Here is a 72,089-nt window from a genome sequence, read left to right as displayed (position 1 = left end):
TTTATGGCTTAATAATATTCCATTGTATATATATATACCACATCTTCTTTATCCCATTCATCTAGCGATGGATACTTGGGCTGCATCCATAATTTGGCTATTGTAAATAATGCTGCAATAAATAAGGAGTGCATGTACCCTTTCAAATTAGTGTTTTTGTATTTGGGGGGTAAATCACACCCAGCAGTGCGATTATTAGATCATAGGGTTCTATTTTTAATTTTTTGAGAAACCTCCATGCTTTTTTCCACAGTGGCTGCACCAGTTTGCATTCCCACCCACAGTGCATGAGGCTTCTCTCTTCCCCGCATCCTTGCCAACACCTGTTGTTCCACTACACAACCATTAGAATGGCTCCGTTTCACGACTGACCATACCACGTGTTGGAGGTACAGGTCATACAGTGGTTGTACAGCCACTTTGGAAGACAGTTTTATCATTTCTTAGAAAGTTAAACTTCTGCTGACCACATTCTTACGTACTTTCCCAAGAGAAATGAAAGTACATGTCCATACAAAGACTTCTACCCAAATGTTCATGGCAACTTTACTTAGACTAGCCCAAAACTAGAAACAACACAAATATCCATCAATAAGTGAATGGATAAACAAATTGGGCTATGACCACACAATGGAATACTGCTCAGCAAAAAAACGGAATGAACTATGGGTATAACCACAACAGGGGTGAACCCCAAATCATTATGCTGAGCAAAAGAAACCAAAGAGAATACACATTGTATACAAACCAATCTATTGCAACAGAAAGCAGATCAGTGGTTGGCTGGGGGTGGGGTGAAGCAGTGGGAGGGGCATTGGGGACACTTTAGCAGGGGATGGATATTTTCATTATCTTGATTGTGGTGATGTTTTTTACTGGCATACACATTTGTCAAAAATTACCAAATTATACACTTTATATATGTGTCTTTTATTATATTTCAATTACATCTCAGTAAAGCTAATAAAAATTAAAAATGGAAACATGAAGACAATATAACCACAAATCCTGGCAAGATTAAAAGATGTATGATATCTCCAAGGGCAACAGGACAGAAAAAGCAAATTTAAAAAGCTGGAAGAGGGGCACCTGGGTGGCTCAGTCGGTTGAGCGTTCGACTTAGGCTCAGGTCATGATCTCACAGTTTGTGAGTTTGAGCCCCACGTCGGGCTCTGTGCTGACAGCTCAGAACCTGGAGCCTGCTTGGGATTCTGTGTCTCCCTCTCTCTCTGCCCCTCCCCCACTCAGCCTCTGTGTCTCTCTCTCTCTCTCAAAAAATAAACATTTTTTTTAAAAAGGAAAAAAGAAAACAAAATAAAAACCTGGAAGAATGCATTCTTCCCTAACAAATTCTAAGTTACCAAAATGAACCTAAGAAGTGATGGAAACTTTGCATAAACCAATTATCATTAAAGAGACTGGAAAAGGTATTAAGCAACTGCCACTAAAATAAAACCAGAATCAGATTAACAGCTGAGATTTGTCACCTATACAGAATAGATCATTCCAATAGTATTTGAATGTTTCCTTGCCATAAAAAAAGTGGAAACTCCCCCAATTATTTTTCTTTTTTTTTTAATTTTTTTTAACGTTTATTTATTTTTGAGACAGAGAGAGACAGAGCATGAACAGGGGAGGGTCAGAGAGAGAGGGAGACACAGAATCTGAAACAGGCTCCAGGCTCAAAGCACAGAGCCCGACGCGGGGCTCCAACCCACAGACCGCGAGATCATGACCTGAGCCGAAGTCGGATGCTTAACCGACTGAGCCACCCAGGCGCGCCCCCCAATTCTTTTTCTAAAGTTTACGTACCTTTAATGGTAAAAATGATCAGTGATTCCAAATACAATATTAGTGAATCGAATCCAGCAGTGCAGTTAAGTGCACAATACAGCATGACCAAGTCGTATAGTCCAAGGGTGCAAGGACAATTCAGGGTCAGGAAGCTAAGCAACAAAGTTCATTTCAAATGCATCAGTAAGTTAAAAGAGAAACATTAAATAATCATATAATTTAATCCTTAAAAGGTACTTGATAAAATTTGGTAGCTCTTCCTTTGATAACATAGGCATAGTTACGAAAACATCAATAGCAAATGATATCTTTAAGCGACAAAACACTGAAGCGACATCAGTGAAAATCAAGAACATGACCAAACATTTGTGGAACAAAGGTACTCCAAGTCCCCTTCCATGGTACCCCTTCTTGAATGTACGCGTCATGTGTCCAGGGATTTTGCTTTATCCCCCCAGGTATCCTCAGCCCCTAGGGCACTGCTTGACTCTCAGCAAACATTCAACGAACATTGGTCAAATGATCAAAACCATTAGGAACAAGGCAGGACAACCTGCTACTATAACAGTCCACGTCGTCTTGGAAGTTATAACAGGAACACTAGGACCAAGAAATAAGGTACTGGCATAACACTGGAAAAGGAAAGATAAAAACCATCTATTTGTTGCTGGTATTATTTTATAACCAGGAAGGCCAAGAGATTCTCATGAGAAGAATGCATTAGAATCAATAAAATTCCTTGGGGCGCCTGGGTGGCTCAGTCGGTTAAGCATCCCAACTTCAGCTCAGGTCATGATCTTGCAGCTCACGAGTTCGAGACCCACATCAGGCTCTGTGCTGACCGCTCGGAGCCTGGAGCCTACTTTGGATTCTGTGTTTCCCTCTCTCTTCCCCTCCCCCACTCGTGCTCTGTCTCTCTCTCTCTCTCTCTCTGATAAATAAATAAACATTAACAAAATTTATAAAAAATCAATAAAATTCATGAAGTTCATAAAGTGGCTTATAAGTTAAATGCACAAAATAACCATTCTCTATTTTAATTTCCTAGAAAAATGGGGTATTTTTCCCATTCATAATAGCAACAAAATCTATTAAGTACTTGGAAGTAATGTAACAAGATTAGAACCTATATGAAGAACACTATAAAAATCTTTTTGAAAGCCATAAAATAAGATTTGAGCAAAAGGAAAGACACATCATGTTCTTTTTTTTTTTTTAATTTTTTTAATGTTTATTTTTGAGACAGAGAGAGACAGAGCATGAATGGGGGAGGGTCAGAGAGAGAGGGAGACACAGAATCGAAGCAGGCTCCAGGTTCTGAGTTGTCAGCACAGAGCCTGACGCGGGGCTCGAACCCACAGACCGCGAGATCATGACCTGAGCTGAAGTCGGACGCTTAACCGACTGAGCCACCCAGGTGCCCCAAGACACATCATGTTCTTGGCTGGGAAAAAATACAAAAATGTCAATCCTTTAACCCGTCATTAGAATAGATAAATAGATCAGTAAAATGTATTGTCCCCTAATATAAATATAGTAGTATTCATATTGACAAAGGTATTATTTCAAATATGTGGAAAATAGCGGATTTTTTAATTAAATGGTGCTGGCACAACGGGCTAGTCACCTGGATGAAAATACAGTTGAAGGCCTATCTTAGCACCATATATAAAAGTAAATTCTAGAGGCACCTGACTGGCTGAGTCAGTTAATCGTCCGACTCTTGATCCCGGAACAGGTCATAATCCACAGTTCATGAGACTGAGCCCTGCATCAGGCTCTGCACTGACAACACAGAACCTGCTTGAGATTCTCTCTCCATCTCTCTCTCTCTCTCTCTCTCTCTGCCCCTCTCCCGCTCATGCACTCTCTCTCAAAATAAATAAATAAACTTAAAAAAATAAATTCTATATGGATTGAAGCATAAACATCTTTCAAAAAAATATAAAATATCACATGTATAATCTAGGACAGGGAAGACTGTGGACAAAACTGGAAATCCAAGAGCTATAAAGGAAAGGTGAGCATTTGGACTACATAGAAATTAAAATCACGTTTCAGAAAAAATACTATAATCGAAGTCTGTATATTATGACAACTTTAGAATCATCAGGGAAACACAGATCAAAACTCCAATCAGCTACCACCTCACACCTGTCAGAATGGCTAAAAGCAACAATACAAAAAACAACAGGTGTTGGCAAGGATGTGGAGAAAGGGGACCCTCTTGCCCTGCTGGTGGGAATGGAAGCTGGTGCAGCCACTCTGGAAAACAGTGTGGAAGCTCCTCATAAAAGCTAAAAATAGAACTACTCTACGATCCAGCAATTGCACTACTAGATACGTATCCAAAGAAGACAAAATACTAATTCGAAGGGACACACGCACCTCAATGTTTATAGCAGCATTATCTTCAAAGCCAAATGACGAAAACGTCCCAAGTGTCCATCAACTGATGAGTGGATAAAGAAGTGGCATATATATACGAATGTGCATGCCAAAACCTTGCCATTCATTCTTTGGATGGAGCTAGAAAATATAATGCTAAGTGAAACAAGTTAGAAAGACACATACCATATGATTTCACTCCTATGTGGAATTTAAGAAACAAAACAAGCAAAGGGGGAAAAAGAGAGAGAGAGAGGCAAACCAACAAATAGACTCTTAGCCATAGAGAACAAACTGATGGTTACCAGAGGGGAGGTGGGTGGGAGGATGTGTGAAATAGGGATGGGGAGTAAGGAGGGCACTTGTGATGAGCACCAGGTGTCGTAGGGAAGTATTGAATCACTATTCGTACACCTGAAACTAATATTACACTGTACGTTCACTAACTGGAATTTACATAAAAACTTTTAAAAAATAACGAACTTAGAAGATATTTTAAAAACAGAGAACAAATTATTTATGATCCCTAAATATAGAAAGAGCTCTTACATTTCAGCAAAAAAATGGATTAGGTAGCCCAATGAAAAAGTAGATTGTTCACAGACAGGCAAATCCGAAAGACAACAAACACGAAAAACTGCTCAAATTTGATGATACTCAGGGAAATTCAAGTTAAGATAACAATGAAATGATCCTTTTACTAGTGGCCTGGTAGCATCTATTCCTTATAGGGATATCAGAATATTCTCAGATATTGCTGGTAGAAATGTTAGCATCAGACTTTCTGGAAAATAATCTGACAGTAGCCACCAGTCCCTTTCCTGGGGACCTAGCCCATAGAAATAAGAGAGTATATATATTCTATGAACTTTATTGTAGCATTGTTTATACTAGCAAAAATAAAACAAGTACAAAGTGAATGTTTACCAATAGAAAATAGATACATGCCCCAAACCATGGAGTATTATACAGCCTTTATAAAGACTGAATTAGGGATATACTGGGTGACTTGGACGAACTTACATGAGATATAAAAAGCAAGACGGAGATAAGGGTGTTTAATTCTACTTTTATAAGACAATATATGTTTGTGGATATATGTTTATTTTGTATGTGATTAAACATGAGGAAAAGACAGGATGATATCAATTAAGTCATTCACATAAATTCCCCTGGTGCATGGTATGAAAGTAGGGAAGGATGTAAAGGAGAAGAAGGAGAATGAGAAGGGAAACAACCAAAAAGCTAAAGAAAAAACACTGCATCAAAAAAAAAAAGTTTATATGTATTTTTGTAAAATTATAAGTGGGTGTTTTTGCAATTTTACGTATGGTTGATTCTTCTTTCTTGCAGATTCTATATTTTCCAGTTTGCCTATTTACTAAAATTTATTTGTAACTCCAAATCGATCAACAGAAACACACATTAAAACAAGGTTATGGTCAGTTGACAAAAATGTGGTGACCAGAGGCTCACAGGAACCTAAGCCTATGTTTCATTAGAAGCGATGATGCACTATTCACTAATTCAGGGTTTGCAGTGACCTTGGAGAATGTAACTACCACATATAATGAGAACTGACTGTGTTTAGTACCCATTTTTTAAAAGATGAGGTAAGGGAGAAATTATCTTATATTTTCCATGCTAAAATACTTGAGTGTTCTTAACAACTGTATTTATCTTATTCACATTAAATCTTACTAAATCTGATTAGTTCTGGGAGTTTGCTGATTTCTTTGCTAATTTCTGAGTTCCTTGATTTCATACAATGATGTCACATTTTAGTCTCATCATTTCCAACAAGTACTTCTTGTACTTTTTAATGTCTTTATATATTGTCAGTGCCTTTTAAACAACAGAAAAAAAGGGTGAAAAATGAGGTTCCTTGTAATATCGCTGAGTTAAAAAAGAATAACTTTGGAGCGCAGGTCACAAACTCAGTATCTGTGGGGCCAGGCATGTCATTTTGCACAATCAGGTGTCCCAGAAGCACCCCCTTGTGGAAGCTTCATTACAAACATTGCAATTTTCAGTGTTTGCAACTAATTCAGAATTTTTTAATACATGTGTGAGCCAGATACAGTCGAAAGTCTGCCAGTTTATGGCATGTTGCCACATGTTGACTTTTAAAAAAAGGTTTTTTTTTTAAAATATTTTTTTAACGTTTTTTTAAATTTATTTTTGAGACAGAGAGAGACAGAGCATGAACAGGGGAGGGTCAGAGAGAGAGGGAGACACAGAATCTGAAACAGGCTCCAGGCTCTGAGCTGTCAGCACAGAGCCCGATGCGGGGCTCGAACTCAAGGACCGCAAGATCATGACCTGAGCCGAAGTCGGCCGCTTAACCGACTGAGCCACCCAGGCGCCCCTAAAAAAAGTTTTTAAATGTTTTTGAATGTTAATAACTCTGTTCCACAGCAGCTGCTGGTATATTGTATTTACCATTTATTCAAGTGTTAGTGGGAAATCTAAATGTGCTTAAAATAAAAATGACAAATTATACGGATGATACTGATAAGCTACACAGTAGAAATAATAGCTTCTAGTAAGCTCCACCATTAGAAGCATGTCTGCTTGATTCACAACCCAATATTGAAAAGAAAAAATTAATCACTTTAGAAAGAAAAAAATGGCTTTGGTAAAGATCTTAGATTACTTTGATTAAATAATCTAAGTTCTAATCTAATGTTCTTAGCAAAAGAAAAACACATTAGATAGATAAATGAATTAAGGAATTTCAAAAGGGATATAAAACAACACCACCTAGAGGAATTTTCATCCTTTTTAATTAAGTCTGCTGAATTTCTGGAACTTCTTTTTCTTGGGAACAAATGTTTTTAAACTGCTCTACTGACTCATCTGCATATGGTTACCTATTGTAGCTACAAGGCACTTACTGATTCTTCTAATAGTCAGAAACTTAAGGGCTTACAGGGGCCAGGCACGGATAAAAAAGCAGGACAAGTGAGCACTGACAGGTGTGTATGCTCTCTCTAGACGTAGTTTCTACTCTGTGTCACCTATCCGTTGTTGTCCCATGGTAATGTGAGCAGTGTGGCCAGATTTCCCAATCCCTGAAGAGAAGTCAGAAGTCCAGATTTTTTATGTAAAATTTCCCAATTTTTAAACTATGCAGGCAAGTGTCATAGGTCAGCGAACTGGATCTAACCCTTAGATTAGTAGTTTGCAACCCCTGGTTAAAGGATCAAAAGGTTAAGCAGGCAGAAATCAGAAACATGTTGATTATTAGAATTTTAACTGACACTGGTGGCCCCGTAGGGCATTGGACCATAATCTCTGTTCTTTATCTCCTTCTCCTCCCTTTAGAAATGTAAAGATATTTTGAATTTCAAATGTCTTCTGAAAACGCAGCTCTTTGCCAAGCATTCTCACGTATAGTTTATCAAAAGAGCCAACACGCTCTTGATGTTTGTTCTATTATTTAATGTTTTAAAACTGAAGAAGTCAATTCCATTAGGAAATATCAAAAAGCTGACTCCCAAATTCAAAAAGATCATGTTGAACTTCTGGGTCAAAAGAGTTGGTGGAGGGTATAAAGGGATGACCACACTAATAAGAAACATCTCCACCTTCCGGCTCCTAGACGAAATGCAACAGAAAATAGTATTGGGAGCCAGTTAGTGCCTAACTGGTTACAAGAAAAGTTCTGAGTCGGGCCGCCTGGGTGGCTCAGTCAGTTGGGCCTCTGACTTCGACTCAGGTCACGAACTGGTGATGTGCGGGTTTGAGCCCCGTGTCGGCTCTGTGCTGACAGCTCAGAGCCTACAGCCTGCTTTGGATTCTGTGTCTCCCTCTCTCTGCCCCTCCCCTGCTCATGCTCCGTCTCTCTCTGTCTCTCAAAAATAAATAAGCATGAAAAAAAAAAAAAGTTCTGAGGACAGCCACAAACATTTGAGTTGCTCTGGCAACCTATTATACAGGAGGCTTGTCAGTGTATCCTGAATGGGATCCAGTTCTGGAGTGATCATTGCTAGAGTTTCAGAGATAACATGCCCGGTTTCCGTGCAACTTTATTTATTTCTGTACAGAAAACATAGTGTACATGTAATGACTCTCTAGACGTAGTTTTTGGTAACTGGATATGATAGGACGATATATCAGTCAGGGTTTAAGAAGACACTTAGGGAAGGTGGAAGGATGAGGAAAGTATAAAGAATAACTAAGTCACTTTACAATTTTTTTTAATGTTTATTTATCTTTGAGAGAGAGAGAGGGAGAGAGAGAATCCCAAGCAGGCTCTGCACTGTCAGTGCAGAGCCCAATGTGGGGCTCGAACTCACAATTGGTGAGATCATGTCCTGAGCCGAAATCAAGAGTCGGGTGCTTAACCGACTGAGCCACCCAGGCACCCCAAGACACTTTACAATTTGACCAGAGCAGCCCTGATCATGTCATGCAAATTATCTTGTAAATCTTTTAAGCATGTCTTTCATTAGTTCCCAACTCTGTTAAAAAGACAGAAGATAAAGGATAAAGGATACCCAAGTACTATTGCATGCTTGTAATCCTAAAATTTTTTTCAGTGTAACCTGCATTCTTCAGGACAATTTGAGACGTTTTGGTTTGAAAATTATCTAGTTCAGGCCAGCTGGGTGGCTCTGACTTCGGCTCCGGTCATGATGTGGCAGTTTGTTGGGCTCTGTGCTGACAGCTTAGGGCCTGGAGCCTCCCTCTCTCTGCCCCTCCCCCACTCACGCTCTGTCTCTGTCTCTCTCTGAAAAATAAACATTAAAATAAAATAAAATAATCTAGTTCAAGTAGAATCCCAATAGTGAATACCTGGTAGGTAATGACACTGTCTTACTGGGTCCATATTCTGTTTAAAAAGTAAATCTGTTGCTAAACCATATGGGAGGGTGATACAAACTTTTTTTTTTAACCTTTATAATAAAGACTTGACATTCCCTCTATACATCATATTAACAAGCAATTTTAAACCATGGTTTTTAAAAAAATAACAGGGAATGGGGCCTCTGGGTGGCTCAGTCAGCTAAGCATCTGACTTCGGCTCAGGTCATGATCTCGCCACTCGTGAGTTCGAGCCCTGTGTCGGGCTCTCTGCTGTCAGCACGGAGCCTGCTTCGTTCCTTTTCCCCTCTCTCTCTGCTCCTCCCCAGTTCATGCTTTCAGCCTCAAAAATAAATAGAAACATGAAAAAAATTTTTAAAAAAACAGGATATACTTAACACTCCTCGATATATTATCATATGCTCTTAATAAAAGGGACTCTTTAGAAGTATTGTATCCATTATTTGAAGAGGAAAAATGATACATCTTTTTGATGAATAGATTCCTGTGGTAGAAAGAACATTGAATTCAGGGTCCAGAGCCCCACCTTCAAGCTTTAAGCTTCAAACGCCATCTTCTCTCTTGCCAGCTATGAGAAGCTTGGGTGAGCCCTAATTCTCTCAACCTCATTTTTCTCCTCACTAAAATGAGAGGCTTGGATTTCATGATTTCTGGAGTTCAATCCCACTGCAACCACCTTTAATCGCATTTATTTTTATTCTGAAGAGTGCTTCCTAGATATTGTTTGGCTAATTGATGAAAACTGTAAAATAAGAAAATACCAATCATTTTTTAGCAGAAGACACATAGGATATGAAATTGTGAAAACCCCTTTAAATACAGAATTATCCTATGAACCATCATATCCCCAGAAAAGTTAAAGTACGATAGTCTTAGGAGGAATCCCGTGCTTTACATACAATTTAAATTCCTCTTCAGAAGCCACAAAATATTCAAAACTTTTTTTTTTAAGGTTTATTTCATTTTGGGAGGGGGGTGGGGGGCAGAGAGAGGGAGAGAGAGAATCCCAAACAGGCTCCGTCCGAGCTATCAGCCAGGAGTCTAAGACAGGGCTCAAACTCACCCACTGTGAGATCATGACCTACCTGAGCCAAAAACAAGAGTTGGCCTCTTAACTGACTAAGCCACCCAGACACTCCAGAAATTACAATATTTTCAGATAATCTTTCCAGATGCAAAATTTAAAATTAAATATGGGAAATACAGGCTTCCAGTTATAGAACAGTAAGTCAGGGGAATAAAAGGCACGGGTTGGGAATACAGTCAATGATCCTGTAATAGTGCTGTATGGTGGCAGAGGGTAGCCACACTTGTGAGCAGAGCAGAACATACGGACTGAATCACTATGTTGGACACCTGCAGCTAATAGAACGTTTTGTGTCGACTACAATTTATTTTGCTCAGGCAAGGGTTTTTTTTTTAATATGAGATCTTACAAAATACGCCAACCAAGAAGCAAGAACATGCAAAATAAGACCAGGATTAGGTACAGCTGTGAGTAACAGCAACTTCAAGTAACCATGATTTAAACAACAGGGAAATTTGTCTTTCACATAAAAGCCTGTAATTAGCAGTCTAGGGCCAGTAGGGTGGCTTGACTCTCTGATGTTCTTAGAGATCCAGGCTTTCCGTAATTCTTTTTCTCCCTAGCTTTAACGAGGTATACTTGACAAATAAAATTTTCTATATTCAAAGTACACAACTCAATGACTGATACATTGTGAAATGACAACCACGATCAAGTTAATTAATGCATCCATCATCTTATAGTTACTTTTTTTTGGGGGGGGGGATATTAAGAACACTTAATATCTACTTTCTTAGTGAATTTCAAGTATATAATACATTATTATTAACTATACTTACTTTGTTGTGCATTAGATCCTCAGAACTTACTCATTTTATAAGTGTAAGTTTGTACCTTTGGACCAATATCTCTCCATTTTCCCCACCTCCCAGCCCCTGGTAATCACCATTCTATTCTCTTCTATGAGTTTGACTTAAAAAAAAAAAGTGGAATATACTATATTTGTCTTTGTCTGGCTTTGTTTGGTTGTTTGGTTTTGTATTTATTTGTTTATTTTTCCAAATTTTTATTTAAATTCTAGTTTAACATACAGTGCAATATTGGTTTCAGGAGTAGAATTTAGTGATTTAGCACTTACATATAACACCCAGTGCTCAACACAAGTGTTCTGTTTAATACCTGTCACCCATTTAGCCCATCCCCCCCCACCTCCCCTCCAGCAACCCTCAGCTTGTTCTCTGTAGGTAAGAGTCTTCTATGGTTTACTTCCCTTTATCCTCCTTCCCCTATGTTCATCTGTTTTGTTTCCAAAATTCCACATATAAGTGAAATCATATGGTATCTGTCTTTCTCTGACTGACTTCTTCTGCTTAGCATTTTACCCTTGTTCCATCTACGTCCTTGCAAATAGCAAGATTTCATTATTTTTGAAGACTGAGTAATATTCCCTCATATATATACTACATAACTATATTTCAATTTTTTGAAGAATTCAACTTAAAATTTATTTAAAAAATTTTTAAGTTAAACTAAATATGAAAATGTTCAAATATGCAAACAGTTGCTGAATGTAAATTCCTATCATTCATAGGCTACTGAAAGGATGACAACTTCTGAACACATTTGTTCTCTCTATACATGTTAGGTTTCTCATTTAGGTTGGTCAGTGAGTTGGTGTTTGCATAGTGTGGCTGTAGAATTTAAATTGCCAAATGACATGTTGATATTTTCACAAATTGTACTTATAAAATGGGGTTTATAGAGACAGCAGTTAATGTTAGCATTCAAATTCCAGTTAATCAGTATTTTGTTTGATCTTAACAGTCTGCTCATGTCTAGCACGTAACATCCTTTTTCCTAAAAAAAGAGAATGACTTCATCTTTTTCATTAGAAATAGTTCAAAAGATAGCCTTACAGTAAAAATCTTTTATATTGAACTGTCTGCTCTTTAGTTGGCATTAAATGTAGTGTATTGTGACTTTTTCCCAGGGTTCAACATCAGGTGATGGTATCACCTGCATGCTTTGTACCAACAGTTGTCTGAAACTTGAAAGGATCTTTAGTTACACTAAAACTTTGTATTTCATTTTCAGGTATTCTCTTCCTTTAAATGATTGGGATAGTGGAGCACACCAAGACTCTAATGGTTTCAACATAACAACCACACTGCTGATAAGAATTTAAGTAAATTAGAGTCAAGTAAACAATGTGTATTAGTGATGTAAATACCAGGCCATTTTAATCTAGTTCCTTTCTTTTGAGATGCTTAAAATGCTTTATGACTATTTTCTGTATTATATATTACATGTATATTATTATATATTATATATGTTAATGTACTATTATTAGAGAGACTACGTGTTTATATTTATATTATATTTATATTATATTTATTTATATCTATCTATATCTATATCTATATCTATCTATATCTATATCTATATCTATATCTATCTATATTTATAGACAGAGGGAAAGAGAGAGACTTTGTAAGACGTTCAATTTAGCCAGGTAGAAATAATGATAAAACAGGGGCGCCCAGGTGGCTCAGTCGGTTAAGCATCTGACTTCGGCCCAGGTCATGATCTCGTGGTCTGTGAGTTTGAGCCCCACATTGGTCTCTGTGCTGACAGCTCAGAGCCTGGAGCCTGCTTTGGATTCTGTGTCTCCCCCTCTCTCTGCCCCTCCCATGCTCATGCTCTGTCTCTCTCTGTCTCTCAATAATAAATAAATGTTTAAAAAAAAAATGATAAAACAATATTCAAATGAACTTTCTAATGACTATTATACATTTTAACAAGATGTTACCACCCAAATAGCTATACCTAATTTTATTTCCCATCATATCACCTGTAATGGGTTCAATGGTGGTCCTTAAAAAGATATATCCATGTCCTAATCCCTGGAACCTGCGAATGTTCCTTTACTTGGAAAAGAAGCCCACAGATGTAGTTCAGTTAAGGGTTCTGAGATGGGAAGATTATCCCAGGTTATCTGAATGAGACTTAAATGCCATCACAAGTGTCTTTGTAAGAAGAAGCAGAGGGAGATCTGATGCATACAGAAGAGGAGGAAGCAATGTGACCATGGCGGCAGAGGTTGGAGTAATGTGGCCACGAGCCAAGGAACACCTGCAGCCACCAGAAGCTAGAAAAGGCAAACAACAGATTCTCTCCCCTGGTGCCTCTGGAAGGGAGCACCACTCTGCTGGCACCGTGATTCTGGACTTCTCGCCTCCAGAACTGTAAGAGACGGATTTCTGTTTTAAGCCCGTTTGTAGTGATCTGTTATGGCAGTTCCAAGAAACTAATACCTTACATTAGTTACACTACTTTCAGCTGTGTTTCTAGGATGTCAACTGCTTTTCAATTTTCTAATCTTCCATAGTTGCTTATGTCTATATGTTTTAATGATAGAAATTTAAAAGAACATTGAAGAAAGGACTATTATATTCTGGGTTCAATGATTATTTGATCTGCGACAACAAATTGTAATATTTCAGATCTTATCAAATGAGGTTTCAAGTACGCATTGTTCCTTCAGATCCCTTTATTTAACTATGTAGAATGTGGTAGCTATTGAGAATTTTGTATCTACTAAGAAAAAAAAAGATACCATATGTCATCCTATCATGGAAAGCTGATTTATTTGGTGAAAATAACTAAAATTGGTGAGTAAACATCTGTAAATATCTTAACGCAACCTGTGATAATACAGTCAGAAATTATAAGGCCAAAAGTGAAGAGAACCCAATTCCCCAGGAGAGAAGGACGGAATCAAAGTCCAGGACATTAGGAGGAAGCCTTATTGGAGAAGACAGACCAGAAGTAGAACACCCCTCACAGAACTATAGCCAGTTTTCAAGTCACCTGGTTTGGCAAAGGTATTTTTAGCCTTAAACTTGCTTTAACATGATTCTTAATTGGTAGTGACCCAGGGACCTGGCAAAGGCAAATGAAACTCTTCTTTGAAGTAAAGTACCTCCATTCTTGGCCTCGAGTTATATCTACAAATAATTTTCTTTTCTTTTTCTTTTCTTTCTTTCTTTCTTTCTTTTTTTTTTTTTGGAGAATTTATTTATTTATTTATTTATTTATTTATTTATTTATTTTATATGAAATTTATTGTCAAGTTGGTTTCCATACAACACCCAGTGCTCATCCCAACAGGTGCCCTCCTCAATGCCCATCACCCACGTTCCCCTCCCTCCCACCCCCCATCAACACTCAGTTTATTCTCACTTTTTAAGAGTCTCTTATGGTTTGGCTCCCTCCCTCTCTAACTTTTTTTCTTCCCTTCCCCTCCCCCATGGTCTTCTGTTAAGTTGCTCAGGATCCACATAAGAGTGAAAATATATGGTATCTGTGTTTCTCTGTATGACTTATTTCACTTAGCATAACACTCTCCAGTTCCATCCACATTGCTACAAAAGGGCATATTTCATTCTTTCTCGTTGCCAAGTAGTATTCCATTGTGTATATAAACCACAATTTCTTTATCCATTCATCAGTTGATGGCCATTTAGGCTCTTTCCATAATTTGGCTATTGTTGAAAGTGCTGCTATAAACATTGGGGTACAAGTGCCCCTATGCATCATCACTCCTGTATCCCTTGGGTAAATTCCTAGCAGTGCTATTGCTGGATCATAGGGTAGATCTATTTTAAATTTTTTGATGAACCTCCACACTGTTTTCCAGTGTGGCTGCAGCCACTCTGGAATACAAATAATTTTCAAATACAATGCCCAAACGGTAGCCCAAGAATATCAGGAACCCCCAGAAATCAGACTCTGAGCAAGAGAAGGCAGAAACAGACCTGCAAACCCTTCAGGCTTTGAAGTCATCAGGCACAGGCTATGAGACAGCTGTGCAAGCTAAGTTTACATAAATAAGAACCAAGGTTGGAAATATTTCTAGGGAAAGAGAGGGTTAGTTAACTGGATCACAGGTTGTTATAACAAAACAATCCAGATAAAAAGTAAAGGATGTCAGGGCACCTGGTTGGCTCAGTCGGTTAAGCGTCTGACTCATTAAATGAGCTCATAAAATGATCATGACCTGAGCCTGGTTTCGGCTCAGGTCATGATCTCACAGTTCGTGAGTTCGAGCCCTGTGTTGGGCTCTACACTGACAGCTCAGAGCCCGCTTGGGATTCTCTCTCTCCTTTTCTCTCTCTTCCCCTCCCACCACTCACCATGTCTCTCTCTCAAAATAAATAAATAAACTTAGGAAAAATAACAAAGGATGTCAGACTAGATTCGAGAGAAAAATTGTGGAAAATACAAAAGATAGGGTAGATTTAGAAGAGACAGTAAGAGACCGTCAGATGGAGTCCCCCAAAGGGAGGATAGGAGGGCATGGGTGACTCTTAATTTTGGCTCAGGTCGTGATCCCAGGGTCGTGGGATGGAGTCTTGCATTGGGCTCTGTGCTAAGTATGGAGCCTGCTTGAGATTCTCTCTCCCTCACTCTCCCTATCTCTCTCTCCCTTTCTTCTTCTGCCCCTCTCCAGCTCGTGCTCTCTCTCACTCTAAAATTTAAAAAAAAGAGGGTAGAAGGCAATACTTGAAGAATGATGGTTGAGAATGTCATACAGGTGATGAAAAACAGCGCGTTAGCCAACTGTATATAGTGGTTACACTGGTTGTTTGCTTCATACTAATAGTTTTATTTATTAAAATGTTTGAGATAATTAGAGCTTCACATGCAGTTGTAAGAAATAATACAGAGGAATCCAGCATAACTTTGAACCCACTTTCCTCCAAGGAGATAACTTGCAAACTATATATGGTACAATATTACAGTCAGGATACTAGCATGGATACAGTCAAGATACACAAAGACAATGTTTCCATCACCACAAGGATACCTGCTGTTGCTATTTTATAGCCACACCCACCTCCTTAAGCCCTGGCAACGACTAATCTATTCTCCATTTCAATCACTTTATCATTTCAACAATGGTCCATAAATGAGATCCTAGAGTATGCAACCTTTTGGGATCGCCTTTTTTCACCCAGCATAGTTCTCTGGCTATTCATCCAGGTTGTTGCATTGCTTTTTATTGATGAATGCCATTCCATGGTGTGGATGTCCGGTATCTTGTTTTACCATTCACCCATAAAAGAACATCAGGGTTGTTTCTAGTTTAGGGCTATTACAAAGAAATTGCTATAAATATTTGTGTACAGGTTTTTATGTGAATGTAAGTCTTCAGTCTCTACAATAGATGTCCAGGAGTGCAATTGCTGGGGCTCATAATTCGTTTTCCTTTAAGAAAATAACAAACTGTTCTCCACTGGTATTATGAGTGGTCCAATTTCTCTGCATCCTTACCAGCATTTGGTGTTGTCACTACTGTTTCATTTTAGCTATTAGTGTATAGAGACATCTGATTGTAGATTTAATGTGCATTTCCCTAATGGCTAATGATGGTGACCATCTCGTGTGTATTTCCCATCTGTACATCCTCTTTGGTAAAATGTCTGCTCATATCTTTGGTCATTTTCTAATTGGATTGTGTGTGGGTTTTTTGTTATTGTTGTTTTGTTTTGTTGTTTTGAATGTTCTTTTTATGAAAAAATATTTTGTCTGACATTATGATTTGCAAGTAAATTCTCCCAGTCTCTATCTTTTCATCTAGAATCTATCATCAAGGAAGTTTCTATTTTTGATGAAGTCCTTTTTATCAACTTTTTTGATAAAATTGGAGTCCAAGAATTTTTTCCTTCTTTTAGTTCCCAAGGAATTTCTCTCTCTCTCTCTCTCTCTCTCTCTCTCTCTTTTTGGTAAATGGGTTATAGTTTTACATTTTACATTTAAAAGCAAGGTCCAGGGGCGCCTGGGTGGCTCAGTCGGTTAAGCGTCCGACTTCGGCTCGGGTCATGATCTCGCAGTCCGTGAGTTCGACCCGCGTCGGGCTCTGTGCTGACAGCTCAGAGCCTGGAGCCTGCTTCAGATTCTGTGTCTCCCTCTCTCTCTGACCCTCCCCTGTTCGTGGTCTGTCTCTCTCTGTCTCAAAAGTAAATAAAAACATTAAAAATTTTTTTAAATAAAAAATAAAAATAAAGGCAAGGTCCATTTTTAGTTAATGTTGTATAAGGTGTAAAAATTAGATCAAGTTTCTTTTGTGTATGTGTGTGTCTATGGATGTCCTAATGCTCCAGCATCATTTGTTGCAAAGGTTCTTTTGCCTCCATCAAATTATTTTTTGCACTTTTGTAAAAAAAAAAAAAAAAATTCAGTTGGACATGTTTACATAGGTCTATTTTCTGCGTTTATATTCTGATTAATCTCTATGTGTATCCCTTTACCAATACCAATCTTGATTACTGTGGTGAATGTAGTAGGCTGAATGGTGGCTCCCAAAAAGATATGACCACATCCTAACCCCCAGAACCCATGAATATCCCCTTATACAGCAAAAGGGTAATATTACATTATATGACAAAAGAAGTCATTAAGTTAAGGATCTTGACAAGAAGTTTCCAGTGAAACATCTGGGCCTGAAGATTTCTTTCGGGGGAGATTTTTAATTACAAATGCATAGGGTTAACAATGCTAGGGCTATTCAAATGATCTATTTTATATTAGGTAAGTTGTGGTAGTTTGTGTTTTTCAAGGAATTGGTCTATTTCATCTCAGCTGTCAGATTTATGTGTATAGAGCAGTTGATAGTATTCCCTTCTTACCATTTTGATGCCTGCAGGGTCTGTAATGATATCCCATTTCATTCCTCACGTGGACCATTTGTCTTTTTTCTCCTTTGTCAGTCTTTGTAGAGGTTTGTCAATTTTATTGATCTTTTCAAAGAATCATCTCTTTTTTTAATTGACTTCCTCTGTTATTTTTGCTTCCAATTTCATTGATTTCTGCTCTAACCTCTATTCCTTCCTCTTTCCTGTATGCTGTGGATCTATTTTGCTCTTCTTTTCCTAGGTCTTGAGGTGAAAGGTTAGGTGATTATCTGAGAATTTTCCTCTTTTCTAACCAATGCATAACTATAAATTTTCCCTCCACTCTGCCTTAGCTGTGTCCTACAAATTGTAACGTGCTATTAAAATTTGTATTTTAGTTTTCATTCAGCTCATTTTTATTGTTGTTAAAATAATGTATTTTTATTGTTCTTCAGTTAATTTTTTTTTAATTTCCCTTGAGACTTCCTCTTTAGTACATGGGCTATATATACATATGTTGTCTAGTCTCAATTTGCTAGAGACATACCTGTTCTCTTTTTGCTACAGATTTCTAGTTTGAGTCTATTGTGATTGCAGAACACACTGTATGATTTCTATTCTTTTCTTTTTTAAAAATGTTTGTTTACTTTTTTATAATTTTGTTTTTATTATTACGTTTGTTTATTTTTGAGAGGCAGAGAGAGACAGAGCATGAGTGGGGGAGGGGAAGAGAGAGAGGGAGACACAGAATCGGAAGCAGGCTCCAGGCTCTGAGCCATCAGCCCAGAGCCCGATGCGGGGCTCAAACCCACGAACTGTGAGATCATGACCTGAGCCGAAGTTGGATCCTTAACCACCTCAGCCACCCAGGCACCCTGATTTCTATTCTTTTAAATTTACTGAGGTTTGTTTTAGGGCCCAGGATATGATCTACCTTGGTATATTTAGTGGGCACTTGAAAAGAAAGTTTATTGTGCTTTGTTGGGTGGAATTCTATAAATGTTGATTGGATCCTCTGGTTGATGCTGTTGTTGAAGTTCCTCGACAACGTTGCTGATGTTCTGTCCAGTTGCTCTATCAGTTTTGAGAGGGTGTTGAAGTTTCCAGCTATAGTTGTGGAACTGTTTATTTTTCCTTTCAGTTCTATCCACACATTCTGAAGCTCTGTTGTTTGGATCATATACATTTAGGATTACTATGTCTTCTTGATGGATTGACCCTTTTATTATAAATCAAGTCCTTCTCTGTGTCTGGAAATTTTCTTTGTTCTGAGTCTTCTTTTTCTGATCTGTAGCTCTGCAGCTTTCTTGTGGTTGTCTGCATGATACTTTTTTTTTTCCTATCCTTTTACTCTGTCTACATTTAAAAAAAAATTTTTTTAATGTTTATTTATTTTTTAGAGAGAGACAGAGTGTGAGTGGGGAAGGAGCAGAGAGAGAAGGAGATACAGATTCTGAAGCAGGCTCCAGGCTCTGAGCTGTCAGCACAGAGCCTGCTGCAGGGCTCGAACTCATGAACCATGAGATCATGACCTGAGCTGAAGTTGGACGCTTACCGACTGAGCCACCCAGGCACCCAACATTGTTATATTTAAAGGGAGTTTCTTGTAAATGACATATGCTTGGGCTGTTTTTAACCCACTCTGCCAATCCGTGTCTTTTAATTGGTGTATTTAGACCATTTATATTTTATAATTATTGGTATGTTGGGGCTTAAGTCTGCTATTTCATTTTTGGTGCTTAGCTGTTTTCTTTTTCCCACTATTCTATGGGGTTACTTGAGTAGTTTTTAGAATTCCATTTTGATTTATCTGTAGTGTTTTTTTGTTTTTTGTTGTTTTTTTTTTTAATTTTTTTTTTTCAACGTTTTTTATTTATTTTTGGGACAGAGAGAGACAGAGCATGAACGGGGGAGGGGCAGAGAGAGAGGGAGACACAGAATCGGAATCAGGCTCCAGGCTCTGAGCCATCAGCCCAGAGCCTGATGCGGGGCTCGAACTCACGGACCGCGAGATCGTGACCTGGCTGAAGTTGGACGCTTAACCGACTGCGCCACCCAGGCGCCCCTTATCTGTAGTGTTTTAAGTGTGTTTCCTTGTATGGCTTTTTAGTGTCTGCTCTGTGTGTGTTTGTGTGTGTGTACATGTATATACATACACAAGAATGTGTGTGCATATATATGTACATATGCAAGTATGTATATACATAAATATAAATAAATTATATATATATATATATATATATATATATATATATATATATATATATATATATGTAGTCTTATCATAGTTGACCAATGTCATCATTTTACCAGTTCAAGAAAAGTGTGGAAAGTTTGCCTACATCCCTTTACCCTGTTGCATATATTTATGTTAGGTATTTCTTCCTTATACATTAAGATACACATCAGACAGTGTTATAATCTTTTTTTCAACAACCAAATGTACTTTAGAAAACTCAGTATGAGAAGGGAAGCCAGTTGTATTTATCCATATTTTTGCTTACCACGTTCTTTTTTTCTGATGTTCCAAGATTTATTTTATTGTTTCCTTTTTCCTTGGAGAATTTCATTTAGTCATTTTCTTAAGGTAATTTTCCACCAACAGATTGCCTCTGTGTTCCTTCACCTGGGAATGCTTTGATTTCTCCTTCACTCATGAGGAATATTTCTCCTGGGCATAGGATTCTGGATTAACAATTCTTTCAGCACGTGAAAAATGTTTTGCCATTTCCCTCTGGCCTCTTTGGCTTCTGATGAGACATTTGTTGTCATTCAAATTGTTTCCCCCTATAGTTAAGGTTCTTCTCCCTGCTTTCAATACTTCTTTAGTTTTCAGAAGCTTGACTATAATGCAAATGGTGCTGTTTCTCTAGGTTTACTGTGTTTGGAGTAGACTCAGTTTCTTGAATCTGTAGGTTTATGGATTTTGCCATATTGCGGGAGTTTTCAGCCATTATTTCCTTGGGTACTTTTTCAGCCCGGTCTTCTTTCTACCTGTCTTTTGAGTCTCCAATAACATGAATGTTGGATCTTCATGAAGACCCACAGATCTCTGAGGCTCTGCTCATTTTTTTTTCCAGCCTATTCTCTCTATTGCTCAGATTGAGTAATTTCTATTGTTCTGTCTCCAAGGTCATGGATTCTCTCCTCTGTCTCCCAGATGCTGCTACTGGGCTCATCCATTGAGTTTTTTATTTCAGTTTTTCACTATGTTTTTTATTTCTCAAAATTTCTAATTGCTTCTTCTTTTTCTTTGCTGAGACTTTCTGTTTTTTCACTTGTTTCAAGTGTATTCATAGTTGCTAGTTGAAACATTTTTATGATGAATGCTTCATAATCTCTGTCAGGTAACTCTAACATCTCTGCCATCTCAGTGTTGGCATCTGTTGAGTGTATTTTTTCATTCTATTTGGGCTCTGCCTGAATCTTGATAGGACAATGATTTTTTTTAAATTTTTTTTTTAACGTTTATTTATTTTTGAGATAGAGACAGAGCATGAACGGGGGAGGGTCAGAGAGAGAGGGAGACACAGAATCTGAAACAGGCTCCAGGCTCTGAGCTGTCAGCACAGAGCCCGACGCGGGGCTCGAACTCACGGACCGCGAGATCATGACCTGAGCCGAAGTCGGACACTTAACCGACTGAGCCACTCAGGCGCTCCAGGACAATGATTTTTTAATGGAATCAGGACATTTTAGATAATATGTTATGAGACTCTGGATCTTACTTAAACCCTGTATGGCTTTTTCTGACCCCACTCCAGCCAGGGAAGGGAGTGCTGCCTCATTACTGCCAGGTGGGGGTGAAAGTGCAGGTTTGCACTTGGCCTTCTTGACTTCCAAGCTGAGATGCTCCTCATGACTGCTGGGAGAGAATGGGAGTTCCAGCACCCCCACTGATAACTTCCCTGTTTGGGAAAGAAAAGAGTAATTGAAATCCACTCCTACCCCTCTCTACTCACTGACACTGCCTTAAATTCAAGAATTTGTCATTTCTTGCCTAACTTGGGACAGTTAATTTATAAATGGACCCTTCTGCTTTGATGTCACTTCTCTTTAATTTTTCCTCCACAGTGCTTCCAGAGGGATCTTGAAAAAGCATAAATCCAGTTATCACATTCCCCTACTTTTAAAATACTTTCATGGGGTACCTGGGCAGCTCAGGCGGTTAAGTGTCAGACTCTTGATCTCAGCTCAGGTCACGATCTCATGGTTCATGAGTTCAAGCCTCACATCAGGTTCCTTCTGATGGCATGGAGACTGCTTGGGATTCTATCTCTCCTTCTCTCTGTCTCTCTCTCTCTCAAAATAAATAAATAAACTTAAAAAAAAAATCCTTTCATGAATCCCTGTACCCTCCAGAATAAAATCCAAAACAAAGAGAAGCCTTCAGGATGTGGTCCCCACCAAATTCTAGCACCATCTCGCTCTACTATAGCCCCCTGTACCCCAGCCACATCAAACTACTTGTGCCTGACAGAACTGAAGGAAAAAGAGGACAAAAGAAAAAATACCACCATCACTTTCTCCTCTTATTTCTTCCCTCAATAATCTCCTGCCATTCCTCCTACTGACTGAACCCAACCGGAAACAATGAGCCACAGGGCAAGAGAGTCTGGGTGAACCCTCCATGGGGATCAGTACCCAAGCCACAGACCCAGGGAAGGCAGTCAGGTGAAGAATAACTAGCCCATTTGACTTCAAGCCAAGGTAAGTCCTAGAGTGGCTATAAACCAAAGATTTTATCTTGCCAAATGCCATTCTCATCCCCTAAGATCCTGAAATTTTCTGACAAGTGTTCATCAGTGTGTACCAGCATCCCAGACCTCAATTCAAATAATATTAAATGTGTTCTACAAAATTCCATTTTTATTTTATGGTTAGAGCCATGGACAGAGTGCTTCGCTCTCTATGGTTTCAAAATTCTTCATAGTTCAAAAAGGAATTAGATAATTATACCCAGGGTCAGAATCTGGTGGGTGGTATAAAACAGATGGTTAAATATATGCCCAACTATTCTCACTGACCAAAACATCTTTTCATCCCACTTACAATAGCCATTTCTCAGGATGTGAAATGTTTTTATGATTTTTAGGCGGAAAAAAGAGTTCTTTTTTAGCAGAATGACTTAAATTGATATGTTTGCCATTATGTATAGTTATAAGCTTCATAATTGCTGCTAGAATCTGTAAGCAGAGGAACTTGTACTATATGCTTTGGATACCAGCAAGCAAATATAAAAAATAGATTTTAAAAATAACTTTTAATATTTAAAAAGAGAATATGAAGTATTTACACTCTCAATAAATTCGAAAGCCAGATTTTTAGACCGGATTCACCCAGGTGTGACCTAATAGCCTCCACAGTTGTGTGTCACATGCTTTTCTCCCTTCCCTCCCCAGGGCCTCTCCAGTGCTGTAGCGTGGGGGTGCCATGAGAAACCACTCCGAGTCCAACCGTGCATAACTCAGAAGTGAACACGGTTGGCGAACTTTTGACTAGGGACATGGGAGCTATGGATAAATGCCCCGTTTCACCCCCCAGATTAATGGTTCGTGGAACCAAAGAAATCTTCATCCGCGGCGGTGGCGATGTTTGGGGAACACCTCCCTGTATTGGTGCCTCCTGCCTTTTACCCCTCTTCCTTGCTTTTCTTCACATTCTCCAGCCGAATACCGATTTTCAAGTCTTTGTCTCAGGCTCTGCTTTCTGAGGTACCTTAGCTAGGACACCTCAACTTCAACCATGCTTCAGTTTTCTCCTTTCCCACACTAATCTGGCAAGCTTGTGTTCTTTGTTTTAATCAGTCCTGCTCAGAGCTTGAGAAAGGAATACTGACCTTTAACTGTCTCTCGGAGAAAACACAGTGTTCTCGTAGTCACTGATAGAAAGAAGGTTCTGCCCTCATTTTTTATCATCATCTCCCCCTTCTTTTTTCCCCCTTTGATCCAACTTCAGATAGAAAGAATAAGTGAAAGTTAAGTTTAATGAAACAAAATTTTCAAGGCCAGTTTTGTAAAATAAAATAAAATAAAAAACACCAAAACAGAGATTTTCAGTATTATAAAATATCCATACAGTTCCTATAAGGTTGATTTATTAAGATCTGATCTATATTTCCCAAATCAAATTTTGGAACCAGAGTCAGATATTTGAATCTAGACTGTGTCCTTGTATCTGCTTGAGAGTTCTACAAGGAACCTATCAGAAGAAATGTTTTTAAAAATGCAAAACAATTTAAATCCCATCTATTCCACCCCTGGAAAGTGTACTGCTACATTTCTTTGTGATTAGAATAAATTACCCAAGCAAACCTATGCTCTTGTTACTATTGCTATGCAACAAAATGACCTAATGCTATGTAACAAATGACCTCAGTGGCTTACTGTGGCCATTTTATTTTGCTCTCAATTTTACACGTCGGGAATTGGGGAAGGGTTTAGCTGGGTAGTTCTCATCTGAAGGTTGCTGTGTGGTTGTAGTCAGATGGTTGTGCCGCTGTCATCCAAGAGCTCAAGGGGGCCATGGTTGTCTAAGATGAAGCATTCACAAGGCTAGCAGCAGTTGACATTGCCTGTCAACTGGGAGCTCAGCCAAGACTGTCTACCAGAGCGGCGACATTCAGCCTAGTAGGAGAGGGGAGCTTCTCACCTGATGGCACAGAAAGCACTCCAGAAAACCGTTGCCCCGCCTCCAACGTCACACAGCGTCGCTTCTGCTTCATTTTACTGATTACAAACAGGTCACCAAGACCAGCCCAGATTTTAAAGGAGGAGACAAAGACTCCATTTCTAGTGGGGAAAAATGTCAAAGAACTTGAGGGCAAGTTTTTAAACGATGTTAGATGATGTTTACTCATGGAGTTCTAAGGAAAGAGATTGCATTCATGACCAATCATACAAGGGAAGTTTCAGAGGCCAAGATAGGGTATAGATGAAAGGACTGGTTCACCTCTCTTCTTAATAGACCTCAGAACCTCAAAAGACCTGGGCACTGCATTCCAGGATGCTTCTCCCAACCTTCTCTCCCTCTTACTTCGCTCAGGATTAGACGCATGCCTCTCCCAGCCATTCTGGCTATTTCCTTTCAAATAGGTGTTTCCTCGAATAAAATCCTTACATGTTAATGAGTTGTTATGAGTTAATGAGTTGAGTTGAGATGAGATGAGATGAGTTCTCTTTTTGAAAAAAGAGAATCTCTTTCTGTATTGCAAACCTACAGACAGAAATCAGAATTCTTAAGAAAGATCTGAGAAAGAACAACTGGACTCTCAACAGAATGTTCTTCTTTACTCTCTCTGATGCAGACATATTTGTCCACACTGGGGGTGGGGTGGGGAGGCAGGGAACACTTGAGTGTAGGAAGCCCTATACCACACTCTTCTAGCTGTGATGTTCAGGAGGTAAGAACATTTCTCACCCAGTGATAGTCTGAAAAATGCAGGCAACATTTTGATTGCCCTGGCTTTTCTCAAGTACTAACCTAACCTCTGTGGCCAAGGGGTAATGTACAGAATTTTTGCATCACTTAAGTACAACCATATAATTCTCAAATACAAAGTTAGAAAGAATATTAGGAGTAACAAAAACTCAGCCAGAAACATTTGATTTCTGATTTAAACATAGCTAAATAAATAAATTGCATGCTTTCATATTGATACTATCGTCCTTGGCCACCTATACTACCTTCTGGCTATCAAAAGATGAAAAAACAAATTGAGAATAATGAAATGTGTGGATGCATTTTTACATTCAGAATGTACTTACATGATTTCTTCTGTGCCAATAATCTGAAAAAATTATCTACCACAAAGCACTCCCTACAAATAAAAAGCCCTTGTGATCTGGTCACCAAAGATATTAAACATGACTCAGTCCCTTTGGGGATGAATAAAGATATAAAAAAAAAAAAAAAAAAAAAAGGAAAGAAAGAAAAGAAAACAATCCAGATTTGACACGACCTAAAAGAGACCTGGTCTACTCAGATGAGAGCAGGGAGAATGCACATGAAGTTTTTATTCTGAAATCCTTCTCAAAACTCAAGAAGATGAGTTGAGATGAGTTGAGATGAGTTCTCTTTTTGAAAAAAGAGAATCTCTTTCTGTATTGCAAACCTACAGACAGAAATCAGAATTCTTAAGAAAGATCTGAGAAAGAACAAAGTGAAAGTTGTATTTAAAACCTTCTCATTCTGGAGGGCGCCTGGGTGGCTCAGTAGGTGAAACATCCGATTTCGGCTCGGGTCATGATCTTGCATTTTGTGGGTTCAAGTCCCATAACAGGCTCTTTGCTGTCAGCACGAAGTCCACTTCAGATCCTCTGTCCCCTTCTCTCTCTCTGCCCCTCCCCTGCTCAAGCACACACTCTTTCTCTCTCTCAAAAATAAACATTAAAAAAAAAAAAAAAACAACAACCCTCATTCTGTAGAAAAGCTTTAGCAAAGATTATAAAAGTCAAATACATTAAGTACATATCAACTCTCAATATATAATTCAGCAGGCCTCAACATAACCATAAGTAAATTTTTGTTTTCTCATTCCTAGTTAAAATCTCGTGTCATGGATAAATCAAGACTTACCCCTTTTACATTTAAAGACTTACTGCATCTAAGAGCTGAATTTAGCACTAGTCTGGGTCCTCCAAAAAGCACACACCAAGAGCAGATTAACATGTAAGGATTTTATTTGAGGAAACACCTATTTGAAAGGAAATAGAGAGCCAGAATGGCTGGGAGAGGCGTCTAATCCTGAGTGAAGTAAGAGGGAGAGAAGGTTGGGAGAAGCATCCTGGAATGTTGTGCACCCTAAGGAAGGTTTGGCAAAGCTGGTCAGGGAGTCCTTGAGTCAAAGTCAGCCTATAGAAGAGATGTCTCCCAGGACAACTGCCTTAGTATCCTGCTGCATCCAGTCATTGGTGGGGAGGACCCTGTGGGAGGTATGCTGTACCTAAGCACCGTGATAAATTTCAGAGTGCAGCAGCTGGGGTCTTTGGTGAATTTTGTTCCTTGTAAAAAGAGGTCTGCAAAGGCATGTTCTCGTGACTGCCACATTGGCCATCACCTGAATAATGCACACAGCTAGAGCTATTCAAACACCTAGCAAGCAGCAGAAAGGGGCTGTCCATTTGTAAGCACACAAAGCATTTCCCCTGAGGGAAATGTACAAAACTAAGAAAGCATGTGTGCACTGAAATTCCCCATGGTTAATTCCAATACCCATCTCCTCTTTCTCTTTATTGCTCTAAATATTTCCTTTGACCATTCCTTAGGAATTCTTGCTTTTACTTCTGGGTGCTTGGGCTGTCATGCATGAGGGCTTGGGAGACAAGTGGGAGACTGTGCAGCATGCACACTGAAAGAAGTCTCTGGGTTCTCCGTTGCCCTGCAAACTAATATAAATGCTGATGCTCATTAATGCTGCTACTTTCTGCTAGTGCCTGGGAGTGTTTTTCACAGGGCTCTGAGCAGTTGAATGTCAACAATTTCTGGACTTACTTTTTGTAACTTAGTAGGAAAATTTCAGGTACAACAAATCCTAGGGTGATGAGCAAGGAAATAAAATAGCAGAATCAAATCCAGGGGATATGAAAGAGAAGTAAGTTAGCAGGCCCTGGTGAGGGACTCCGTACAAAGGTGAAAAAAACGTGAAAATGACTCACATTTTTACCTGAAGTATTAGAAAATGGTTGTGGACTAAATTGTTGCAGACAGCTCATTTCAAATCTTCATTAAGTACCTATGCATCTCAACCAAATAAAGCACTCTTTGACACCAGTCCCGAAAAAGGTGAGAGGAGACTTATTTGTCAGAAGTGGTAGAGAAAAAGGAAAGGATACATGGGCATCAGTCACCTCCCCACCTCCCCAACCTGATTTCCCTCCCCTAGATCAAAAGCAGTTTCAGGAACTGGGTTGTCTCTCTCAAGACAGATATGCCTGGTGAGAGACAGGACGCTAATGGCCCATTTCAGACCATGATTTAGTCATTCTAGACCTCTGTTTTCAGGTGCTTGGCTTGTTCTTAGCTGGGAAGTTGGCTTGGCTACAAAAGAATCCACTTAAGGAGCACGTTGTATGCCACAGCAGCACCCACCTCCTGAGTAGAGACACCAATGTTACCCTGTTGTGTTCCACAGGTCACCTCCCGTTAACACCTACCATTATGGCAAGGTCTGATTTTCACTGATGCCCTCAGAAGGGAGAGGAGCTTTCAATGGCTCAAGTTCTTTCTCTTAACCTAGAATGGGGAAAAATACAAATAGTAGAAATAAAAACATATTGGCTGGCTAGATTGTACTTAACTCGGACAAATCACCACCAGTTATAATATACAGCATGTTTTAGGAGGGAGGTGAGAGTGAAGGCAGTGAGACCAGCTGATTTTCCCACAAATTATTTCATGTTTGGTTTGAGGATCGAGTAAATAATAATACAAATAAATGTAATGACGTCTTACTGCATCCAAAGTGGACAAAATTGCTGTCATGCCCTGATGCTTGAAATTATAGCATTTTACATTTTAGAGAAAACTGCCTTGTTTTTATCATTTTCCACTTTTGTTTGCAAATAAAAGTCTGCAGCTGTTCTTTGTAAGCGTGTCTTTGTATTTGACTGGGAGGTGGGAGGGAGGAAAGGTCCCAACTTCTGATTTTAAAACAGAAAATCCCACATCCTGGGGAACTCCTCAGCACTCACTGGTCATGCTGTCAGGGCCTCTTTCTGAATGTAGATGGGTGTAACACGAACTGCATTGCAGGTCTGAGATGAGATTATTGGTGATGTAAGCACCTGAACCTGCCATAACAGTGGCCACTAGACACAGGTGGCTACTGAGCACTTAAAACGTGGCTTACCTGGGAATGAGGAACTGAATTTTAAGCTTTATTTAATTTTAATTTTACATTTAAAATTTGATAGTTGTTTTTGGAAAATCATTTTTGAAACAACTTGAGCATGTGAATCTACTTTTTCAGTTGTAAATTTAATGAACTTTAAATACAGATTAGGTATTTGCAATGAAAATTTGGCTTCCAAGTTGACATTTACACCATGAGTAAACCACACCTCGCATCTTGAACTTAGTTCGGAAAAAAAAGGTAAAATGTCATTAATTTCGTAAGAGTATTTTGAAGATACTGCATTCAATAAAACAAAATAAATCTCAGCAGTTTCTTTGTACTTTTTCAAAAAGCGGCTGCTGTAAAATTTTAAATTACAAGGGGTTCATTTTATTTCTAGTGGACAGCAATGACCTAGACGGCCTGGCAAATAAGAAAAGCCCCCCCAAACGGCGGCTTTTACTATCATGAGCGTAAGAATTTGGAACGAGAATCTGATTCCTTTGTGAAGATTAGCAGTGTTTAACATCTAACGTTGGGAGTTACTCATCCCGATTACATTGTATCGTATCCGTATCTGGTTTCGTAAACCCTTTACGATCTTTTTTTTTTTTTTTTTTTTTTTTTTTTTCCTTGGCAACATGGAGGACTAGAAAAGAACAGTTCTGATGAAGACTAAAGGAATGGCGGGAGTAGTCGGAATGTAAGGGGAGGTTTTAGACTTGTCACTTCGGGTCTGGCGCCAGCCGTCCCGTTTCTGGATTAGCCACACCAGTGCGTGCCCCATGGCGGCTCCCAAGACCTGCGACTGACCTCGCCGTGCAAACCTGCGGCCTTTCCCGGAAGCTTTTCAGCTTCTCCCCAAAGGAGAAACGCCTGGAGTCCGCGAGGCTCCGGCGCCTCCCGGACCCTGCGCTCCGGGAGCCGAGGCCGGGAGAGGACACTCGCGGAGGCGGACACGCCGCGACGGAGCCCCGGGACGACGCGGCCCTGCGCCTGCCTGCAGGCCAGGCAGGGACAGCAGCTGCCGGACGGTGAGCCACCGGGGAAGGCGGCCGCACTCGGAGCCCGAGACGCCAGGAGCGCGGCGGGCACACAGCGGGCAGGCGCGCGGAGGCCGGAGGCGAGTTCCACGCCCCTTTCGAATCCCCGAGCGGAGCTGATGACGAACACAGGGCGCGACGGCGCACACACCGCCCCGCGCTCGCACGACGGTGCGTGCAGGCAGCGCGAGGGAGCCCCGGGCCGTCACCGGCGCGACCAGCGTTCCGCCTCCTCCGCTCCCTGCGCTCCCGCCACCTCGGCAACTCGGCGCCCGCCTCCCGCCTCCGTCCGCGGCCTCCGCCGCAGCGAGGCTCCCGGCCTCGCTCCTGTCTCTTTAAATGGTGGGGCCAACGGGCCGCCCCTGCAGCTGCTGCCTGGGTGGCCCCGCGCGCCGCTATTGAGGGGCGAACCAAGATGGCGGCGGCTTTGGCTTCGTGAGGAAGACGGAAGAGGCGGTGGCAGCGGCGAAGGGAAAGGGACTTCCAGGAGCCAGGAGCGCTCGTGCGCTTGGGGGCTCTCGCAGTCTCCCGCGCAGTGGTAGCAGTTGCAGCAGGAGCAGGCACCCCTCGGCTGGGGACATCTGAAGCAGGGGAGCGGAGCGGAGCCACTGGCTGCGGTGGCAGGGCCAGGTATAAGGAAGGAAAACATGGCGGCGGCGGCCTGAGGAGGCGGCGGCGGCGCGGGAAGCGGCTTCGCGGAGATCATGGCGGAGGCGGGAGCAGGGCAGTGACCGGCGCCTCGAGTTCCTAGCGCATCGGGGCGGGAGGCTGCGAAGCGCTGCGCGCCCCTGTCGGGGCGGCCGGGCTCGCCGGGCCTGGACAATAGCGCCGAGGAGTCGGAGGCGAGGAAAGGCCGGGGCCCAGAGCTCGGGCCCGGGAGCGGGCCATGCGGGCGGCCCCGCGGCCCCGCAGCGGCCAGCGGCGGCAGTGAGGCTCGGGAGTCCTCCGCTTGCGGGCGTCCTCCTGCCTTGGCTCCCGCCTGTCCCGGCCCCCCTTCCTGGGCGACGCCAGCGGGGCCTCTGCCCCGGCCCCCGGGCGGCACGATGACCGACACCCGGCGGCGGGTGAAGGTTTACACGCTCAACGAGGACCGGCAGTGGGACGACCGGGGCACCGGGCATGTTTCGTCGGGCTACGTGGAGCGGCTGAAGGGCATGTCCCTGCTTGTCAGGGCCGAGAGCGATGGTAAGTGAAGCCCTTTGCGGCGGGACCCTTGCTTCCCCTCCCTCACCCCACCCCGGCCCTGGGCCACCTCCCTGGTTGGTTGGGGCTAATGCGAGAACGGAGGGGGCGACTGGGGCTGGGGGCGACTGCCGCCCTCGGGGAGGACGGGCCACCAGGAAGCACCCCAGTCCTCCCGGAGCTAGCTGCACGGGGAGCGCTCGAAATGTCTTTTTCCTCCCAGCGCTTGGTAGCACTTGCGGGGACGAGGGGAGCCCAGCACGCTTGAACTGTGCTGCCTGGGCGTGTGGAGAGGTCGGGGGCCTAAGATCGGGAGCCCGGACTGTTCTTTTGCACTGGAGTGACCTTGAGAAAGGCACTGATTAATCCGATCTTCTGCCTTAGTTCACTCATCTGTAAAGCAGGCGTGAAACTTTTTCGGAGCGAAGAAAGTTCTTAGGTGTTTCAGTCTTTGGAGAACGTTTTGCTGTGCCCCCCCCCCTTTTTTTTTTTAACTTTTTCTGCTACAGTTTTTTGATCGTGTTGCACGTTGGCAACACTAGTTCATGAATCTGGCAACTCTGCATTCGGCAGAGAAAATGCTGCTTTGCCGTGAGAAGATCGATTTGTGTCCCCCCAGTGTTGTCTTTAACACAAATACAGATTTTTGTGTATTGTTTGTGTAAACTTCTTGTATGTAAGCTTGGAATAATTTTATACGAGCTGTTTTTGTTTGTTTTTGATTGCTTAAATGTATATTCATTATTTGGTTGGTTCAATTAACAGGTGGGGAGAAATTGGCCAATAACTTTAAAACCTTTTGAATCCGCCTTAGTGCCCGTGCTTCACATGTTTTGAAATAGCCCTCCAGGTTCAAAGACCCAGTTGTTTGAAAATAAGTGTTTCATATTTTTCAAGACTTACTTTATTTAGGGATTGCCACTTCTCTCTCTCTCTGTGGCATAGTTTGAGTTTCACTTAAGATGTTCACGTCAGGTGAAAGTGTTTTCAAATTGTTTCTCCCGAATTTGAAAACTTGTCTTGTTACATTAGTGTATAATTTCACTCTAGCTGTTTGTTTATTAGGATTGTAGTTGTTCTGTATCAGAATTATTACAAACTCGTTTCAAGGAATTTTAATTGGACTTTGAACCCTGAACTCCCCATTCCATGAAAAACAAACAAGACTCACCCTTCTGTAATTGAACACTCAAGGGACATCGATTTTCAATTTGATTTGAAAAATTGTAATTTGGAGTTATATTGGCCACAGGTTATCTTTATAAGGCTACCCAGAATAGCCCAATTGGAGAGATTATTTCCTTTGGGAGGGATTTAAAGGATTTTGAATACATTGGGAATATTTTTCTGAGGCCTATTTGCCTCTTAAAAATACAAGTTTGAATGTGTTAGCATGCTTTTGTGTGACTATCACATAGTCACCACTACTCTGACATCTCCTCCTTTGCATGTTTGGAAAACTTTTTACATAATGAGTTGAAAGAATGGGCTTTGTAGGTTCAGTTAACTTCCAAATGAAAGTGTGGGTAGATTTGAGGTCAATTCTTTGAAATCTCATAACTTAAAATAACATGTTTAACATTCACATCATGTATTTAATTGGACTCATTATGCAGAGTGTTTTGTTTAAAGTATTAAGTGTTATGTTTTAATGTCCTACTATCCTAGGAAATCCTACTGTTCTAATGTACTGATGTAGGGATCTGGTTGTTTCCCATTTTTATTTTTACCTCTTTGGAAATAGCCCCTAAACTCCCTTCCTCCCTTTGGTAAGTTTGGAACTCTGCAATAAAACAGGTTGAATGGCAAAAACAAAATGGTTTTAATTTTTATCCATTAGTTTTATTTATTTTTATTAATTGATAGAGAAAAAGCTGAACTAAATATAACTGATGTGCCTTTGTTAAATTTAAGATAAAGGAAAACTAAATCCAAAGAGTGGGTTTAGAAAATTCCAGCACACTTATGGAATAATGTCGTAAATAATCTCTAGTTTGGGGGCGCCTGGGTGGCTCAGTCAGTTAAGCATCCCACTCTTGATTTCGGCTCAGGTCATGATGTCACAGTTTGTGGGATCGAGCCTTGCACCAGGCTTTGCACTGACAGTGCTGAGCCTGTTTGGGATTCTCTCTCTCCCTCTCTGCCCTCCCCAACTTGCGCATGCTCTATCTCAAAAATAAATAAATATTTTAAAAAAACAATTTAAATAATCCCTAGTTTGGTTAATGTTTTTTCTAATAGGAAAACTCCAAATAGGATTCAAAGTAAAAATTTATTGAGTACCTGCTATGTGCCAGAGACTGTTTACTTGTGTCATCTGGTGTAGGTACTGTTATTAGCTATATTTTGCAGATGGGGAAACTGAGGCTCAGACAGCTAGCCTATGGCTTGAGACTGTTATTATTTAATTATCATTAACTGTTTATAGTGTGTTTTAAATTCCCATTATTGCTGTCTACTTGCATTTGCTGCTTTATACTTACAGACTCAAAGCTTATTTCAAAGAACATAAAAAAAATTTTTAGCCTAAAGATATTTAAAATTATAGTTTATCTTCATGCCAGATGGAAGTTTTTATATGGACTGCTAATTTGGGTCATCCATTATTGTGTGCTTCTCCCATTCTCCATTATAGGATAATTGAGAATCTCTGTATTTATTGTGGTGAACAAAATGGAAAGTATTTCTGATTTTCCATAAAATGAGCCTTTTATCTCGTTAGAGGCCTTTATACACTACACCGAAAATCAGGAAGGCCACTTCTGAATGGAAGTACTTGTGGCCTCTCTGTTGACAGGGTGCATCTTTGTGTGTAAGTATGTGCCTTTCCCCTCTGAACTGAGTGGCTTGGCAAATCTGTAGCCCACCTTGCCTTGGAGGAAGGAATGTCCTGCAAGCCATCGAGCCCATTTTTTTGGGGTTCCTTATTCAGTAGTTCATAGTGGTAAAATACTTTGTACGAACACAACCCTTTCTTTAATGAAGATAGATTACTTCATTTCTCAGGTACCTGCAAAATTCCATCTAACAATAAAAATTACTTGGTATTGTGTTTTTTTTTCTTCTTTCAACTTCTGCTGTACCTGTTAAGTTGCTTGAAGTGAAGGATAATAATGTCATCCCTTACCTTGCCCTCTCAGTTTATTATTTCAGATCATTCTAACGTCTTATTGTGGCTTTTACCACTTCCATCTTCCAATTTTAGAATTGATAAAAGAATTTGGAATTTCTCCACATAGTGAAGGCTGTCTTTTTTACATAAATCATATCCATGTTCTTTTTTTCTGGATTACTTGCCAAGCATCAAGAATAGTGTTCTTACATTTGGTTTTTACCTTAGGTTATATTAAGTAATTTTTACATTTCAAAATAGTTTCACCTATTGTCTGACTTACCTATTTCAGAGTTTAGAAGGTTAAATTTTCAGTATTACTTGGGGCATGAAGAAAATGAGACGGGGAAGTGTTTTTGTCAAGGCAGAACTGCTACTGTGGCGAAAACTAGAATCCTGTCTGCCTCTTGTAGAACGTAGTAGTAGGTAGTGGCTCACCCCCACTATAATTAGAAAAGGAGGTCAGAACACTTTAGGTGGAAAGCCTGTTTTGTTTGGGCTGTTGTGGTGATTTGAACAGAGATAGTAACAGCATTTTTTTTTTTTTTTTTCGCTCTCATAAATTAGTAAGCAGTATAGAATCTTGTGTACAGTTGGCATTCCAGATTTAGCTGCTAAGGAGAGCTCGGTATCAGTAGTGGGAGAAATATTTCACTTTGAAAAGTCCATTTAAAGCCCCCTGTTTTTGTTTTTTTTTTTTCTTATGTAGACCTACTTTTGTAGAAAATCAGTAGGCCTAGGGTGAGCAAACCCTTATTTATCATCTGTTGCGGGTGGTAACTTCGACAGTTTGAAGTCCATCAGCTAGGTCGGGTATAGGTGATCGGGCTGGAGTGTAGTGAAAGTTTGACATAGGCGTGGAACCTCTTTAATGTAATGCCACCATTTTTCCCCCGAGGCTTCATTTCAGTTTTTAAACGCTGTGTGTAACTTGAGCCACAAAATCAGGAGAGAGGGACTTGGAACACAGAATTGCTATAGGTTTAAAGTGTACGCTGCTGTCCTATCCAGATGATATTTTGGACTTGAAATAACTCTTTTTTTTTTTTTTTTTTTAAATTTTTTTTTTTTTTTCAACGTTTATTTATTTTTGGGACAGAGAGAGACAGAGCATGAACGGGGGAGGGGCAGAGAGAGAGGGAGACACAGAATCGGAAACAGGCTCCAGGCTCTGAGCCATCAGCCCAGATCCTGATGCGGGGCTGGAACTCACGGACCGTGAGATCGTGACCTGGCCGAAGTCGGACGCTTAACCGACTGCGCCACCCAGGCGCCCCTGAAATAACTCATTTTTGATGGTGTTTTATTTCCTCTAATGAAGCACAGTACTGAAGCTCCTGCCCTTAGTTTTGAGCATTAAGGACAGTATACCAGAGATGAGTAGATGTTAAACTGCTTACCGTGGAGTGACAGCTGGACCTGTTCATTCTGAAATCTTTAATTTATCCAAATCTAAACTGTTTCTTTTCTTTTTTTCTTTTTTTAATTTTTTTAATGTTTATTTATTTTTGAGAGAGACAGAGACAGAATGCGAGGTGGTTAGGGGCAGAGAGAGGGAGACACAGAATCCGAAGCAGGCTCCAGGCTCTGAGCTGTCAGCACAGAGCCCGACGCGGGGCTCGAACTCACGAGCTGTGAGATCATGACCTGAGTCAAAGTTGGACGCTCAACCGACTGAGCCACCCAGGCGCCCCTAAACTGTTTCTTTAACAACCTGAACTTGATTCGTTGGTTGATACTGAAAATAGAACCATAAAAGTTATAGAAACTGTAACATCTCATTTCTCCAGTGAAAGGAAATGCTGTCTTCTAATCAAGTGAACTTTCTAGCTAAATAACACTTTATCAGAAGATTAAAAATCTTGGGGCGCCTGGGTGGTGCAGTCGGTTAAGCGTCCGACTTCAGCCAGGTCACGATGTCGCGGTCCATGAGTTCGAGCCCCGCGTCAGGCTCTGGGCTGATGGCTCGGAGCCTGGAGCCTGTTTCCGATTCTGTCTCCCTCTCTCTCTGCCCCTCCCCCGTTCATGCTCTGTCTCTCTCTGTCCCAAAAATAAATTAAAAACGTTGAAAAAAAAATTAAAAAAAAAATCTTAACAGTTTTCTTGGAGTGTTTTCTAAGTATTATTTGCTACAATATTTTTCTTAAGCAATATAAACCTGTTGATTAATCTTTCATTGAAATGTGTTTCTGGATCATTGTTATCATTACTAATTTTTCTACTATTCAGCAGCACAGTGATGCCAGTGAAATGATATTTTGACCATGCTTTAAAAAAACAAGTACTGAGTGCTGGTTATGTAGTAGATGCTGGGGTTGGCACTTGAAATTTTTGGTTAATACAACAACCCTAGGGATATCATTTTTTCTAACCATAAGTCTTGCTCTAGTGACTCTTTGATTAAATAGTTTAGTTCTGTGGTCTTTTTTTCCTGCACTCAGCCAGAAATCTAGTTTTTTTTTTTTTTTTTTAATGTAACGTCTTTGCATTTTAAAACATTTGCATGAATTCAGTGTATGAATGTGTGTTAGACTACAACCCAAACAGGCTGTCTGCTGGCTGGATCCAGGCGGCAGGCACTAGTTGTAGGTTCTCTGATTCAGACACTTTTGGAATGATGCTTCACTGGTGTGCTACCAACTACTTCTCATCCCACTCCCTGGAGGTATTTGTTTTGATCGAGGTGTGTTGGGAATTGGCAGCAGGATACAAGAATAGATTCAAGGAATACATTTCATTTTACAGGAGGAACAAAGATGTCATGAAGCAGGGAGGTAAAGTTTTTAATGACCTCAAATCATCTATACTCATTGTTGTACTAAATGTTTTATTGTCCATCATTCTTATCTATGTTTGACAACTTCTACTTACAGTTGTCTTGGTGATGTTCTGAGTGGCATTTTCCCTCCTATACCATTGTTCCCCCGTTTCCTGAGTGTACAGACCTCCTTTTTGTCTATATATTTAGGGCATCTATGTTAAGATACACAGATCTGTCCTCTAAAAGCATAGTAAATCATTGTATATGTTTAATTCCTGCAAGTATACTGTTGCTGGCATAGAGTAGCATTTCTGTAACTTTCTTTCCCAGGAGATCTTTATACTGTTAGAACTTGGGATCCCCCAAAACTTTTGTTTTATGTGGGTTGTATCTACTGATATTTGCCATATTAGAATTTAAAACTAAGACTTTAAAAAGCTTTTCTTAAGTCAGAATTTAGTGAGAAGAGTGTCTCTTGTTTCATAGTTTTACAAATCTCTTTAGTGTCTGGTTTAATTTCTTAACCTGCTTCTGCATTCAATCTTTTGCAATATCAGTGTCAACACTGAGAAAAGTAAGGGTGAAAAAGGTAAATAATATTTTAGTCATATTATGAAAATAGTTTTGATTTTCCAGACTCCTTGAGGTCCCCCACTTTGAGGACAGCTGGCATAGAGATTGTTTCTAGGTTTTTACCATTACGGACGCTGCTAGTGACCCATTTGTTCGTATACTTGGCACTGTGTGAACATGTAGGCTAATTTCCAGAACTGTTAGACCAAAGAGTAGTATGTGTTTAAAAGTCTTTTAGATACAGATAAAGTGACCCTCCCCAAAAGTTGTGCTGGTTGTCAGTCTTGGTATTAGTAAAAAAAAAGAATTAATTAATTTTTTTTTTTAAGAAGTCTGTGTGCAAATATGGACTCGTAGGCCTATCAGAGCTTCTTTGACATAGACTCCGACAAGCATTTGCTGTGTAGGAATACACTTTAGCTCACCTGAGGGTGTTTGATTTTGCTACTGGTCTGAATGATAGATTCTGCAGTGGCAAATTGAATTCCATGTATTGATGCATTCCTTTTAGTTTGATCATGGTCTTCATTTTTCTTTGTGTCCAGTATATCCTTGCCAACTGGCTTTTCTCAAGTCTTTGATATTGGGGTTTGCTGTGTAGGCTTGTCTTTCTCTAGTCTGTGTGACAGAGTGTCTTTGTCAGATGAGGAGGAGGTGTCATGGAGAGGGTGAGAGTGAATTCTTCTTGGGAGATAAGGCATCTTTTATTGGAGAGGATGGGTATGTTTCTCAAATGAAGTTTGGGTGGAGACTCTTGTGCATATGTGCTTCAGTTATTAAGGTAACATTGGACCTACCTGGTATCAAAAGCACGTGTTCTCCTTAATGAGAACCACCTCTACCTCCTGCAGTGTTGCTTGAGGTCTGCTGCTACGGATCATCTTCCTCATTTTCCCCTGTTGTCTCTGCTACCATGATAAATGCCTCTCACCTACAGTTGAACTCTATATCCCCAGCCATACCCATATATTACTAGGATGAAATGGCTATTCCGGGTACTGTAGCTATAGCAACTGAGACAAGTAAACTTGGGAGAAAGGATTGTGTTAATGCGTATTAACACTCAACTGGTTCTTTTTCAGTTAATTGGAGAAGTGCTCATAACTTGATCTAGTAGAAACTAAGAGATAGGGGAAGGGAACCTACCTAATAGATAGCCTAGATATAAAACTAGAAATATGTCTTTGTTATTATCTTAGCCCCCAAACTAAAAGGCAGTCTTCATGCTTCACCCTCTGCAGCCTACTTACTGCTTTCTTAGGGAGCATGGTATTTGGGGACCAGAGCTGGACTTCCTAAGGTGGTATATTAGGTCAAAGCCATGGGATGTGACTGAAAATGTGTTTCAGAATATACTTCCCTTTAACATCTTGAGCGGCCCAGAAAAAAGAAAAACTTGCCAACATCAAAAGCTTCTAGTTATGTGCTTATTCTTGCTTTAGCTAGGGCTTTTGGAGGGAACACTTGAATTTGTGGTTTTTCCTTTCTAATTACCCTTAACCCTGTAATTTTATGGAGAGAGAGTTTTGAAGCAAATGCAAAAGGAGTTGGTACCTGAAAAATAATAGTTGTACCACTACCACTTTTTGTTCTTAGAGCGGCCAGGTCAGGTGTGTGTCTGTCTGTCTGTCTTTCTTTCTTTCTTTCTTTCTTTCTTTCTTTCTTTCTTTCTTTCTATTGAAGTATAGTTGACACACTGTTACAGGTGTGGTTTTCGAAAGCACAATTTGAAGTGGTAACTCCACCCCTCTGTTTACCCCTACTCTTGAACTTTTTAAAAAACTTTTCAAGTGTAATACATCAAAAAGGCACATAGATCGTAAGTATTCCGCCTGATGAATTTTTGTAAAATAACCAGCACTCTGGAAGCCTGTCCCTTCTCAGTCACTATCTCTACCCGTGTATGAACACCACAGGTTAATTTTTGCTAGTCTTTAAATTTTATGTAAATAGAATTATATGGTAGATATTTATAAGATTCACATATTTGGTTCACTCATTAACACTGCTATGTGGTATTCTACCAAATGAGTATTTACACTTTTTCAAAAACATTGTTCACATGCCATATAATTCACCCATCCAGAGTGTATAGTTCAGTATTTTTCAGTATATTCACAGGATTATGCAACCATCACCACAGTCTAATTTTAGAATATTTTGTCCTCTCTGACAGAAATCGTGTAACCATTAGAAGTCACTACCTATTCACTCCCCTTTCCTCCCCAGCCCTAAACAATCACTAACCTACACCTCTTTCTCTGATTTGTACACTCTGTACATTTCATACAAATACAGTCATAGAATATAGGCCTTTATGATTGGCTTCTTTCACTTGTAATGTTTTCAGGTTTTATCCATGTTATGGCATGTATTTTTTTTTTTTTTTTTTTTTTTTTGTATAGCTGAATAGTATTTACGCATTAGTTTTTGGACATTTGGATTGTTTCCACTTTTTTGCTGTTATGAAAAAGTGCTGCTAAGAAACTACATGTACACATATTTGTGTGACCATACATATGTTTTCCTTTCTCTTGGGTATATACCTAGGAGTGGAATTGCTGGTAACCCTAGCAATTGAGGAACTGCCAAACTGTTTTACAAACTGGATGCCTTTTTACATACCTCAAGCAAAATGTATGAGGGATCCAATTTCTCCACATGGTTGGCAACACTGTCTTTGATTATAGGCATCCTAGCAGGTGTTAAATGGTCTTATTTGTGGTTTTTATTTGCATCTCTTTAATGACTAATGATGTTGAATATCTTTTCTTATGCTCATGGTCCGTTTGTATATCTTTGGAGAAATGTCAGTTCAGATTTATTGACCAAAATTGGGTTGTCTTTTTATTATTTAAGTTGTCAGAGTTCTGTATAAAAATCCCTTAATCAGATATATGATTTCAGTTATTTTTCCCCATTCTATGGGTTGTCTTTTCACATTCTTGATGGTGTTATTTGTAGCACAGATTTTGATTTTGATCCTATCCAATTATCATTGATCAATGATGTCCAATTTTTTCTTTTGGGTAGATCATGCTTTTTTTGCAGCTTAACTTGTTTGTTTTTTGTTTTTTTGTTTTTTGGTGGTTTTTTTTTTTTTTTTTTTTTTTGGTTCATTTATTTTGAGAGAGAGTCCACATGAAAGTAGGGGAGGGGCAGAGAGAGAGAATCCCAAGCAGTTCCTGTATCGTCAGCAGAGCTTGACACGGGGCTCAAGCCCACGAACCATGAAATCAAGACCTGAGCTAAATTTGGACACTTAAATGACTGAGCCACTGGTGCCCCTGTGCAGTTTAACATTTATTCATTCATTCATTTAAATGTTTGTTTATTTTGAGAGAGAGAGAGACACACAGAATCCAAAGTAGGCTCTGAGTCAGCACAGAGCCCGATGCGGGACTTGAACCCATGGACCGCGAGATCATGACCTGAGCCAAAAAGTCAGACGCTTAACCAACAGAACCACCCAGGCGCCCCTAATTTTAAAGAGGCATTACTTATTTTGGTTCTAAGACACAAGACCTCTTGGATCTTTAATCCAGTTTCAGTCTGTTGTTTATGTAGTTTTTTGAAGATGGATTGTTTTTGAGGATGTGATAGGTATTTCAAAGTAGGTTTTGGGAATGTATTTTCTGCTAGAAACCACGTTTTGAGTATAATTGTATGCCACAACTCATCTATAAAAAGTTAAGTTTGATCCATAACGTACCTGAATACTCTGATTTCACTGGGAAACGACAGATTGCAATTTCTGTTCTAGTATTTACAGGAAACAGTGGAGGAATATTTACAAAGATAGTTGAAGGCTTTTAATAATGTTGACTCTAGATATTCAAGTCCTTGCTGCTTTTTCTTGTTATGAATGCAACACTAGACAACTTCTAATTACAAAATTTAAAAGTCCAATAATTGTGCATAAAGAAAATTGAAGCACGGGGAAATTTATCAAAGTTTAGTTTTTAAGGGGAGTCTGGGTGGCTCAGTCGGTTAAGTGTCTGGAGCCTACTTCGGATTCAGTGTGTCCCTGTCTCTCTGCCCCTCCCCTACTCATTTTCTCTCTCTCTCTCAAAAATAAATAAACTTTTTTTTTTTTTTTTTTTTTTTTTTAAGTTTACTTCTGAGATAGAGTGTGCAGAGAGCAGGGGACAAACAGAGAGAGAAAGAATCCTCAACAGGCAGCACAGAGCCCGATGTGGGGCTCGAACCCACAAACCGTGAGATCATTACCTGAGCTGAAGTCAGACACTCAGCCGACTGAGCCACCCAGGCGCCCCAACAAAGTACTAGTTATTTTCTGAATATCGCAAGTCTTATGGCCAGGGGGGAAAAATACAGAAATATGCAAATTAAAATTAGTTTACTATCAGAAAACAATTGATTATTTGAAGTTGGAGAAGTGTGGCAATTCTGGAACAGAAGTAAGAGACTTTCTGAAGGTGAAGCGTAATGTGGGGATGTACTGGGGAAATGGATCGTATCCAAGTCCTGATGTGTTTCAGAGATTTAAACCCAGGTCATCCTGCTACGTGCTGTGCCATGTCACTACTCTGTGCTGCCCGTAAGGTGTTAGATTTCTTTTACCACCCATTCCTCACTCTTCAGATAATTGTGTTCTTCTTGTTAAAAGTAAACATAATATATCAAGTATTTGTTGGGTTACAAGTTTTATTATATCTAAAATTGTTTTTAAAACACTGTTTCCTTAACTGAAGTTACATTTGTATCAAGTGTTCAGGAAAGGAAATGTGTGTGTATGTGTGGAATGTAATTGTGCTGCTTTGCAATCACATAATGGAATGTTTTGTTTTGTTTTTCTTTTGTTTCCCAGGTTCTCTGCTTTTAGAGTCCAAAATAAATCCTAACACCGCATATCAGAAACAACAGGTAAAAATGTGAAGATGTTATGTTTTACCTTGTATGTTATCCTCTCAGTTTGGTGATTAAATGAAAATTTTACCATTGATTACTTGCAATGAGAAATTCAAAACAGGTTACAACATACTTTCCTAGTCTAATTCTAAAATGTGATTTCAACCAATCTCTATATAAAGCAATCATTTTATTTTAAATTAAAAAAAAACTTCAAGTTAAACTTAGTTTATATTTCAGATATTCTAGCAACTAAGATTTAATTCTCAAAAGTTAAAACTAAAACAGTATAGTTTTCTGGTTTCTCCCTAAAGAAGTGGCTACTGATACAATCAGCTGTTAACACAACGAAATGGTGGAAACTGCTTTCTTTGCTGTTGTAGATGCTAGTGCAGAAGGGATATTTCTGTCCCTATACAGCAATCCAGTGTAGGTAAGAGTCTGATTTCTTACATAGCCTGAATAGGACCTTATGGAAATATAACAGTGATACAGTTTGGTAAGACAACTTTTAGTTTCAGTATGCTCTTTCTTGTATCCTTCAGAGAGCAAGTGATAACTGAAAGTAAATCTTTCTCTATTTGGTACCTAGTAGCACTATCATCAAAGGGTATTTATTCAGAACACACACACACACACACACACAGATCCACTGAGTGCTGTACAAAGCCAGTAAAAGCAGTATCAGTCCCCGCATTGCCCTGAAGGTATAGATGTAAAATAATTTAGACTAAAGGCTATTACCAATGCATTCATATGTGTATATTACTTTATAAATATATTAATCTATAAATAAATTGTAAAGTGCTTTGCTTCATCACTGACCATTAAAATACTACTAGAGGAAAGTTAGTGTTGGCTTTGCACATTAGATCCCTAAAGATTGTGACTTGGTTGAGGTCACACAGAGAGTATATGGGAAAGCTGATATTAACTCCTAAATCCGTTTAGTGGTGATATATTTGTCCAACAAACATTTGGTACAGTTGAAATATTTTCTTGATAGTCTAATGTTCTGCTAACACCGTTGCATTTAGTGATCTTAAGAAAACCATTAAGAACCATTAAGATTGGTTGATTGGAGTGGCTGGAGACTAGAGTATTTGCTATTGCTATTCTATCCCTAAATACATAAATTAGTGTTTTGAGGTTTTAGTTAGTTGAAGAGTAAAAGTCATCTGAAGAAAAAGGAAAGATCAAGTCTATTTTGAGGATGAATGAAGAGCTCCGTATGTCTTAACCTATAGGTTAATGTTGGATGATAAACAAGATGATTTTAGGCTCTTTAAGGAAAACAGAAGAGCAATTCCTAAAAATTTTCAAACTTCTAAATTTGTCAAATGAACAGTTAAGAGCATATGTCTAACTGTGCACTGATATTTTTTTGAAGGTTATTTCTGTATTTTTATTTAACTTTATTTTTTATTTTTTAAAATTTACATCCAAATTAGTATATAGTGAAGCAATGATTTCAGTAGATTCCTTAATGCCCCTTACCCATTTAGCCCATCCCCCCCCCACAACCCCTCCAGCAACCCTCAGTTTGTTCTCCATATTTATGAATCTCTTTTGTTTTGTCCTGTTTTGTCTCTTAAAGTCCTCATATGAGTGAAGTCATATGATTTTTGTCTTTCTCTGACTAATTTCACTGAACATAATGCCCTCCAGTTCCATCCACGTGGTTGCAAATGGCTAGCTGTGCACTGATTTAAGCCTGTAGATGAATCTGAATTTACATTGTACCAGAGTAATTGCTTATGGTTGTATTAAATCTGTCTTATTACTAATGTGATCATTGGTTTTAGGTTTGTTCCAGTAGGTGTTATATTATCAGCAATTTTCACAACAGTATGTATTCTACCTATTTTAAAGATGAAGCAGACCCTAGGGGGTTTCCCAACTGACTAATTTCTGGTGTGTTGATCTTACAATGTTAATATAAATTATTTTGAGTTTGAACTGCTACTCAGTCACTGTGGAACAGATGCGTGCCTGGTATCTATGATCTCTAGAAGTTCTTGAGGACAGTAAAAAGGAGTCTTTGAGCTGTTTTTTAAAATTTTGAATAAAAATTGTGGATTTATTCTATTAATACTGCACAGCCTATTCAAATGATCATTTATTTACTTCTGGTTGGCATCACTGTAGTTCAGCGAGAGACTACTGGTCCTCATGATGGACAGTTACATAATTGACTGAAAGGAATTAATATGCCGGTTAGGAGACAGATTTTTAATCAGGGGATCCATCTGTGTACAATAAGGGGTATCTTTGATAGGGAAAAGTATTAGAAGCTTCCTCCATGTAGACATATCTTTTAAGTTACCTTAAAGATGGACTAGTCATGTTTCCTTCTTAATACAGGAACCTTTTATCATCCTGGTAGATGCTCACCTAGCCTTTGCTTGGCTCCTTGCAGTTATTTCTTAGATTGAATTATGTTTTCTTTATGTTGTACTCACATCCTCCTCATTCTGACTTCTAATTCTTTTCTTTGGACCAGCCTGAAAAAAAATGCTATATGGTAGCTGTTCCATTAGGCTTCTTTTTGAATGTAATTCTCCTTGGTACCATTCAAAATTTCATATATGGGTCACAAACCTCTCTCAGTTGGAGGGCTTATTTTTGAAATAGTTGATGACTCCGGAACAGTGTATATGCTTATTACTGTCAGTAAGTTTGAAAAGATATCTTAGACCCTGTAAATATTTTTACTATTCATTAAACTTATTACCATTAAATAAAAGCCTGTCCAAGTAGGAGCAAAGGAGTTGTGGGTGGTAGGAGCATCTTGCTTTTTGAACTACAGCACTTCGGTGAAGGTTAAAAAACTTTCTGCCCAGATAAGTGCTCACATATTACAGATTTAGCCAGTAATTTCATGGGCTTCAGGTGCCCCAGGTAAAGAACATCCAATGTTGACAATAGATGAGAGAAGGAATTTTGTTTATTAATCCCATCCTCCTAACGTGCCCTAATTAATGAATGCTCAGGCTTCCTTTCTGGGCATTGTGACTAGAGCATAAAGTGTAACTAGTGTGCAGGCAAAGGATTGATACAGTGTTTAGGTATGTATCTTTTAGTACATTTAGATTGGTCGCTTTGTAGTACTTTTTATTTATTTGTTAACTTCTCCTTAAGGAAAACATTGTTTTCATTTTATAGCCAGATATACAGAGGCTTGGCAATTACCAGTATGGATGTTGCTGAGTACTGTTCACACGCAATTCCTTGTTGCTTTGTTTATTTAAGCCTTATACTTTAAAGTAGTTTGTGATAATGATACTAATCAGACTTTTTTTTTCTCTCAAGGATACTTTGATTGTGTGGTCTGAAGCAGAAAATTATGACTTGGCCCTTAGCTTTCAAGAAAAAGCTGGATGTGATGAAATTTGGGAGAAAATATGTCAGGTAATTTTAGGAAACTAGAAAGTTAACATGCTCTCTGAGTATATTGTTTTTTGCTGCGCTTTTAGCTAATGCCCAAGATTTTAAATAGCATTTCATATTTCTTAAATTCACTGTTGTCTGTGAAAAGCTTGATTTATAGGCAAGTGCAGTTTATTTACCTCAATCTGTGCTGAACTCCACACTTTCTATCCAGCTGTCTTTGAGAGCTCCTCCATGAGTGTTCACTAGTGTCTCATTTAATAGTTCAGAACCGAACATAATCTCATCTGAATCTGTTCATTCTCCCATCTCCCTCATCTCAGTAAATGCCAGCCAGTTGCTGAAACCAGAAACTTGTGGGTCATATTTATCCTTCCTTCATCACTTAACATCCATTCGGTCCTTCAATTACAAATTTTAAATTCGTTCACTTCTCTTTATTTTCACTGCTATCACAATTTACTAAGCCACTGTCATTTCTTGCCTTGTTTATTGCTTTCACCCTGACTGGTCTTCGCAAATCCATACCACAGCTAGAAGGATCTTTTTAAAAATGCCAATCTGATCTCACTTTGTTCAGTAACTTCTAGTAGTTCTTGACTATCTGTTCCACCTCATCTTGCGTGTTCTCAGTTGATTCTGGAATTTCCTAGTGACTCTGGTACCTCTGGTCACATGATCTCCACCGTCTTGTCGGGTATGCATTTGTCATGCACTCTGTTTTGCATTTATTATATGCTAAAGCCACTGGCTCTTGTTATAGACTCATTTAAACGATTGCATCCTAAGGACAGTTGCTCAGTCTCCACATTTATTTTAATTGGAGAATAATCTTTAGCAGGTTCTTTAATTTATTGGTTCTCAAAGTGTGGTCGTCAGACCAGCAGCATGACCTGAGAACTGATAGAAATGCAAATTCTGAGACCTACTGAATCAGAAGTTCTGTGAGTAGGTCCTAGTAATTGTATTTGAATTACATTTGAACAAGCCTTCCAGGTCACATTTTCTCTGTAAAGGGCGGGATAGTAAATATTTCAGGCCTTGTTGGCCATGCAGTTTAACAGCCATTCAACTCTCCTGTTGTAAAATGAAAGTAGCCACACGTGATGCATACCTAAAGAGTGTGGTTCTCTGGTAATAAGATTTATTTACAAAAATTGGTGGTGGGCCATGTTTGGCTATCATCTGTCAATTCCTGTTTTAGGTGATTCTCAGTGCCCCCTGAAGTTTGAGTGCCATCGCTTTAATAAAACTGCAGTGTCCTTGAGGCACAGTGTTTCCTTATTTGCAGAATTTATTTCTGCTTGATCGCCTATTCAGCTGTGTTCTTCACATATTAACGTGACCAACAAACTGTCCCTTTTTGCTAATGTGTGAAAGACTGACATTTATATCTGAATTCCTTTTTTCTTCATTCTTGTTCTTTGCTTTCTTTCCCATATGTTTGTTTTCATAGCACTTGCCTCCAGATTTTGTCCTGTGTGTAGTAGTTCTCCCATAGAGAGAGGAGATTGAAGAGCTTGGTATACTAAGGGCACCCATTGCTCAGACAGACCTTGTTCTCCTTCACTTTTCTGAGTTGAACAAGCTCACCCTGGACACAGTCTATTAGGGCCCATACTTACACCTGGGACTTCATGTGTTGCTGTCATGACAGGCTTTAATAAATTTAATAAATTGCCTTTAATAAATTGTCACATCCTCACTATATGTATCCTTAGGCTGTAATTCTTCATTTACACTTGGGCCACAGGTAGTAGTATTTGTATACTTTGTCTCTAGTAACTTTCCTGGGACTCACTGGCTATTTTATGATTTTCTGATCTTCCCCTTCAACTTGTGTGTACTTTAGATTCAAATTGTTGTTTCTCAGTCAGTCTTTCATGATCCTGTCTGTACTTCTTAATTTCTAGATCCTAGCTCTAAGGAATGCATTACCTTTTGCTCTTTTGAGATCTTAACATGTTTTTCTTACTCTTGAACTCTGCTCGTTTCTTGATCTAGAAACAGCAAAAAGTCTCCCCCATTTTCTAGTATCCTCCTTGATAGTAGATACTAGGTTTGTGTATATCGCTTCTTCCTTACACTTTTCATGGCCTCCACATTCTCATTTTCATTTCATTTCATTTCATTTCATTTCATTTCATTTCATTTCATTTCATTTCATTTCTAAGACTTATCCTTTCTCTTAAGGAAGACTTGTAGCTTATTCTCCCTTTCTTCTGTTTTCATTCTTCATTACTTCTTCTCTGAAAGTAAGGCTGAAACGTATTTGTCAAATCATTACAATTCCACCTTGATTCCCTGAGTAGATCAGATTCCAAGAATATCCTAACCACGGTTTGATTCCCTTCATATTTGCAGATAAACTCAAGATAGCATTGTCATTACAGTAAGGGTTTTTGTCCCTTTACATTTGGTTTTTTAATCAAATGCTACTGTATTTCTATAGGTAAAGGCATAGCCTGAGTATCAGGAATCTAAAGCTGTTTTGAGAGTTTATGTAGTTAACAAATCCAAAGCCAACTTGAGACTATGGCTGGTACAATCCGTGAATGTGCCTAGTTGCCTTTCAGTGGTTGTTGCCCACTGGGTTAAGGTCAAGATGATATCAACTTGGAGCATAATTTCACAACCTATTCCAGGCCTTCTCCCCTTCCAATATCCATTAACAGTCTCTCTTAAGCATGCTAAGCAATTTCAGTTTCTTGGCCGTTTCATATAAGGTCTAAGTTTTCCATGCCTTTATCATTCAACTTGGCCTGTTGGGCTGCTAAATTTAGTGACAGTGTCTCAAATTATAGGGCTAAGATAGCAAAACTTATTTTATTTCAAAATAAGTCTATGCCCTTTGGTAAAAATATCCTTTTACCTTAAAATGTATTTAATTGTGAACCCTGAGAGCCCATATATTGACATTAAGTTGGGGCTTACAACACTTTTCGGGCTTCTTGGAAGGGATCATGAAACCTATAGATTTGGGTGAATAGAAAGGAAAACTTCCATGGTTTGGTTACTTTTAGTAGATAACCTTGGGGACTCTGCTCTACTGTGCTCTACTACGTGTATGTTATAGTTGCTTTTTATAAATAGTTTCACTTTTGTGTAAATATGCTTGTTTCCCATAGTTTTTCTTAACTGATATTTTGGGGCCACCAACCAGCATTCATAGCATGTCACTGACCCACTTTGGTCCAAAGCCAGTTTGCACATGTCATTGGCCCTTGCTTTCAGGAATTGATATTAAAATTTTCCTTGTAGCTTAGAATTAATTACATGTTTTCTGTGATCACAACATTATGATGTTTGATATTTATTTGAATTTTACTTAAACTTTGGTGGCTCTCCTGGCATACAGTGCTAGGATTCTTAAAACATCTCTTGTATTCATCTAAGAATATCATTTAGATTTGCTTGATTATATTCTATGACAGCCATCGTAAATCTTATTTAATAGGTTCAAGGAAAGGACCCTTCAGTGGATATCACTCAGGATCTCGTAGATGAATCTGAAGAGGAGCGTTTTGATGATATGTCATCACCGGGTTTAGAATTGCCATCTTGTGAATTAAGTCGCCTTGAGGAAATTGCAGAACTTGTGGCATCATCTTTACCTTCCCCCCTGCGTCGTGAAAAACTTGCACTAGCACTGGAAAATGAGGGTTATATTAAAAAGCTCTTAGAGCTTTTTCATGTGTGTGAGGATTTGGAAAATATTGAAGGACTGCACCACTTGTATGAAATTATCAAAGGCATCTTCCTCTTGAATCGAACTGCTCTTTTCGAAGTTATGTTTTCTGAGGAATGTATAATGGACGTCATTGGATGCTTAGAATATGATCCTGCTTTATCACAACCACGAAAACACAGGGAATTTCTAACAAAAACAGCCAAGTTTAAGGAAGTGATTCCCATATCTGATCCTGAGCTGAAACAAAAAATTCATCAGACATACAGAGTTCAGTACATCCAAGATATGGTTCTACCTACCCCTTCAGTCTTTGAAGAAAATATGTTATCAACACTTCACTCCTTTATCTTTTTCAATAAGGTAGAAATTGTTGGTATGTTACAGGTGAGTTAGATCATTTTATTTTCCTACTTAGAGATACTTCTTGATTGATACCATTTAAACTGTTAATTGATTTAGCAGAAGTAATTTATTGTTCCTTTTAAATACCTAAATTGAGTTTTGATTTTTGTCTGAAGGTATGTATGTTGGTGTTATTAGAAGAGACTATAATATATAATACTGTGGGACCAGAGGGGTGTTATGTTTACGTCAGGGAAGGTAAATGTGATAAAGAAGTCTAGCTTGAAGAAGTTAAGGGAATGGTCTTAATGAAATGGTTGAATGTAGAATTAACTGAAGAATATAAGTTCTGTAGAATTGGTAACACTGCCAGGTAATTATATATAAAGGGACCCAGTTTTTAGGGTCAAGGGAATACAGATGTTGGCAAATTATAGTTGCGTGTCTCCTTAGCAAAGGGCATGCATGCTTCTTTATTAGACGAGTAGGGGGAAGTTGGATGTGGATATGAGTTACAGCTCCACCTGTCACTTAATAGCTATGTGACTTGGGCAACTTTCTTAACCTCCTGAAGCTTCGGTTTCCTGATCGGAAGGATGGTGATATTAGTATCTACCCTGTAAAGTCATGTGACGATAAAAGATCATGCATGAACGTGATGTAAGCCTTTTGAGCATTATTTTAAAGTATCTATTAATATTTGCCTTATTAAACCCCAAATTTTCTTTTTACAGTATCCCCAGTCTCTCAGGTCTGGTGTTTTAGGGGTGCTTGTATCAGAATTGCCTAGGGTGTAATGTTTCCTGGATTCTGCACAAAGCACAGAAATCAAAATCTATGAGAGCTAGCCAGCAATCCACATTTGTAACACCTTCAAGGTCCAAAAACTTCTCAGGATATTATCCTATAGTGTAGGAATTAGTCTAGTCTAACCGAGATAAATCTTTGCGCTATGCACAAAGTTCTGTGATTTGTGCACCTGCCATGTTTTTTGTTTCTTTGATGCCCATGATATTGTAAGAATAACAGACAGATGATATGACTTGAAAGGTCTAAGACTTTACCTCAGATCTACAAATAATTGAAACCTGGTTTTGTTAAAGGAGGCAAATAAATGTCGGTAAAGTCTTTTTTTTTTTTTTTTTTTTTTCATTTTTATTTATTTTTGAGAGACAGAGCACAAGTGGGGAGGGGCAGAGAGAGAAGGAGACAGAATCCAAAGTTTAGGCTCTAGGCTCTGAGCTGTCAGCACAGAATCCGATGCGGGGGTCGAACTCACAAACTGAGATCATGACCTGAGCCAAAGTTGGACGCTTAACCGACTGAGCCACCCAGGCGTCCCAAATAGAAAAGTCATTTTACCAACACCGCTGTCCTGGAGCTAGGAATAATTCCAGTTCATGTTGACTGATTTGACATGTTCTCCATTCTTTTTAAGAGAGACATTTAAACAAATAATACAGTCAATACAGTAAAGGACAATAGTAATCTCTGTACAGTGTATTGTGATTGATATAGAACAGGGAGAAGGTTCCAGTACCAATTTCTATTTGTTCTTTGATAAGCATCTAGTTTTTACTGGAGCCTCTGTTCTGGTTTCCTTGATAGTCCTGAGTGCTTCTGGTCTTTTCCTTTAGCTTCACATGATTCTCATTTTGTTATGCAGGGATTTGTCACTTCTGTGTTTTCTTGGTCTTCATACCTGTGAGATGCCAGTTTTATTCATTAAGTATGAGTAATTTCAAGTTATTGAGTCTGTTTCCCTACAGTATGCTTTGCAAAATCTTGGCTGCCAATGCTGTAGTTTTGTGTCTCATGATGCGGGGCCACTTAGATCCAAAGTGCTGGTACGAAGGAAAGAATTTTATAAATTTTGAAAAGGGTGATTGAGATATAATTTAAACCAGGTTCTACCCACCTTATGTACACAATCATATTCTCCCCTTACTCTTAACTGCTCTGTGTAACATTAAATATTAAAAAAAAATTTTTTTTTTAATGTTTATTCATTTTTGAGAGAGCATGAGCGGGGAAGGGGCAGAGAGAGGGAGACACAGAATCCGAAACGGGCTCCAGGCTCTGAGCTGTCAGCACGGAGCCCCGATGCAGGGCTCGAACTCACAAACTGCGAGATCCTGACCTGAGCTGAAGTCGGACGCTCAACCAACTGAGCCACCCAGGCACCCCATATTAAACATTTTTTTTTTTTTTAAACATTCTTATTCTCTGAACTTCTGTATCCCCAAATAGAGCAATTGAGAGAATCGTTTTCAATCATTTGACTTCCACTTGGTGGGATATGTTATATCTGGGATGTGTCTTGAATTTGGGTGCCACTTGAGGTATGGTCTGTTTGTATATTTTAGAAAAAGTAAAGGTAGGATTAACCAGTTTAATATCACAGAAAATGTTTCCTGAGCACGTACAACAGAGACTATGGAGTTTATATTCTAGTGGGAGATTACATACACACATATGCATATATCTATACATACGTACTAAGTATATATTTTTAACTTAGGCATGTCTGTAGGGCTGAAGTAGTGATTGAATCTAACACTAGCTGAGGTAGTATGGAATTAAAGTATAACAAAATTTTTTATATCGATATAGATATTTTAAGTTTATTTTGAGGGAGACAGAGACAGCATGAGGGGTAGAGATAGGAAGAGAGAATCCCAAGCAGGCTCTGTGCTGCTAGCTATGGAGCCCAGTGTGGGGCTCAGACCCACAAACCATGAGATCGTGCCCTGAGGTGAAACCAAGAATCGGACGCTTAACTGACTGAGCCACCCCAGTGCCCCAAAGTATAATAAAATCTTAGTGAAAAATAGTGATGGAGGGGCGCCTGGGTGGCTCAGTCGGTTAAGCATCCAGCTTCGGCTCAGGTCATGATCTCGTGGTTTGTGGGTTCGAGCCCCACATCAGGCTCTGTGCTGACAGCTCGGAGCCTGGAGCCTGCTTCGGATATTGTGTCTCCCTCTCTGTTTTTCCCCTGCTCACAACACTGTCTCTCTCACAAAAATAAATAAAGCTTTAAAACAATTTTGTTTTTAAAATACATTTTTAAAATGTTTTATTTTTGAGCGAGAGAGCATGGGAATGTGAGCAGGGAAGGGGCAAAGAGGGAGGGATAGGATCTGAAGTGGTCTCTGTGCTGACAGCAGAGAGCCGACGTGGGCTTGAACCCACAGACCATAGGATCATGACCTGAGCTGAATGAAGATGGAATGCTCAACCACATGAACCACCCAGGCACCCCAAAGGAAGCTTTTCTTAATTTTTACCTTCATTTGAGAGGTTGTAGAACCTTACCCTCTAAAGGTAAGGTTTTAAAATCCTGTGTAAATGAGGGGGTTGCGAATTATAGCCCATATCCTTTTTTAGAAGTCAATTTTATTTGAACACAGCCACGCTCATTTACATATTGTTTACGGCTGCTTCTTACTATAACAACAGAGTTAAATGCTCGTGGCGGGGACCATATGGTCCACAAAGCCTAAAATATGCACACGGTGGCCCTTAAATAGGCTTAGGAAATTAAAGCCTTGCCCAAATATAAAGAATAATTTTCCTTTATAAATCCCCAGTTTCTCCTTTAATAGTTTGGTTTCTCCTTCTCTCTTTTTAAAGAGTACCGTTGCCAATACCATCTTTCCTTTTTCCAGTTACTGAGTTTGTACCTTCTCTAGTATCTGAAAATTATGTTTTAATATACTCTTACCATTAGCATAAATTTGTCCTTTGATTTAACAGGAAGATGAAAAATTTCTGACAGATTTGTTTGCACAACTAACAGATGAAGCAACAGATGAGGAAAAGAGACAGGAATTGGTAAGAAATTTGATACTTATGAAAGGCACAAAACTAAAACGACAGATCTTTTATATTCACTTGTCCTTTCCCTTCTTTTAGGTTAACTTTTTAAAAGAATTTTGTGCATTTTCCCAAACGCTTCAACCTCAAAACAGAGATGCTTTTTTCAAGACTTTGTCAAACATGGGCATATTACCAGCTTTAGAAGTCATCCTTGTAAGTTTGTTTCTATGTAATTTCCATTATATTTTTAATCCACAAAGATAATATATTTTTATGTTACATGCAATTATTTGGTTATAGCCAAGATTTAATATTAGCTGTGTATTATTACATACGGTAAAAACTATGAAATTCTAGTGGTAGAGAAGAGTCCTTAAACCTTATTGAAAGAATACTCAGGAATTTTCCGTATTTTTAAATAAATTGTTAAATTTGCAGCCCGTTGAAATGTTACAGAAGAAAAGTAAACAGGAATAAAAGAAAGTATAACTTTATCCACAGAACAGGTTTTACGTGCCACATTACCTTGACCTCTTTCTTACTGCATTGTTTTCTTATAATTTGTTAGGTTTTGGGTTTACGTAGCTGTAAGTTCCATATTTTTATAATTCTAGGAGAAATAAGTGCTTTTTATCTGCAGGGCATGGATGATACACAGGTGCGAAGTGCTGCTACTGATATATTCTCATACTTGGTTGAATATAATCCATCCATGGTACGAGAGTTTGTCATGCAGGAGGCACAACAGAATGATGATGTAAGTAAGAAGTTAACAGAGCAAAAAATAACCAACAAGGTAAATATTATTTGCGCTAACAGTAAGTATTTGTACATGGGGAGCTGTAACTGTATTTACTATTTATTTTTAAAGATTCAAATAGCTAATATTTGGGAAAAGTGTAGCCATAATACACATGGCTTTTTCTTCCCCTAAATTGGCTCCTTAGTTTATACAGCAGTTATTTGTTAATGCTCACCTTAAGTTTCTTTTTAAATTTTTGAGATCACATTTCTTAATTCTGTCATTAACTTGATATGCTATCTTATTGGAATCGTTAATCAATAAATTGTTCTTCTGTATGTGGAATTATAAGTAACTTCCCTAGGAAAACATTGGCTTTGCTAGGGATAGATTCTCAAAAACACCAGGAGTGAAGAAAGGAAGCACAGTCCCTTGGAAAAGTATTTAGGGTACTTTCTTTACTGCCTGACCATTAGGGAACGAGCTGTGGCCTTGTTTACTCACTCTTCTCTCTCTCTCTCTCTCTCTCTCTCTCTCTCTCTCTCTCTCTCACACACACACACACATGCGCACACACACACACACACATACGTCCATTTTAAAGTGAGAGAATCTGGAGTGTGAAGCGTGCTCCTGGAGTGTGCTATATGGCGTATGCAGCAGCCCCAAATGTGTGTGCTCTTCTGTTTTATTCTTAGATATTTGATCCAATGATTCTGAATTTTTTTTCTTCCTGCTCCCATAAAATTTTAGAAGTGACTTCTAAAAATAAACTAATATGTTTTGCCCTCAACTGCATCTTGAAAGGGGAGGGAGGCATTTAGGAAAAAAAAAAATCTATGCAGAACTCTTGCGTTTTTTACAAATTGAGAAAATAGATTTTACTTTTTTAAAAAGTCTTAAATAAAATGTCAAAATGAAGTGGAATGCCTAGTCATTTTCTGTATTTAAGGGGTGGTCTTTTTGTTTGTTTGTTTTTTAATCGTAGTACCAGGGTAAGTGTAGAAAAGTACCAGTTTGGACCGTTAAATGTTATGTCACATTTTTCTTTTATAAGTAGTCCTATCCAGAAAACCAAAATACCTGTATTATTAAAAATAAAGGCTATTATTCTTGTTGGCCCTGAAACTCACTAGTTGCACATACATTAATTTAGTATGTCACTTTCATGCAGTAGGCCTCTTAATTCCCAATTTCGATCTTTATGTCCATCCTACTGCTGAATATACAGGCAAGAGCAGAGATTTCCTCACTGAATCCCTCTCTGTTTTTATTTTACTCCTTGGGCTAGGAACTGCAGTCATAGAGCTTCGGGAAAACTAGCAATCCGTTTTCATTGACATTGGGAATCATTATAATACATTTGTTCTCTATGCTATCTAAATACCATAATCTTGTTTCTTCTAACTTCACACATTTAGGTACCAACTAAATTTATTTTAAATGGAAATTCTGTATCATTTCCATAAATGGAGAACACATACAGATATCATTTGCCATAAGTAGAAGGAATCTATAGAAATGCAGTGAAAATAGAACAATGCTGTAAATTCTAGCTAAATATTCTTACTATTAAACTGAAAGCCCATTAGCTGTCTTCAGAAGGGAAATTTTGTTATCAAGAAGTACAAAGCTCTCCTGGCACCAAATGAACTTTGTGTTTGCCTTAATCGAAGGGATTTAAAGATCAGAGAGAAAGAAAGAGACTTTCTTTTCTGTACTACTTAGTGTAAATGTGCCTGTAGCGTGCTTGAGGGAAACACTGCCGTATATCCTGTTAAAGAAGTTAGTCATTTCTTTTGTTTGCAGTTAACAAGGCAGCTAGTATAATGCTGTAACGTGTCATAGTGTGTGCTTTTACATTCCCATTCATAGTAAGTGATCCTTATTGTATGTACTTTTCTCACCAGGATATTTTGCTCATCAACCTCATTATAGAACATATGATTTGTGATACAGACCCTGAACTTGGAGGAGCAGTCCAACTTATGGGCCTGCTTCGAACTTTAGTTGACCCAGAGAACATGTTAGCTACTGCCAACGTAAGCCACAGGCATTTTTCTCATTTTCATACTAGTATATTGTTTATTGCTGGTAGGAACCAATGCCGTTAAAGTTCATGGAAGTGTTTTTGATTCCTTAGAAAACAGAGAAGACTGAGTTTCTGGGTTTCTTTTATAAGCACTGTATGCATGTCCTCACTGCTCCTTTACTGGCAAATACAACAGAAGACAAACCCAGCAAAGGTAAGATAATGCAGGTTGGTAGTGAAGTTCTTTGTTCTTGAATTCTGAAATTCAGAGTTGATGTAGAGTAATAGTCTTTAAAAGTTCAAGTCATTTGGATACATTTTCAAAAAAGGTGCTCAAGGTAAAATTTCTTTAAAAGTGCTATAATTGAAGACAATAAAACATAATAGGAGATAATTGTTGCTTTCAGAATTTTAAAAGTTTTTAAGGCAATATTCATATTTTATTTTTATTTACATAGGTTAAAAAAAATAGAAGGAAGTAATTATGAAAAAAGTAATTTTGTTATTTGCACTCCAGATGTGCAGAGCAAGGCTGTGCTCACTATTAAACTCTTTCTTTCCATGGGGGATTATTCATATACTGATGACTCATTATTTCTGCATTTCATTCCTTTAGCTTGCGTGTGTGTATTTCAGAGAGTGGGTTTTTTTAATTTTTTTTTTTAATGTTTATTTTTGAGAGAGAGAGAGACAGAGCATGAGCAGGGGAGGTGCAGAGAGACAGGGAGACACAGAATTGGAAGCAGGCTCCAGGCTCTGAGCTGTCACCACAGAGCCCGACGCGGGGCTCGAACTCACAAACTGTGAGATCATGACCTGAGCCAAAGTCGGACACTCAACTGACTGAGCCACCCAGGTGCCCCCAGAGAGTAGTTTTAGGATGTTCAAGGGAAATCCTTTATTGATGTTTCGAGAAGATGATTTTGTTCTCGATGAATTATCAGTACAATATAACTTACATACCGCTTAGAAAATAAATGTTAAATTTAGTTTTTTGTGACTCTAGGATTAAGTCTGGGAACCGTGATAATTCATTTTTCTGTCTACTTTATTTGTACTAGGTAAAGCTTAAGGCTTTTTTCCAAACACATTTATTTCGTTCTTTAAACATTTATTAAAAACCTGTTGTGTGGAAGGCACTGTGCTGTATATAATCTTTAGGGGCTAAATGGGGGAAATGAAAAAAGTAAGTAAAATACTTCCAGAAGCCTTCTGCCTGGTGAGAAAGAAAGATAAGCCAACGATGGTAACTCAGTGTGGATTCATCCTGTGTAATAAAGGAGCCACAAAACACATTGGAATCATAGGAGCAGAGAGAATAATTCCACCAAAGACCAGATGGTATCTTTCAAGCCCTCCTGTGCCATGTGTACTGTCCATCCTATGAGGGATGTGTTAAGACATGGTAGAGCATTCTTGCACCTTGGAATAAAGCAGATCTAATAGATTCAGGTCTCATCTCTGCCTTGCTGTTCATACTTGGGTTTTGTGAAACAAATTCCTCTTAGAGTTGCTGAAGAAAATGTAAAGCACGGTTCTTGGCACATTAGGTAGGATAGGAATCCATTGTTTGTTCCCTTTTCCTTAACTTGAAATTTGGGGTTGGGGCACCTGGGTGGCTCAGTTGGTTAAGCATCTGACTTGATTTCAGCTCAGATCACAATCTCAACGGTTTGTCAGGTCAAGCCCCATGTTGAGCTCTGCGCTGACAGCTGGAAGCCTGCTTGGGATTCTCTCTCTATCCACCACCCCCGCCCCCCCCCCCAAGTAAATAAACATATAAAAAATAAAATTTTGGATTGATAGGATTTTACTTGATTGGAGTTTAGATACTTACATTTGGAAAGGAAAAGAATATTGGTCATTAAATACAATTGTGTTTTGTTTTTAGATGATTTTCAGACTGCCCAGTTGTTGGCACTTGTACTGGAGTTGTTAACATTTTGTGTGGAGCACCATACCTACCACATAAAGAACTACATTATTAATAAGGACATCCTCCGGAGAGTGCTAGTTCTTATGGCCTCAAAGCATGCTTTCTTGGCATTATGTAAGTGTTACTTCTGGTGGAATTATTTATCATTGATATATTATCATGTTGTTGGTACCTTTGGGTCTTAACTGCCTAAGAAAAGATCATGGATTTCAGGTCAAGAGACCTACATTCTAATAGGAAACTACACTGATTATATAATTTCACCACATTTTGAGATGATTTTCCTCATTTGCATATTTCTCAGTTATATAAGCAAAGGGGTTGGTGTGCATCTACAAAATTCATATTAAAGTATTCCATTATTAAAATGGCACCTTAGATCATTTTACCTCCGTAACTTTTTTAGGACTGCATTACTAATTATAAATTAGGCGTTCCTGGGTCTCACACTAAATCATGAAGAATATTTTTGTAATTTGGAAATTGATAGCTAACAGCACTGACTTCCTAAAACACATTCCGAGTTACAAAATGCCCAGCACAAATGTCTGTAGATGGTCCATTCATTGACTGCACACATACTTTTTTCTCATGTTTATCTCTATTTGACAATATAACATTTTTTTGAACATATAATTTATTGTCAGATTAGCTAACATACAGTGTATATATCGTGATTCATCACTTTACATACAACAACCAGTGCCGGACAGTATAACATTTTATTACCTCTGACAATTCAGAGCAAGAGGGGCAGACTTCAGAGGTGACCAGATCCAGGCTGTGGTCTATTTTTGCACAACTTACAAGCTGAAAAGTGGTTTTCATGTTTTTTAAAGGGTTGTTAAAAAAAAAAAAAAAAAGCTACAGACGCCATACATATGTGGCTTAATAAAGCCTAAAATGTGGACTTGTAAACCTTTATGGGAAAAGTTTGTCAGCTCTCTTAGAGCAACACATGGATTGTTCTTAGTTGTACCCGTTTTTCAAAACTTAACTGTGTTAAGGCCCTATTTGTTGAAATAAAACATGTTTCAGAATTGCAAATAGGTTATTTGAGAATGTACTTGATCATGTAGCAGCCAGCCTTTGGTAAGTTGACAGACCAATGTGGGGGTACCTTAGAGGCTCGATAAAATGTCTGCTGGTAATTTGTCTTTTGGTTTTTATGGGTAAGTTTGGTTGTTTTGTCATTGTTTAAAGGCATCACAGTCATTCACTAATTGAAGGCCTGAATATATGTATATACACATATATCCATTTTTTGCTATTTTTTTTAACTTCTTTTACAATTTTTTTACTTAATGGATTTTTAAAATATCCTTAACATTATAAGAACATTATTTTTATAAGGATGTGTCTGATGTTGATTTGCTCTACAGTATTTTATCTTTAAAGTAGTAAGTAGAGGGGCGCCTGGGTGGCTCAGTCGGTTAAGCGGCCGACTTCAGCTCAGGTCGTGATCTCGCGGTCCGTGAGTTCAAGCCCCATGTCGGGCTCAGTGCTGACAGCTCAGAGCCTGGAGCCTGTTGCAAATTCTGTATCTCCCTCTCTCTGACCCTCCCCCATTCATGCTCTTGTCTCTCTGTCTCAAAAATAAAAAAACGTTAAAAAAATTAAGAAAAAAAAATAAAGTAAGTAGAAGTAGATTTCCTTCTAAAAACATTAAACATTTTTATCAGGGTAACTGCTATAGTTGACTTAGTTTTTCGGGCCAATGTACACACAGCAGTATGGACTGAGACTACACGTAGTCATAGTATATTTTCATTTTTCAACTTTCAGATATTTAGTGAAATTAGTTTCTGTTGATTGTCCAGAAACTTTGATGCTACCCTTGGTAAACTTTTTCAGCCAAAGGTAACACGGAGCATGTGTGGCATTAATCTAGACTGCTAAGAACAACAAAAAAATAAATGGGACAACAAAAAAAACAAATGCATTATTTCAGTCCTGCCTTACTAATGTACTATCCATGAGCTCAGCATTTGCAAAAGAAGGGCTTTTTAAACTCATTCACTTTCCTTCTATACCAACCACAGCAAAAGTGAGAGCCCCCTGACTAAATTGAGAGTGAATTCATAATGAACACTTCTTTCGTGTTAGAATAGAAGGTTTTGTTCAAGTGCGGGGAAAGGCAGTTTAGGACAGAATGGAAAAACTAAATAAATGAGTATGTTGATCATTTATTTCAATAAATGTATCAAGTACCTACTATCCTATTTTGTCAGTACTAAGCTCTGCACTTTAGACATTTGTCATCTGTGAGATCAAGGTGAGTCTTAAAATTAATGGCATGTTGTTGTGAATGATAGTTTGGTTGGTTTGGTTTTCTTAGAGTAGGAAAAGTTTCTTGTAATCAGTGGCATCTTAGACTTGATGAAGTATGCTAAATACCTGGTACAAAGAAAATGAAGATGATTAAGACCTGGACTCAGCTGTCAAAGGGATCAGAGTTCATGAGGAGATAGTCCTGTAACCATCAAAATACAATGCCCTAAGTACTATATCGAGGTGTGTTTGGAAGCATAGTGGAAAGAATTTATTCTCCACGAATGAGTCAGATCAGGAAAATTTTGCAAAAGAGGTCAACTGGGTTGTACTGGTCATGGGAGAATGCGACATGCTTGGCTGAACACACGGCTAATGTGCAGATGTGGGGGAAGTGTGGCATGTTAACGGTCTGGGGTAGGTAGAACACACGAGTCCAGCGGGAGAGTGGCAGGAGAGGGATAAAAAAGGCTTTTGGCTCGCAGTTCTTGATCTCATTATTTTGCTTGCAGTATCATCAAGAAAAGGTCTCAACATTTAATGAGAACTATGAAGAGATTTCATTTCAGGGAAGGTTTATATTGGAGGAAAATCTTAGTTATGCTTTATTCTTTGCATTTTCCAAACGGAGTTAGCATTAAACCTAACTCACTCTCACATTATTCTCCGTGTGGCTGTCTTCCCAGATTGAGAACATGAGTAGTTTCTGGAAGAGGATGCCAGTCATAAGGAATAAGCACTCGAGGACTGGCTGTAGAGTAGAGAGTAGGAGTTTTTGATCGAGGATTTCTTAAAGAACGAAGTATAAATTTGAGGAGAGGTAGAACGTTTTCAGTCTGCTAACATCACACTGAAAGAAAACGTTAGGTACAGTGTTCATTACAGGTGAATTTAGACGCCACATTATAAGGACAGCAGGTAATGAATGAGTGGTTAAATGTAAACAAGTTGGGAACTTCACCGAACTTGCCTTTTTTTTTTTTTTTTTTTTTAATATCCACTGCTTATTAGAAGGCTTTTATCCTAAAGCCAACAAATCGGTTCTGTAGGGGAGACCAGCAGTCCTTTCACAATTTAGGCCTTTATAGGTTAGATATATACATAGAGCAGTTTTATCAGTCTTCATTTCCTTGGTTTTTCAGGGTTCATGTCTAGTTTTTTTGTTAAAAATGTGGACATCTATAAAAGGAATGAAATAAAAATGGTACTGTAGATGCTTTATTTGGCCATCATTAGTTACATATGAGGCAAAAAGTCTCAACTTGTGACAGGAAATCTCCCGTTGTGTGAGGTAAAGAGGAATGACTTTAGAGATGATTGAAACGAAGCACCAGAGATTCCTGGAATGTTGAGAAAGTTTAGAGGGAAGCATGGAAGCAGAGTGCACTTTACATCGAAAGTCCTCCAGTTATGCCACTGTGGCCTCTCCCAGAAGCTTTCTCGAATTTACTCTGAGCAACTTGACTTGATAGAACTCACTGGTAAATTTTTGAAAGCAACCTTTATTCAACGGCAAGTAGTGGTTGGATACTCTCGATGCAGGTTTGCTTTCGGGGAAGACTTTGAGTGGACGTGACCCACTTCTGGATATAAATAAATGAGGGCAAATGGAAAGGAGGAACAAAACCAAGACCAGTAGAACCGTCCTCCATCTACACCAGCAGTTTCTGGACAGAACTGCTCTTGAGGAAATAGTGGTCCCACTGCACACCTCGGTCTTAGTGAATTCTAGGAAGGGAGTTTCTTACCAATTACCTAGGAACCGCACGCAGACCACAGGGTGCAGCTAGCGTGTGTGATGGTAGGACACAAGTCTCCACAAAGCCTGCAGAGTTCAGAGTACTAATTCTTGAAACATTAGCTCGTGCCTTAATTACTAAAAACTGAACATCTGGCTTGAGCTCCAATGGATTGTTTTTTATTCTGACAAATGGAACTGCCTCACGAAGTTCCTTTGTCAAGTGACATCACAAAAAAACCAAACTCTAAAATCACTGTTTTGGGAAAATAAACCCTTGTTAGGCTTGACTTAACACACAGGTGCCTCTTACTGTTTAAAATGTCTTAATTTCACCATGCTTTTGTATTTGAAAATAATTCAGTAGTTGAAAAAAAATGCAGTTACTCTTCTATAAATTATTTTGAAATTCCCTGCCCAGAGTGTCACTTTAGAAAGAGACACTCTTCAATAAGTTGCATTGTTAAGGCAGTTTATAACCAGCTTGTACCTAAATGGGCATTCACTTGTGGACCTCTTTTCTGCCAACTAAAGAAAAATTGAGCTGCTTTACTCCTCTGCCTTCCCACCCAGAAACCGTGTCAGCATGGTTGCCTGGCTACCTGCTCATGAAGGACTTGATTAATAACAAATTGGCAATTTAACGAGCCACTTCCATGATCTCCAAAGAAACCAAAATACAAACACAATAATTAATCTTGCCAACCGAAGACGATGTGACTGCATGAAGTGAGTATGCTTTTTTGAACTGTTTACAATAACTGGGGCATTAACTTACTGATAAACTCCATTTAGGTAAAGAGGGTTTGTCTAGCTGTCTGAGTATATTTGGATCTTGACGAATGGTGACTTAAGTAACTCCCCATACCTCAAGATGTAAATATACCTTTTAATCTGTAAGTTAAAGCCTAATTAATTGTAAAAAGGAAAATTAGGAAAAAAGTTAAAAAGCATACTCGCTGCAATAAGCCTAGAGGACCACGTTTTAAAAGCAACATTCTCTAAATTTATTTCAAAATTATGGGAAGGCAAGTTATGGGTCGTGCAGAGTTTTGTGGGTTTATAGTAGTTCTCCTGACACATTGACAGATCAACCATCGTAAACCCAGAACTCTGATGCAGAATAGTAAGAGTGTCCAAAAATAATGAATATCAAATTATACGTGGATTGCCCTAATTAAACAATGGTTTTTCTGTTGTTTTCAAGGTGACTGTAGAAGGACATATTTAGAATTTTCTCATCTTTAGTATAAAGCTTAATTCATTTGTCAGCCCTGTTTTAGCTCTTATTTTAGATGTGAAGTACATTTTGGTCATTAGTAGGTTCCAGAATTTTTCCACTCTCTGAGACTTGTGTTCTATCATGACATACACTATTTCCAGAATACGTTTTTCTGGTAACCCTTTTGTGATTCCCTGTTCCTTAGGTACATACTTCTGGAAGCGGTAACCTAACACTGCACGAAGAATTATTTATTACACAGGTTTTTTTGTTTTTTTTTTAATCTAAAATATGGAAGTGGGGTATATAATTTGAACAACGATGCCTCTGTGTTTCAGGTGCTCTTCGTTTTAAGAGAAAGATTATTGGATTGAAAGATGAGTTTTACAACCGCTACATAATGAAAAGTTTTTTGTTCGAACCAGTTGTCAAAGCGTTTCTCAACAACGGATCCCGCTACAATCTGATGAACTCTGCCATTATAGAGATGTTTGAATTTATTAGAGTGGTACGTTCTGTATTTTCCAGTTAGAATTTTGGTTTTAATTGAGAATACTGAATATGCATTATTGATATTGTGGCTTGAGGTGATACTTGGAGAAAATTTTAAAAAGAAAACCCATGTAACCGGAAGCTTGTAGGGGATTCAGTTCAAAGTAATACAGTCTCTCAGCAGCTGTGAATCCTTTACAGGATAGTTTGACAACTGATTTAACACTGTCATGGTAATCATTTTAAGAAAGTAGAATTAACAAAAACCACACCAAAACTTTGAGGGCTTCTGAATTGTGACTTTTCCCCATATACTTTCAAAGAACAATTTCAGGGGTGCCTGGGTGGCTCAGTTGGTTAAGTGCCGACGTCAGCTCAGGTCATGATCTCACAGTTCGTGGGTTTGAGCCCCACGTTGGACTCTGTGCTGACAGCTCAGAGCCTGGGAGCCTGCTTCGGATTCTGTGTCTCCCTCCCTCTCTGCCCCCATCCACTCGTGCTCGGTTTCTGTTTCTCAAAAATAAACGTTAAAAAAAATTTAAAGAATAATTTCATTACAGACTTCTGAATCTTTAGTAATAGAGTAGACTAGTGGTTCTCAAACAGTGTGTTAGAATTATCTGTGACATGCTTTAAAATTATGGTGAAACATACATAATGTGAATTTGCCTTTTTAAAAAAAATATTTGAGCATGCGCGCAGCTCATGACCTGAGTTGAAACCAACTGAGCTGCTCAGAAACCCCCAAAATTTGCCTTTTTAAAAAGTGTACAATTCATCGGCATTAAGTGCGCTCACACTGTTGTGCAACCATCACCACCATCTGTCTCTAGCACTTTTCTGTGATGTGCTGATCCCACCCCACACTTACTTAAATTTAAGAATCATCTGGGGTGGGACCTGGGCATTTACTTGGGGAAGACCCGTTAATTCTGAGATACACCAAAAATCAGAGACACTTTGGTACGTAGCATAGCCAGTTATGCCCATTTTCAGCATTTGATTAAGACTGGCTTATAATTTTATGAAGTTCATCTGTTTGGGGCAGGTTATTGAATTCTCTACAATTAAGCCTCCTCTCAGCAAAAGTAACCTTTTCCTATTGTATGTTTTTATCATTATAATTCTTTTCTGTAGGAAGATATAAAATCATTAACTGCTCATGTAATTGAAAATTACTGGAAAGCGCTGGAAGACGTAGATTATGTACAGACATTTAAAGGATTAAAACTGAGATTTGAACAACAAAGAGAAAGGCAAGATAATCCCAAACTTGACAGGTAAATTCCTACATTTTTTAATCTATTCATTCAAGTTCGACGGTGGTGCCTCTTTCTGGCCTGGCTGGGGGAGGGAGGGATGGGATAAGCGGGAGTTGTAGTTTTCTGCAATGGCCAACGTGAATGTTGCCCTGAAGGTGTAGGTGGATATTGGCTTGGTCTTGGACTCTTCCTCAGGCATTTATCAGACTAGATAGTGAAAAAGAAAACCCAACACTTATGTGGCAGTGGGGCTTCATTGATTTGCTTTGAATTACTTTGTTAGCAGTTACTTAAGAAATCTTGTATATTTTTCTAAATGCCTGAGTTCACATACTTACGGTAGATTTTAAAATCCATGAATTAGGATTAATTCCTGATGTTAACAAGTTTAATAACTGATCCATGATACTAGAGATGGTGGACTTTTTCAATCATATATGAAAAATCTGGTTGGGTAGAGTCTGGTTCTTCATTAGCCTGTGTATAAATCTGTTCTCTCCTTGCTCTGTTAAGACGGTCTAATTCGGAGCCCCACTTTGAAGACTGTCTAAAGGAGTCTGCGGAGGAGTCGGTTTACTTTCTTCTCTTTACTCCTAGCATGCGGTCCATTCTGAGGAATCACAGGTATCGAAGAGACGCCAGGACACTAGAAGACGAAGAGGAGATGTGGTTTAACACCGATGAAGATGACATGGAAGATGGTGAAGCTGTCGTGTCTCCATCTGACAAAACTAAAAACGATGATGATATTATGGATCCAATAAGTAAATTCATGGAAAGGAAGAAATGTATGTTGAAAAGCTGGGCAAAAATGACAGCTTTCCCACCCTGGTTTCTTTCTCTCTTTCTTGAGAAAACGAGTATCTACTTTGTGTCGTGACCTAGATTTCAAAGACTTAGTTGCTTTACAGAATGTGACTTAATGGCTGGGGGTGAAAGCATGGACTAAATTTTCTTAATAGGAGAACTAGATTATTTCGGGAAGGGTGGAAACACTGGATACAGAAGGAAGGTTTCATCCCTTCTCGTACCGTGTTGAACATGTGTTTTCCCCCAGCAAAGGAGTAAGCTAGGAAATTGTGTTTAGTGCCACCTCATTTGGGGGGATTAAAAAAAGACAAGTACGGGTGACAACTATTGACAATATTCTTATTTTTAGTAAAAGAAAGTGAGGAAAAAGAGGTGCTTCTGAAAACGAATCTTTCTGGTCGGCAGAGCCCAAGTTTCAAGCTTTCCCTCTCTAGTGGAACAAAAACTAATCTCACCAGCCAGTCACCTGCAGCAAATCTGCCTGGTTCACCGGGATCCCCGGGATCCCCAGGATCTCCAGGCTCTCCTGGATCTGTCCCTAAAAGTACATCTCAGACGGCAGCTATTACTACCAAGGTACATTTTGACTTCCAGGCCTTTCTCATTTAATCTGGTTCAACAGTAACTGACTGAGATTTCCTTTGGGTACTGTCTTTTGGAACTGATCGAACCTTTCTGAGGCTAGAGGGAATGAATAATTCTCCCACTACTACCTGAATGTATGCAGAACTTGAGCAATTTCTGAAAGTTTTTATGACCAATACCAAAGTCTGAATAAATCATTTTGGTGGTTTGCATTTTAGAACTCTGGTTCAGATTTGTTTCAAAACATACACAAAATTTTAAAGTTATTCTTTATCAACTTTCCCAATTAACACCCAGATAAAGACTTGTGTGGAAGAAAAATAATTAAATACCTGGACATTCCCAACACTATTTTTCCAAGCAAGGTTTATAAAAAAGAATTAACCATCATCTCTTTTCATATAAGAAAGGATCAAAATTTTAACACCAAAAATGTGGACAAGACATAATCTTAGGATAAAAACCTATTCCCTGGGCCACCTTATGCTGCCCAGGACTAGCAGACTGGGCATGTGGAATTCGTTGATCTAAATCGGGAATACAGTGCCCCACCCACAGTTGTTTTTTCTTTGACAATTGCACGAGACCCCTAAGGGCTAAGAAGTGAATCTGAGAGATGCTGAAGTGAAGGGACCACAGAGCAGTGGGACTTCTTCCACAGTCTCCTAAATAGAGCTGCAGTGGTTTCTGGCGAAGGCACGGGTCTAAAAGGAAGCTGGAAGGAAAGGCAGACTCCCTTTCCTAAAATTCTAATGGTCTGCCCTCCTGGTCTGTTGATCTTCTGTAGTTTGTTAATGCACTATTAAATTTTAAAACATTTTTTCAATTCAGTAATTACTGATTCCATCTCCTGGGTGATTTGTTAGGATTATAGACTAAAAATTTTATTACGGAAAACTTAGGGAAAATACAGTGAATTTCAGTTGCATCTAATCTCCCGTAACCACACAGTATATTGGGAGGGGGGAATCTGTATCCTTTACCTAGACTTAAAATATGTGCTGGAAATGTAGTTTAAAAAAAAATAAATAAACCTTATTTCTGAACAGGGAGGCCTCGTGGGTCTGGTAGATTATCCTGATGACGATGAAGACGATGATGAGGATGAAGATAAGGAAGACACGCTACCGTTGTCAAAGAAAGCAAAGTTTGAGTCCTAATAATGGCAACTGCCTCTGATCAGTACCTGTTGAGAAAACTGGTTCTCTACCCCTCCCCCCTACAAAATCCACAACAAAGCAGTGGTCTCTTGTGAATGACTGATCCAGATCAGCCTCCCACACTTGACTTCTGCTCATCAAGTGCCAATTCAATGGAGCAGGAGGAGGGGATATTATACATTTAGGGGAAAGACTTAAGCCTTTGAGCTCTCCAGCTTGGACCACACATTGCCCTTTTCTCAGGGAAGGAAATGGAAACAAAAAGCCAACAGGGCAGGGGTTTTGTAAGTGGAACTCTGGATTGACTGGTCAGTTGCTACAATCAGAATATGCTTTCTCGGACCACGTTTGAGACTCAGAAGAATAGGCTCTTGTGCCCTGATTCTTCACTAGTTAAGAATGCCAGCAGTTTCTTTGTATAAAGAGACCTGCCTTTAAAACCATACATTCTGAGCATTTTAGTCAAGCTACAACAGGTTTGGAAAACCTCTTTGGGGGAGGGGCGAATATAAAGTTTCCTCTTTTTTATCTGTTCCCTTTGCCCTTCAAACTGCAGATTTTTTTTTTTTTTTTTTTTTAAAGTGGGGATTTGTCCCTACTTGATTAAAGATTGAGTGGAATTCTAGATGTGGTCATTTGTGTCATAATTTTTTGGTTTCATTTTGTTTTTGATTTTTTTCTCCCCTGAGTGTATGCTTAGTTGTTGAGTATATATATTTGGGACCATTAAAACTTTTTTTGATGTAATATAACCTAACGTTGTGCTGGTACCTGTTTTACCATGTGTAATTTTTGTTCTACATCACAGTTCTTAATTTGTTTAGAGTTTTATGAAAGATGGTATAGTTTTTATTGACAAAAACAAAGTAATCTTACAACTATGTGCATACAAAAGCAATACTATTTTGTGACTAAATATTTTATATTAAAATTTACATCAGCAACTGTCTTGAGAATTCAGGGAAATAGAGTGGAATTTAAAATTTCAACCATTTTGTTAAACCTAGAAACGTGAAATTAGTATTCCAAAGAGATTCTGAAATTTCATATCTTGGGAAAATGACGGTACATTAAATCTAAATTGAGGCTGGATGATTTAAAAATAACATATTTGACTTTTGAATAATAAAAAGAAAAGTGAAGAGTAAGAGAAATTGTATTAGTTGTATGTTTCTTTTCTTTTCTTTTTTTTTTAACTACTCCCTTTGGAATACCAGCTGGAGTTGTAAGTGGTGGTCCCTAAATAAATACGTGGCCAAAGGACCATCAGCTATCACCTTAGTGCAACAGTATTTTTAAATAGGTTCCTTTTATTGTCGTAGGTGTTAAAATTCTTTTAAGGAAGTGAAAACATACCTTGACATCACATACCCTCACTTTTTTTTTTTTTAATAAGCTTTTAGAACTTAAGAATGGGTTTACAAATGTGAATAAAAATCCATATCCAGGAAATGATACTATTTTAAGTATCATACTTTTAACTGAGTTAATCTAAGAAGCACTGTGTGCTTCTACTCTTTTGCTTAGTCCTCAGTAAATTCTAACATGTGGTACCAAAAACAAGGTTATATTTAATACTTGGAAAGAAAACCAGGAAGTGGTAACTTGTTACAGTCATGAAACAAGTTTTATTGTTGGCTGTTTTTTTTTAACAAATTTTGGGTGCGTAGTTAACTATAAGCGTTTAAGTGTATTTCACTACAGTCTAGAGATACTTTGGAGACTCCAGTTCTGGCTATTAATAATTGAAGTTAATCAAGTTACCTTATCAATAAAGCGAAGAAAGATCTTAAGTTTAATTCTATTACGTCTTCCTTTGTTACCTAGCAAGTCCCATGTTTGTGCCTTAACTGTACAGTTTAAACTCACTGCTGGTTGGGCTCCTGGAACACTTGTCTTGGTGTTCTCACAGCTCCTGAGTAGAGGGGAGGAGCGCCCCATGCTTTCATAAATTCCGGTCCAGCAGTTAAATTAACTATTGGCCCTTAACAGGTAAGAGATACCCCTTCATTGATGGATAGTTGCATTTTCTCAGCTATTAGCAATTACAGGTACTGAAGCAGAAAACTGACACCAACTGCTATAATAGAAATTAGTTCTAAAACAGCTGGTCACTTTGCAGAGGGAAACTTAGCAATAAATTGCTAGAAGAACAACACTTGAATTGACAGGTCCACCTGACTCAAAGGCCTGTACTGTTGAATAGATACGGTCTTGAAAACAGATGTAAATATAATGGTGTGAAGTTAGAAATTCTTATTTTCCATTTTAATGATACCTATTGGTTCTTTTGCTCATTTTGCAGTGCTTAAAATGAAAAACAAAAATTGCACTTCTGTGGGGTGATTTCCCAACAACTTCTGAAGAAGACTTACAATTAACTGCATGAAACACCTTGATATCCTGTCTGGTCCAGAAATGCCACCCTGGCTTTTTTTTTTTTTTTTTTTTTAATAGACTTGAAGCCTGATAGTTTTTTCCCTGCCTGACTATACTCAAATCTTGCACATGATTTTCTCTGGAAGTCAGTTTTTGTGAATTTGGAAATGAAGGAGAGAAGCATGGAACGGGGGACACATTCCTCCTACTTTTGTCCTTAAGCAGTAGTCTTCGTAAAGTTACCAAGATTAGAATAGAATAGCAAGCAGTTGATATTAGAAGATCTCTTTAAGTGGAAAACTTTTCAGTTTCTCAACAGAGTTTTGGTATTTATCATAACTGTTTAAACAGCACGGTCAAAATCACTTTTGGAGGAAAATTTAGGACCTTCAAAATTCTTATATGTAAGGTTATATTAACTTTTTCTGCCATAATATCCATTTTGAGCAAGAGGATTATAAAAACAAATTTGTATGGGCTGGATTATTGTCTGCTGTTACACTGGGACACTCAGAGAACATGGGGAAATGGGGAAATAGTATATTGTGATACCCAGTATAAACTGGTAAGCCAGTTTGATTCCTTTCTCTGCCTTTCATCTTGGCTCCTGAGAATAATTCTGAAAGGAAACTGTAGAGCGCCTCTCTTCAGATAGATAAATGTCTAGTGGAGTCAGATGTCTTGGTCCTTAAAATAGCTCTGGTTGGAGACAGAAGTTTACTTGACCTTTTTGCTGTCCTAGGTAAGTTCTTCCATCGACTCGTAGGGAACACTGATTTCTCCAACATGATGCTGAATGGGTTTTGATTTAAATTCTATTCCTACTCTTCCAAAGACACTGCTCTAGTGTAAGTCACATTCTACCTACAAATTTGGAGTGGACCCTTGTTCCATCCTTATGTATATTTTTAAAAGTTTATTTTGAGAGAGAGCGAGAGGGGCAGAGAGAATCCCAAGCAGGCTCCGCATTGTCGGTGCAGAGCCCCACGCCAGGCTCGATCTCACGAACCATGACATCATGACCTTAGCCGAAATCCAGAGTCAGACGCTTAACTGACGGAGCCACCCAAGCACCCCTCCATCCTTCTGTTTCTTGACACTTAGGTCAAATCTTTAAGCACGTGGTGTTAATAGAGGCCAAGGTATGGAGAAGACCGTGGATAGTAGCAGATGCTCTCTTCCTTTGATAGCTCCCTTGTTTATCCCTTAAATGCTGGGATTCTCTACTGCCCCATCTTGGGTGCTCATCTTCCCAAGCTCCAGCCAGGGCATGTTAATGTCCCTGTCCAATCATGCTGTGCCCTACAAGACTGCCTAATCGGTCATGTGCCCCTTTGAATGCTCTTCTTGCCTTGCCTGCTGATAAACTTACATTCATCTTTCAATCTTGGGAAGTGTGCCCCTGACACTACTCCTTCCTTGAGGAAGGGGTTATATCCTCTTCAACTTTGTTTCCATAGTACCTAGCAAGATACCCTAGCCCACAGATGGCTCTCCAAAACGTTTACTGGGTGAATGAAAGATGGAGTAAGGTGCACACAGATTATACACACTGGGGAAGTCTTTTGGCTGATGCCCTTACATAGTTAAGAGTTTGACTCCTTGACCATGAGATTCCCACTTTGTGGATATAAGGGGAAGACTCGAGACCTCTGTCTTGTCTCCTGTCCTGCCTCAGGTTAGAAATACCAACAAGGGGCTATCTCAAGTTCACAGAATTACCCTATATTGAGTTATTTCAGCAACTCCTAAAATTCTGTTTAGGCTTCCTGGTCTGTTCATCCCTGGCTCCAGCACCTTTAACTCATTCTCTCTCTTACTGGTCTTTCGATCATAGATCTTTGCCTGTAAGGACAGACCCCTGCCTTTTATCACTGGACCAAGCCATGAGCTACCAATTCCAAACAACACTTGCCTATTGGGATGGAGTGTTTATTAAGCCTCAGTCTATTAAACTTTTACATCTTGGCATACTTCCTGGAACGTGAGATCCTAGAAGGCGGGCCCCAGATTTATGCGATTCTCTCTTGTGCAGCTATTAGAACACAGATGGTAGGTAGACGGCACATAGATCAGGCAGATAGATTTCCTATGTAGGATTGATCAACTGATACTTCTCAGTAACT

At 38.9% G+C, this 72,089-nt stretch overlaps 1 protein-coding gene and 2 long non-coding RNA genes across 4 annotated transcripts; 1 reads left to right on the top strand and 2 right to left on the bottom strand.

Annotated features, from left to right (window-relative positions):
- Positions 1 to 21,164: 21,164 nt before the first annotated feature.
- On the bottom strand, positions 21,165 to 24,383 carry LOC128773050 (uncharacterized). The gene is made up of 3 exons (XR_008417297.1): positions 23,555 to 24,383; positions 21,867 to 22,013; positions 21,165 to 21,623 (listed from the first exon to the last, which is right to left on the bottom strand). It is a non-coding gene; the product is annotated as an uncharacterized LOC128773050 (long non-coding RNA).
- Positions 24,384 to 30,007: 5,624 nt separating this feature from the next.
- PPP4R3A (protein phosphatase 4 regulatory subunit 3A) lies at positions 30,008 to 69,383 on the top strand. 2 transcript variants are annotated; one of them, XM_019462053.2, is made up of 15 exons: positions 30,008 to 30,777; positions 42,052 to 42,107; positions 45,405 to 45,503; positions 48,940 to 49,557; positions 53,272 to 53,349; positions 53,431 to 53,547; positions 53,975 to 54,130; positions 55,987 to 56,118; positions 56,220 to 56,322; positions 58,000 to 58,158; positions 63,614 to 63,783; positions 64,905 to 65,047; positions 65,627 to 65,817; positions 66,189 to 66,415; positions 67,474 to 69,383. In XM_019462053.2, the coding sequence occupies exons 1-15, from the start codon at positions 30,636 to 30,638 to the stop codon at positions 67,582 to 67,584; spliced, it is 2,502 nt and encodes an 833-aa protein (XP_019317598.1). In that variant the 5' UTR covers positions 30,008 to 30,635; the 3' UTR covers positions 67,585 to 69,383. The 2 variants fall into 2 exon arrangements, with proteins under 2 accessions (XP_019317598.1, XP_019317599.1); XM_019462054.2 differs by having other exon boundaries at positions 30,009 to 30,777; positions 53,975 to 54,091.
- Positions 64,905 to 65,629, bottom strand: LOC128773051 (uncharacterized). Its single transcript, XR_008417298.1, has 2 exons — positions 65,368 to 65,629; positions 64,905 to 65,236 (listed from the first exon to the last, which is right to left on the bottom strand). It is a non-coding gene; the product is annotated as an uncharacterized LOC128773051 (long non-coding RNA).
- Positions 69,384 to 72,089: the final 2,706 nt, after the last annotated feature.

Source organism: Panthera pardus, unplaced genomic scaffold (genome assembly GCF_024362965.1).
Source record: "Panthera pardus isolate Hobbes unplaced genomic scaffold, ASM2436296v1 HiC_scaffold_24, whole genome shotgun sequence".
Lineage (NCBI taxonomy): Eukaryota > Metazoa > Chordata > Mammalia > Carnivora > Felidae > Panthera > Panthera pardus.
Note: the sequence above shows the minus strand (reverse complement) of the source record. Positions and strands in the feature narration are given on the sequence as shown.

Excerpts from the sequence above, each read along its gene's own strand:
- PPP4R3A (XM_019462053.2), top strand. The coding sequence starts at position 30,636 with ATGACCGACACCCGGCGGCGGGTGAAGGTTTACACGCTCAACGAGGAC. Across the intron at positions 45,504-48,939 it reads TTTGGGAGAAAATATGTCAG|GTTCAAGGAAAGGACCCTTC; the intron begins GTAATTTTAGGA and ends CTTATTTAATAG. Across the intron at positions 53,350-53,430 it reads AGGAAAAGAGACAGGAATTG|GTTAACTTTTTAAAAGAATT; the intron begins GTAAGAAATTTG and ends CCCTTCTTTTAG.